Source organism: Natrix helvetica (assembly GCF_964273705.1).
Source record: "Natrix helvetica genome assembly, chromosome: 4".
NCBI classification, from domain to species: domain Eukaryota; kingdom Metazoa; phylum Chordata; class Lepidosauria; order Squamata; family Natricidae; genus Natrix; species Natrix helvetica.
Genome location: NC_138550.1, coordinates 78,070,840 through 78,142,928, shown reverse-complemented (window position 1 = coordinate 78,142,928; position 72,089 = coordinate 78,070,840). Strand labels below are relative to the sequence as shown.

Genomic DNA, 72,089 nt, shown 5'->3' with positions numbered 1-72,089 from the left:
TTGAAGTAATTTTCTTTTCCAGGTCATTATTATTAAATCTGTAAGCCTGCATGGTAAGGTTTAAGACATCTCATAGATGATAGAGGCCAGAGGAGAGGGAGGGAAGACTAGACTTTAAAAGATGGAAACATATCACTCTGTGAGACCATTAAAATTAATCTTTTCTTTAGACTAACTCCAGGGGTGATTTCAATTAAATTTGTTCAAAATTTATCAGTTTCCTACATGTACCGGTAGCCATAAAAGATTCAATACCCCATACATATATAAGCAAGGAATGTACTGAAGGGAACTTATTATTGTTACAATCTTTTTGTGGTCCCTTAATATATTCACTTAATAGGGCATTCAATTATTTAAAACTTTGGTTCTTGACAATGTTTTCTTGTTGTTCCTCTAGAAATAAGATGTAATCACCTATGTAAATTTTTAGAAGACCCTGAACTGGTAAAATTGCCCTTTTCTTTGCCCTGCTGATTCTACCATGATATTTGTCAGAGCAAGAAGAAATACAGTATTTGAGAAATGAATGACATCAAACTATAGGACTTTAGTGAATAATTTTGGCCTACTTTTGCTAATAAGAGATCATATCAGAGTACAACCCTCAACTTAAAAAGAAGCAGTGAATTCTTAGAGACATCCTTGGGGTGGAGAGTCAAAAAAAGTCAAATTGATGTATCACATAGCCACAATTACCAGTGATCCCTACCCCATATACACTCCCCCTCACCTCATGGGCACCCCTCAGAGTTTGCTTGGTTGACTTTTGGTCTGCAATTTGAGATCAAATGTGATGGACAGAGCTATAAAGAATATATTTTAAGAGCTTTAAAATTTAGAGATCCAGACTAATCTGCAATCTGATTACCACTAAGGGGAAACAGAAGGCTCATAATTGAGGGTAATTCTGAAAAAGATGTTCAGTTAATATGTTATTCTGCATGATTTAATATGATTTTATAGTGATATTACCTTAGCCTTTTCAGACAGATTTTCTGCTGGTCATGAAGTTGGAATTTTATTAGCAGTTTAAAAAGATATTTGCATGTGTAAAAGTAAAAATACATACTAGCAATGGACTTTGAAATGGTAGATTTTTTAATATATGCATTATATTTTTTGTTTTTGTTTTTTATTAAGTAGTTGCTACTAAATCATCTGTTTGTCTGTCTGTCTGTCTCTTCTATCTGTCTGTCTGTCTGTCTCTGTCTGTCTGTCTGTCTGTCATCTATCTATCTCTATCCTTTCTCAACCACACTGATAAAGAAAAAGACTAAGGAGAATTTTATACATTTATTCATCACATTTATTTGCCACTAATCTCATGATGTGAGGCAACACTGAGTGGACAGCAAATCTATACTTTATTAAATGGAGAAAGGAAAATTGATTTCGAAACATAGACAAAACTTAAGCTTTTTTTAAACATAAATTAAAAGAGAAAGTTGTGCTTGTTAGTTTTAACCAATAATTGGATAAAATGAAAAGATTGCTATATCCCTACTATTTGATAAAGTGGTGAAGCCAAATAGAGAAAAATAAATATGGATGTTCTTATAAAATGTATGGCAATTGAATTGTGTCAGGTAGAAGGGCTTATAAAGAGGCAAAATTCTCTCTTACTGTGTTTATCTTGTATTTTTATGTAGAAAACCAAAATAGATGTTCAGATAACTATTATATTTACACTATTGACATGGCAGCCAGACTATTATTTATCAACTCATCATTAAACTTTAATAGATTAATCATCAATTATTGAGCAATTGATGTTGAAATCCAGCTGTGCTGCCCTACTTCAGTTCAGAAGGGTCTGCAAAGCCCTTTAGCCATCTCTCTGGGAAAATACTTAGGTTGGCAGTAATTTCACAGTCTAAATTCTCTGCTTTTTAAAACAGAAATGAGTGGTATCTTAATGTTTTAAAATTACATGTGTGTGTTGTGTGAAAATGGGGTAGATTTTCTTTTTAGGGAAAGTTTTAGTTAAGAATATTCTGATTGCAAAAAGATGCTTAGGTGATATTGTGAAAAATGCAGCAGGTGCACTAAGGGTGCATCCCAACTTATAAAATGTATTTTGTATATTAAATGTGTGTCAACCATATTATTTGGTTTTATTTGGTCCTCTGGAAATTGGTGCTAAACAAGATTAGTAAATTAACAGAACAATCACAACCTTTGGCAATCTTTTTGTTTTGATTAATTTCCATATATTTAAACACTGTAAAAGAGATTTGCAAAAGTCCTGTTTTGACCATAGATCCTGCTAAAAGTCCATTTTAATTTTCTCCTTGTGATTTAATTCATATGATGCACGTCTTATTAATACAATATTGTTTTGTAGCTCTTATTTTCCCTTGACCACTATTATATTTTAGAGCTGAGTAGTGCACTGTAAGTATCCCTATAATGAGAACATACTGAGATTTCTGAAATTTCTGTCACATTTATTTGCTTCTATACACCCAGATTCACAGGAAAGGGCAGGATTAATCATCAAAAATAATTAAGAAATTATCTTAGCATTTGTAAAATAAACATATTTAGATATTAGCAATACAAAATATTAGGTTGGAAAATGTGTATATTATTATGATTCAATGATTTCCAATTTCTCAATTTGGCATGATTTCTTATTTATCTTGAGAAATAGCATATATGATTTATTCATAATTCCTTCTCATGAAGAATTTAGTAGCCCTGTGTAGTTGTTTTATATATGAAATGAAACCTCCTATACGCAAACAAAATGTTTCAACATAGTGGGGAAAGACTTTTTTTCAGTCTTTCAGTCTTTCCCCCCCATAAATTTACCTCTTTCTCTGAGATAAAAAAAATCCGCTTTCCTCTAGAAAATATTTGTTGCTCATGCCTATTATGCCTTTGCCTTCTGAGCACTTTAAATATTCTCTGCTCCAAGTGTGTGTATAATTTGATTTTTTCCCCATGATTTCCCCAGCATCCATGAAGTGGGCATTGTACAAATACTTGCATATAAATAAATAGAGAACCTCTGAAAAGTATAAGCATGCATATGTACTCAGTACTTGGTTTGGGCAATTTTGCAGCAATTACTGCCTCAATGTGGCATGGCATGGAAGCTATCAGCCTGATAGACAAAGAAGAGAGACATGAGACCAAACAATGCAGAAGAGCTGAAGGCCACTATTGAAGCATCCTGGTCTTCCATAACACCTCAGCAGTGCCACAGGCTGATAGTTTCCATGCCATGCCGCATTGAGGCAGTAATTGCTGCAAAAGGGGCCCAAACCAAGTACTGAGTACATATGCATGCTTATACTTTTCAGAGGTCCGATATTGTTCTATGCACAATCCTTGTTGTATTGATTGCATGTAATATTCTAATTATCTGAGATGGTGGAGTTGGCGTTTTCATGAGCTGTAAGCCATAATCATCACAATTATGACAAATCACAGCTTGAACTATCTTGCTTTGCATGTAATGAGTCTATCTCATATATTAGTTTCACCTTTTAAGTTGCATTACTGAAATAAATGAACTTTTGCACAATATTCTAATTTTTCGAGTTTCACCTGTATATTCCAATTGCATTGTGTGGTGATTTAATTAGAATAAGACTAAAAGAAAGAAGGGGGTTGGGTGGTCTGTTGACATTTCCCCAAAATACATGAAATAATGACTAGAGTGCTTGCAAAATGAGGCACTTTCACAGATGTCTAGCTTCTTAAATATATGCAGAATCCATGGGAAAAAATATGTGTTGATTTCTGTTCCCAGATATATGACATAGTTGAAGATGCTACCTGCTGTGCAGCCAGCCCAGCTTCTATCAGCAGCTCTGAGTTCTTGGAGTTCTAATTGTCAAACAGATCTGAACTTGCCTTCACAATTCAGCTGGATGGAATTTCTTTTTGCCAAAGTTATACTGCAACATATTTGGTTTGTTAGTAAATGTACATGTCAAAGCCTTGCCAAATGAGTCATAGTCAGATATCTATTTGTTGGAATTCTTTTTCAAAACAGGAAGACTGAGGCTTTTCATCTTTGTAATCTGATCCATAGTTCATGAAAGAAGGTGTGTATCAGAAATTTGTTATACCCTGATTTTCATGTTTCTCAAATGACTTGATACTAAATGATTGTAATAGAGACCTATGATTATTATTAAGAAGAACAGATGTGTAATTAATTAAATACACACTTATTTTTTTTCAAAAGGCATCTTTTCAAGAAAACATTTAAAGGGATTTTTTTTTAAAAAAGAAAGGATTTGTAAAAGCGTATTTTAAATGATTGATTAAAAAAAACATTTTAAGTTGGAAATATCTATGAGTGTACAGACTGGAAATGGACTAATTTAACTTTCTCTCTCTCCTCTTCAGATGTGCGTGGAGTACATCTTCCAAAATTCCCAGAAAATTTCTGTAACCCTCAGGAGTCCAATTTGCATTGGGTGAGAGTGGGATTAGTCTAGCACCTAGTTAAGCTTATGGATTCTTGCCCTTCCTATTCCTGCAGGGAAGACAAGTCTCACTTCTATATAGTCTGATCTATTAGCACCTGCTTTTTCCTTTTAGGAAAAATCACTTCCTCCTCATTAGATCTTCTTTTGCTGTCCCAGATATTTGCCCCTATGGATATAGGTACCTTCATCCTACTTCTTTTCCACATTCAAAGAACAAGTTGGAAGATAACAGTCAAAGCTGGATAATACAGGCATGGATGTACTTGCAACGGGCTGGTTTGAGAGGAAGAAAACATCATCTGTTCCGGCATTCATGAAATAGTGAATGGCTTGAACTGATGATTGACCAAGCAGAAATCTGGGCCGGTTCGGCTCAGATTGGGTGAACCCATACTAGCGGCAGTGGGAGGCTCCACCCACCTGACCAGATCGCAAGCAAGCATGTGTGGAAGTGTGCCCAAACCGGTAGTAGAAAAATTGGCAACCCACCTCTGGGATCTACCCTAGGTCATCAAACATAATCCAGATACTCATGCCAGACTTTGGGTTACTAATATATAAAGTCAGAATGTATTATGATGACATCAGAACAGACATCACTTTGTCATATTCCTGTTTGCCACAGACATTACTGGCCAAGAATCAAGATAAAATTATCGAATATCTTCATGCTCTTTGGTAATACTATCTTCTGGGGAGAGGACCATAGCTTGGTGGTACAGCATTTTCAGGTGAGAGCCCTTGTCTGAGAGTTGAGGTGCTTCCTGTCATTATAGAGGCCCTTTTATGGTTCCCCCCCCCTTTTCCCCAGTCTTTTCTTTTGCACACTAATTAAAAACATGCATGCATTTATCTGGGATCAAGCCAAGGCAGGGGGGGGGGGGAGGTCCATTTTGTTCTTCATTCTGATAATATCTATGCGAAGTTCCCCAGAAACTAGATCCTTTGGCCCAAACCTGGGGCGTCAGCTCCAGTAGATGCTATGGAATGAGTTTCAAGCTCAGATTTCCTGTCAATGCCATTCCCAACAAGACTAAACTTGTGGTTATTGTTGTTTAATTGTTTTGTAAAGAAGAAAGGATTATTCTCCTCCTCTTTAATGTGATGGGTCATATTTAAGACTAAATACTACAATTTATATTAAAAAGTAGACACTTTGTTTACTACATTTGTATATTTTGTCAAGACTAAAATTATGTAATTTTAAGGCAGAGAGTTTTTATTTTTTGGCAGCTTTCATGTGAAATAAATATGCGGGCAAATAAGTGTTTTGATAGCATCGTGTTTAAACTTGTCTTAATAACTGTAAATTTCACTCATTATCTGCAAAATTAGCTGTTAGAAAATAATGTTATTGTTGATCCCATAGCCCTGGAAACTATTCCTTTTAGAATATGAAAATATTAAAGTAATTCTTTAAAAAATATGTTAAAATCCATTTTAAATATAAATAGACAAGAAAACAGAAGCAGCATTCTGTATTTCAGAAATTCACGTACAACTTATAAAAATTCACAGAAATACTGTGGCTTCCAGGGACAATTTTTTAGAGAATTCTGTTAAAAATGCTTGTTGCTGTATTCAGACTTTACAAGCACTAATTCTGAGCAATTTGTTTGCTTGGATATGCATTCATTTCTGTGCATATTTTTTAAAAACTAAACAGTATAAAAATTTTGAACTTCAATAAATCTGTGAGGTGGTGATTATGTGCAACTTCCTTGATTTCTGAAAACTGTTCCCCAGACTGTCAAAAGAAACAGAGTTTACTCCTTTCTCCCATGTACACATTTGGGAACCTCTTTTCCCACAACTCACACATGTTTGTGCTTATGTTGTGATTAGTGCATCATAGTACAATACTGTGAAGTGAATTTTGGCATGGATATGCCTTTCAGCTTCTCTAGAGTTTGATTTAATCATATGCTGTAACATTTTTCATATGACAAATTTATTGGCAATCCTTTCACAAGTAACCCTTGACAGCTTTATCCTCCCTAAGTATTGCCTAACATTTCTTAAAAACTATCTAGGTTGGTTACTCTCACTGTACACTAAGGAAGCAAATCACACAAGATTAATTATATGTTGTGTTAAGAAATATTGCCTTCTTTTTGTCTTGAATCTCCCATCATCATTATTTTTTTTTGCTATCCATCTTTGGGTTAACAGAAATGTTTTCCAGGATAACACTTGCTGACCTCATTATTAGTCTTTCACCAAGAGACATCCATTGATAGGTCAAAAAAATGAAGATGAAACCTGTGATGTTAAAATCAAAGCTATGCCCCTTTCACATGCGACATATATAAAAATGGGGGCAGCACATGGTTGTGTTGCTACCTTGACTACTACTCTAGATGACCTTGCCCTAACCTCCCTCTATTGCTTCTGTCTCAAACCACTGCTAATCATTTGACTTCAATCCAAGGTAGTAGGTGGCAAAGCCTAACAGATTAAGCTTGTGACTCTGGTTTTGCCAGTTCTGCCTTGGCTAGCAGTTTATTTCCAGATACAGTTCACAGAGATGGTGTTATTCTAAAATGCCCGATTTGGCTTTGCTCCTAGGTATCTTAGGACTACCTCTTTCACACTGAATCTATCCTTCTTGCATGTAGATATGAGAAGAGATGTGTTGGATGTTTCTCCTTAATAAAGTTGTGGGCACAGGCAATCTTCTCAATGACCACTTCTGCTTCATAAAGTAACCTTTCTCCAAAGATACCAATAATTCTTTATTGGGTATAAAATCAAAGAAAGCATTAAATCAGGGCTTTTTTACAGGGCTTTTGAAGTTGAGTTTACTCCTATATCTGGTGGAGATTGATGTTTTTATGTTTATGTCTAGTTTTTTATGAAAAGTCATTATTTGTGATTATATTACTGTTCAGTTTTGATTATATGTTTGTAAACCACCTGAAGATATTCTGAAAACTCAAGACATGCCAAATTTGTAATATCAAAATGAAACTTGTTTTTACTCAATATGTAAAATGAAATTGCATGTAGTACTTTAAACTTGGTACAGCTAAGCATATCTAAGGCCTGTCATGCTTATAGGCTGGAAAATGACATGAGGACAATATCATAAAAAAAATAGAAAAAAAATATGATGTTGCAAGGGCATGTTAGTTCTTTGTTAGGAACAAGCGGGGAAAGTTATATATATTATTGGCATGTACATAATTTCAAGCTACAACATATATGTTACATAGACATTGTCACATTGGCATCCTTCTTTTCTTTCCAATGACACCTAATATGGAATGTACTTTTTCACACCGGCTCAGTTTTTCAGCTATGTTGCTCACGAGGACTCCAAAATTTTTTATCCAGTACCAACTCAGACTATATCAGTATGGATGTGGTTACAATTTTTGTCTGAATGGCTATCAGCAACATTTCTTATACTGAAGCAAATCATGACACTGAATCGTATCTTAATCATGTAGTTGAAACAGTTCTTTCTGCCCCTTTTCCTGTAGTTCCCGAAACAATTTTTAAAAGCATTGGTTATTCATATTCTCTACTTTTTGTTCTTTAATCAGACTGCTAAGTTTTCTCAATGGATTTTGGTGAGGGACTTTATCAGAAAACCAAGTAAACAATATCTACCAGCTCACCCCATCCACATGCTTGCTGAGACTCTCAAACAACTTTCAAATGCTAATGAGCCAGAATTTACATTTGCCAAAGACTTATTGATTCTTCTTCAACAAATTCACATTTAAATTCTTTAAAAGTTTTTGGATGCATACCATCTGGACCAAGTTTTGTTTTTAATTTTAGTTTGTTAATCAAGTTAGAACGTTATTGGCTCAGTTTTCATAAATGAGTCACGAATATTGGCCACTCCTTGACTTCTTTTAGCAATCATTTAACTAACTAGTCAGGAAAGAGTCCAATAACCTCTAAAATTGTTTTCCTGGTTTTGATTTATTTAAATATGTTTGCTATTATATAATATATTTGAGTCCCTTATTGTTTGCTTCCATTTCATATGTTAGCATTTGCATTCCTTCCTGATCTCCTCATTTGAGCAAGTCTTCCACTTTCTTAAGGCAACCTCTTCCTTAGCTTATTGAATTCCTTCAATTCTTCACATTTAGTATTCTAGCATCCCCTCTTAACCTGATAGAATCTTTGTTGTTGTTGTTGTTGTTGCATAATATAGTCTTGGTAAGTTTCACCTATTATTGCTTAAAATATTCCCCTACCTTTTTGCAGAAAGTTGACTTCTCCGGTTTGATAAGTTTCTGCTTTGGAAATCATCTATATCAGGACTATGCCAATTGAATCAACATCATTTACAGCTTGCAGTACAATCTGGCTATCACTGAAGTCTCTTTGGTTTGGGCCCAAGACCAAAGTGGGCAAGCCAAAGTCAATAGATTCCAATGATGCCCCACCTCCCAAATCCACTGAGATTGCACCACTAAAGTTTAGGGGCAGAAGACGTGTAATTTTATTTTATTGTGTTCAAATTAGAACTCCAGATTCTCCCAACACCTCATCCAACATCCAAAATATTACAATATCAGGCAAAAAAAGAAAAATAAGAAATTTTATTGTTGAAAACAGGCAGTAAGATATTGGACTTTTTTCTCTTTTTCATAGAGTGGAATTAATGCATGATAATGGAAGATATATATGGAATATAGGGAGACTGGTATAGATCTATTTCAAGCTATTTAGCTCTCATCAGCTAGCCATATTTGGGCATACCAGGGGTTGTAACACAAATACATACCTATTTTCCTGGCTCAGCTGATAAGGAGGAGAGCCTGTGGCTTAGTGGCTAATACATCTGCCTAATATGTAATACAAGCCCGGGTTCAAATCCCAGTAAGGGTATGGCTAGCTGATGAGAGCTAAATAGCTTGAAATAGATCCATACTAGTCTCCCTTTATTTATTTATCAGCACAAATACAACAAATATATATATATATTTATTATATAAATATATTTATATTATTTATATTTATAATTTTATTTATTTTGTCAAGCATGAATTAGATAAAATATATATGTATGAACATAATTATGAATACATGAAATGGCTACAAATATAAGGGAATATTAGGACAGGGACGGTAGGCACTCTGGTGCACTTATGTATGCCCCTTAAATACCTCTTAGGAATGGGGTGAGGTAGACAGTAGACAGTCTTAGGTTAAAATTTTGGGGGTTTGAGGAAGAAACCACATTGTCAGGCAGTGCATTCCAGACATTGACAATTCTGTTACTGAAGTCGTATTTTCTGCAATCAAGTTTGGAGCAATTTACCATAAGTTTGTATCTATTGTGAGCTCATGTGTTGTTGAGGCTGAAGTATTCATTGACAGGTAGGACATTGTAGCATATACTCCGCTTAGGTCAGATCCGAGACGGCAAAGATATTAGGCCAAAATTTCAAGTCTGATGGCATGAGGTATTCTGTTGCAAGCAGAGGAGTGGCGGTCTCTTCTCGTGAAATATCTCTGGACTCGTTCGATTATATTTATGTCTGACATCCAATGCAGGTTCCAGGCAGATGAGCTATATTCAAGAATTGGTCTAGCAAAAGCTTTGTATGCCATACAAAGTTTGAAGTTCAATATTACTGGAGAAGAAGCTACGCAGGATTAGGTTTACAACCCTTAATGCCTTTTTGGCAATGCTGTTACAGTGAGCTTTGGCACTTAGATCATTTGAGATGAGTACTCTGAGGTCCTTGACAGAGTCGGGGTCGTTTACAAGGTCATATCTGCCCAGTTTGTATTTTGTGTTTTGATTTTTTTTGCCAATGTGTAAGAGAGAGCATTTATTGGTTGAGATTTGGAGTTGTCAATTGTTTGACCATCCTGACACATAGTCAAGGTCTTTTTGTAGGGTAGCAGCATTGTCAGTGGTATTGAATAGTTTTACATCATCAGCGAACAGAACGCAGTTGCTAATAATATGATTGCATAGGTAATTTGTGTAAAATATAAAGAGTTTGCCAATCAAGGGATGAGAGGTTGTCAGTTATGAGATCATAGTTAGCTTTTCTAGTTATACCTTGGGATCCTGTCATTATTATTGTCTTTGTAAGAATGTAAATTGAGACAAAAGTCAATCATGCTATGGTCACTGTTGGAAAAGGATTCAATTATTTGTAGACCATAGATTGAGTTTAAACTATTGCAGAAGATGAGATCTAGGCAGTAGTTGAGTCTAGTGTTGTTTGTAACTAGTTGAGCCAATCCAAGATTAGTAACGGTATTGTATATGGCTGTATGTATTGGTTCTGTTGTACATTCATTAAGGGTCCAATTAATAAGAGGTAGATTGAGGTCACCAAGAAAGATAAGAGGGTGTGGGCAAGGGGTTGCCCATGTTAGTAGTGAAGTTAGTTTGTTTGCATGAACAAGATCATAATCAGGGGCTCTATAACAAAGTAGGAAGCAAAATGTGGTATTTAGGGACAGCTCGCATAAGATGGTCTCAGGAAGAGCAAGCTTTTGTGTAACTTAAATATTTTTTTAGATTTATGAATTTTTAATAGAAGATAGCAACACCACCCCCTCTACGGATTTCACAGTCGGACCAGTAAACATGATAGTTTCTTACTGTGGTAATGGAATCTGGGAGGGATGAATTGTCTCCAAGAATCTTCCTACTTCTATGTGTCCCTTTCAGATTTCTCCACAATATAGAAGAAAGTAAGTCTGAAAAAAAATCCTTTTTCACTCTTCCTTCTATGATCCTGTGGTCTGTTCAAAAGTCAAGAAGTCATATTTAGTCACTGATTCCTCAAACATTGCAGACTTTTGTTTCAGAAGTCAGCCATTACATATTTCCTGAATTCTTTCTTAATTTGAATCTTCACCTGAGGTTTATTTTTTTTCCATTGGTGGGTGTGAGAGTGTGCTTATAAGAACTAGATGTAATAACTGGTTCTAGTTATGTTGTCCTCAGGGCTAAATTTGAAATCTCCTCAGCTACATTTTCAGTATTAAGCACCAGCAATTTATTTTCCCATTTTGTTTCAAGTTGAGCCCATCCCTTCTGTAACAGCACAGCTTGTTCCAGAGCATAAGACGTCCAAATCATTCTCTCTAATATATCTTGGTTGACACCTCTCATTTTTGCCTCTACATCTTCACCCTGGGAATGTTTTGGAGAAAGCTATCTTGCTGGTCTTAGATTGCAACTTATTAACCTAACTTTTGCTTCTCAAAATCACCAAAACTCTGGTTGCTGGCAGCCACTGACCATTGCCATTACCAACAATAAATTATTCCTTTATTGATCTGATTATAATTTTTCTCCCATTTACAGTCTCTTAACCTAGAGATAGCTCACTGGCATTAAAAGACTATAAATTCATTCCTAAGGAGGAGATATTTTCTCAAGGATTATTTCCATGCACTGTACTTGGGCATGACACTATTCTGCATTGAAACTTTTTTCTCCATGAGAAGAAATGAGTTATCACCTAAACAATGGAAGCAACTATCAGGTTGTTAAAGTCGCCATCTACAAACTTTCTGCCTCTCAGCTGTTTCAGATAAGTTATATAGCTCTTAGAGAAGTTAAGCTGTGCCCTGAGGACTAGTAGCTTGCATAAATAAGACATTCTCCATTTCTCTGCAACAGCAATGACACATCTACATCCTTTCTGGCTTTCAATCTTTTAATCCATTTTATATTTCTTGGGCTCATTCACCCAGAAACTTAGGATTTATAATAAAACAAGGCATGGTTGGTTTCCCTGACCCCTTTGCCCTGTTGCTCAACTTGCACAGGTGTTTAACTTGCCTGTCTAAGTGTTATCTTCATGATTTGTCAACTGGGACTGCCTCTTGCTTGTAGAGTGTAACATTCTTCATTATTAAAAAAAAAAGATGGGAATCAAGTAAAGAGTAGAATCCTTGGAGCATAATTCATGAGGTTTAAAAGAACCTGACAATTGCCTTAATTACAAGAAATTCTTGTACAAATCTATACATGTACAAATTTGTTCCAGGGAGATAATGTTTCAAACTGTGGTTCACACAGAACTAATGTAAACATGCTTGTGAACAAGATCTAAGGCACGTTACAGCTGAAAACATATAGTGAGTCACAGAACAGCTGCCTTTATGAAAAAGAGAGGGTGGGGGGAGAGGAGAAGAGGAAGCAAAAGGAATTTCCTCAAGCCTAAACATGTTTTGCAATTTGGTCTGAGTTGTGTCTAATGGTTTCATTTCCCCCTGTTCTATTCGCCGTCTAAACAATAACAACTTGCCAAGAAATGAGTATAAGTTAAACAGTTTAAACTAAAATGCTCTCTCTCAATGTATTGTTGATTTAACTAAATTTAAGAAATTATTAGGCTTTCCTCAAAGCTCTGATCCTAACGATAATAATCTAGTAAATGTAGAAAGATCTCTTCCAACACCCACACACTATTTTAAATCTGATTATTCCTCAGAAATTGCTAAGTAGTTCTATATTCTGAGTGATTACTGTGTTGGAGATATGTAAAAAGAAAACAAAGATTTGGAAGCCAAATTAATAGCATCATTATAAGATGGGTTTTCTTTGTTTTGTTTAATCTGGTAAAAATGGAAGAACAATGAATTAGCACTTTAAAATAATAGGAATCATTTTTATATTTAATCTTCCCTGAACCTGCAAGATATTCAAGAAAATGTACATGAAGTTTGTATATTTTGTTGTCACATCAAGGATGCTAGATACGATAGGCAGGTTGCAACATTTCCCACTTTACAGAAAGGAGTTATTACAGTGAAAAGATACCTTACGATAGTCCTATGAATCTGGAAAAAATATTTTCAAAAAGGATCAGCTATCACATATCAGTTTTTCCAGTATTTGACTGATTATGTGCCATCCAGTTGTTGTTGACTCTTAGCAACCATGTAAGATTTTCTCCATGATGATCTGTCTCTAGTCTGGTCTTTCAGATCTTCCAAAGGTGCAGTCATTGCCACTGTAACTGAGTCTATTCATTTTTCTTTTTCCAATATTAACAATTAAAAATTGCAATTTGATCTATACAGTGATATATTCCTGAGTATTCCAATGGCAGAGAATGGTATGAAAACGATTGTCAAGTTCTGTGCTTTGCTTTTTAAAATTTATGCTAACTTTATATATACAGTAATTAGGAACTATACTGATTGAAGTGAAGCACTGCAAAGCACAGAATGATATTTATATACATCTATGTAAACAATGGGCATCATGTATTGTGACTTTTTTTTTCAGTAAAGAGTTCTGTTTGCTTGTTCAGCTTAATCATAAAATGGTATTTATTACAGGTTAATTAAAATACCATTGATCATTTGAAACCATTTACTGAATGTAGGAAAGTGCTTGGCCAATCCATTTCTATTACTCTGCTGTTACACCTCAGTAATTATATCTTTAAACTAGACACAATGTTTAATTAGCAACACAGTGCTTTACCCTTTAAAACTACATTTGCTGTTTATGATGTGATTTGCATGATCACAGTGTTAACCTGTAATATAAGTGTAATGAATACTTGTAACATAATTATTTTATACTTCTACAAGCAACTGTAGTTTAGAAGATCAAACATATTCTAATCTGTATGTAGTTCAGTAGATCAAACATATTCTATTATGCATGTGTGCAGGTTTTTTTTTTGAAGCAGACTATGTAAGTTTAGTCAAAAGTATAGCTGTGCATTATTCCCTCAACTCTTTTAAGAAGGAGTAGAAATAAGTGAAGTGTAGTCCTTATATACACATAAGTACAAAAGAATAATTCATATTGAGCAGACCACCATTCAATAAACGAATTACCATTTATTATCTTAGTGCTGAAATGATGAAAGTAGACATTATTATTGCCTACTTTGGTCTGTACCCAAACTCTTTTTCTCTTCCAGCTCTTGACACATGCGCTACACTTGTTTCTCATGTTCTGTAGTACACTGATTTTAATGTCAGACATAAGAAGGATTTTTGTGCTTCAGCATTCCTGCAACATCTAGTTGTCTTGTTTTTAATTGTACATTTTGGAGTCAATTAAAAACCACATTGTAACATTTGCAGAAAATAAAAAGCATGGAGATATGATTAGCATAATTGATACGGGTTGTAGCTTTCTTGGCACAGAATTTGCATTTCCTGGAGACATTCATGATATATTTTTTGTTAGCGTTGAGTAGCACAACTCGAGCCTTATTCATAGACAGAGAGACAGACATAGAGGGTGATGATAGATAATAACACTGTGCCAAGCTTCAAAATGGTTCTTTGCTTGAGATTCTTTGAGTAAAGTAGCTTTTTGAAGCTGCTTCATGATGCAAATACACTTTCCCATGTTACTAAATGGCGAACTCAGAAAGTCCTACAGCTAGAAGTTTTATTGCATAAAGATACCCAATGGACTAGAAGCAAATCAACTGAACAATTGCATCTGCTTAATGTAGGCACAGTATTTAGATGTAGATCTTGATAGAGTTAGTTTATAAAGAAAGATGCTAAAGATAGATAAAGATAGCTGTAGATGTAAGTATAGGCATAGGTTTAGATGTTGACTATATATAAAGATGGAAATAGAGGCATGACAGCAACATTGGCTCTGAAGGGTTAGATTTAAGTAATAAGTATTAAAAATAAATAAGTTCACAGAATAATTTGCTGTAGTTATTTAAGAAACTAGGAAACCAGGAGGTCTAGTCCTGCCTTAAAGAGACATGTAATGCCATATTAAGCAGTACTCAGTTGTGGCTTTCAAGATCTATGGCTCCTATGTGCAAAACAGATGCCCACCTTGTGAGCTATCTGAACTAACTTCAGGTCCAGAATCAGAGTGGGAGTGGACTACAGAGGGGGTTCTCCTTGCAAGTCATATAATGCAGGATTTGCATTTTCATGCACAGGCACATATTGCCTAAAATCTTAAGATTGTCGTGATTCAAATCCAGTGACATTTGCCCCAAATCACCCTCGGCACCCAACCAACAAGGCAAAACCGGATGAAAAAATATCAAAAGAAAGAATTACCTCAAAACACATCATAATAACAGTTTGGTGGCCTTGAAACAAAAGTGTATCAACGCACACGAAAGCAAAGACCTCTCTTTTTAAAAGCTGTTGTGTATTGTGAAACAAGACCTATCAGGGCCCTTCTTGTACAATATTTTGCTGGGCATCTCTGCTCAGATGCTGCTAAGGACAGGGAGAACACTTTCTAATTAAGAGGTCTTTATTTTTTACATCCTCATCTAAAGCTTTACTCTTTTTAAAAGTAAAAAAACAAATCTTTTTTTTGTTACAGATTGTGGTTACATACAAATTAAGGATGTTTCTGAAGTTCCTATAGCATGATCGTTGGGGTTACAAACTAAGCCTTTTTTCTTCTCCTGTGCATTAAAATTATAAGTGTCTGTGCACTGTTAGGATAGCAAGTATCATTTACAACTTATATTTTTATATGTTTATTATTTTAACTGCTTATTATTTAAATAATCACTCAGTCTACTCAGAACACCCAATATTTCTATTATTGGGTAAATTAAAACCAATCTGTATGTATGTGTATGTATGTGTGGGCGTATGTATGTATGTATGTATGTATGTATGTATGTATGTATGTATGTCTATGTATGTATCTCTATTACATCTATAGATTTTTTTTTATTGTTGTAGGCCACCCAGAATCACTTTCTGTGAGATTTTCTTCTTCCCATACTCCCCCTGTATGTTAGGCAAACATTGTAGCTTCTGGACTGAAATCATTGACTGAGCTCTTACAGTTGAGGGGGGGAATAAAATGGGGGTCTCTTCACTCCTGGTTCAACAAAATTAAATCATTCTTTAATGTTTTCATTGGGACTCCATTCAGATTACAATCAGATAGATAAACAGATAAACGAAAGCAAGAAATGAAATAGATACTTTATTTAGAATGTATGAAGAATTTGGGTTTTTTTTACGTGTAAAACTGAAAAAGCATTCCTCATTTTTAAAAAGTATAAGAGAATAACATGGTGGATTTGTTGGCTAATACTGAAATATCTTGGATGGGAAAAAGCAGTAGCTTCAAATTGTAAATACATTAATTGAATTGCATCCCATTAGTATATCAAATAGGAAGTTTACAAAGTGATGCATTCCAATAAATTATCTGTATAATTAACTAATATCTAGATTTTGCAGACTTCTTTTTTCATGTTTGCAACCTACATGAGTAAGAAAGACTTCATAGACATAAGCTAGACATGAAATCTGGTTGATGCCTGATACTGGAAACATCTATTAAATTGCCCAGAAGCCACAATATTTGAAAGGAAACATCACCATTGCCCAGATGAATTACATTTGCACGTGGTAAATGTTTGTGACTGCAATACACAATTATTAACAAAACTAAATACGGAGCTGTCAGACAGCTTTTAAGATGATTGTGCTTGGCAGTGGCATGGCACAGGGGCTCCTATTAGTTAATTGCATTGTCACCCTGAGAAAAGGGGCTATGGCTTGATTGATTCAAGGACAGGCATCATTTTGCCTAATACTTATTATGTCCCACCCAATAGATTTTATGAAACATGAATGCTTCAACTGGGATATGCAGATGCTGAAATGTGCAATGTTATGTTTACAAGATGCTGAAAAAGAAGTGATTTGTTTGAGGCAACCCTCAATCAATTCATGGTTGATGATCACTTGTTTTGAGTTGGACAAACCCTTTGGACAAAAACGTGCCTTTATCCCAATATGTCCCCACTCCATTTTCTGTGCTGCTGCCAAATAACAGGATATACAAAAGACATTCACAGAAGCTTTAGGTGACACCAATCATGATTTATTTATTTACTGAAGACAATGGCACACCTAATGCTTTTGAGAGTAATGTAGACATTATAATCGGCAAGCAAATTTTAAAAGAGAGGTAAAGAAGGAAAACAAAGTTGACTAGGGATTAATGCATATATTCAGACATGGTTAGTGTATGGGTGAGGATTAAGGGATTATGGGAATGCTTCACGGAAGAGGTGATTTTTGTGGAGATGCTTGAGGGAGTATAATATCCCAATGCCTTTTGGTTTTATTCTGTACTTAATAAGAATGCTTTGTGCTTGCTTTTACTGGCAATGATGAAATGGGGTTTGAGATCCAAATTACCTGCCACCCATTTTATTTCTGCTTTAGAAGCTCGTGCAAGGGAAGCGATCATTTCACATCCCAGAAGCTTGAGAAGAAAAGACATCATCAACAAGCTCACACTAAGTAGTTGGAGGCTTAGCACATTGATTAAACCCTTCCACTGTGATCTCTCTCTCTCTCTCTCTCTCTGTCTCTGTCTCTGTCTCTGTCTCTCTCCTTTCTGTTTCAGCTACTCTGGTCTTGTGCTCTAAGTTGCACTAAGAAAATTTTGGCCAGACTTCTGCCAATTCTGCCCTTCAGTTTAAGAAGCTTCTATCCTAGACTGCTCCTGTTTCTTAAGCCACCCTTAGAAATTCCACTCCAGATTGCAGTGGGTTGACAGTGGGCCTCATCTGGTGCTCAGTCCAGTCACAGCCACAGCATGATCTGATTAGATTTTTCCCCTGCTTCTCACCCTGTTCCTGTGTAAGTGGCTTTTCACTTTAGAGATCAGTGCTTGTCTTTTCCTTTAACTCACCCAGATGTTTGTACACATGGGTGGCTTTACCACCATCACCACTCTTTCCATCATTCCCTTGTTTAAACCTTTCCTTTTTCCCTTTTTTTCCCTGTATGGTACCATTTGTTTCCATTTGATGCTGCAATAATTGAAGCAAAAGAAAACAGGTGTTCTTTTGCTTCTATCTTTTGCTTCCTTTACAGGTACATGGAGACTTTGCAGCAAGGAAGAATTTATCTAATTTTATAGAAATAATGCAGCATCAGATGTACTTGCAACGTTCCACATCCACCTATTTTCCTTGGTAAAGGAATCTGTCAATTATTATCATTGTTGTTATTGTTGTTATTTAATAACACAGGATGAAATGGCTGCACAGAGCAGTGGCCAGTTACTGAAGGAAATGGGGTATGCCAGGCCATGAAAGCAACTGGAACCAAAGCGGTTACTGGAATTAAATTAAGCACCAGAGATCATTTGCTCTGAAGCTCCTAAAACAGTTCATATCAGAAAACAGCAGTTTTGAACTCAAGCTGGAAAACATGGGTGCGAGGGAGTGCATATTGCCCATTTCTATTCTGAGGAAGCAGTAAATTACTCCTACTGGTAATGGGTCAATGTATTCAATACAGAATGGGTTGTGGTTTTCAGCACCCAATTGATACTACAGGAGTGCTTCTTTTCATACTTCTTCCACTGCATTCATTTTTATTCATTATAGCTCAACTAAAGTTTGGGAAAGAATGCTGTACTGTAAAGGGTTTTGATTTGCAGGAATAGTTTTGTAAGGAGGATATTGGCCAGGAGCATTCACAAGGAATGATCAAAAAATCCAGATGGTGGCTGCAGTGAGGTGATTAAGGCTCCATGTTACATTTTTTTAAAATGCCCAAAAATTATCTCAAAGGTACTTTTTTTCCCTTCAAAAGGCAACTGGACTGTTTTTTTCCTTGAAGAAGAAGAAAATGTTTCATTTCTCATTTAAGAAGCTTCATCACTTCTGATGGCCGAGGGATGGAAGGATAGGTCCTGGCAGCTACTGATATTCTGGCCATCTTGACTTTTTTTTTAAACCACAGAAGGACTCTCTTGATAGGGCAAAACCAGCATTAACAGGCTCTGTGACTGTTGAACACTTTGTCCTGTTCCTCTTACTGCTTCTGTCAGCTATCTTTTGCATCCCAGCCTATCTATGTGTGCAGCTCATGGAAGGGTTAAGAATGAAGGGGGGCACAGGAAGATAATCCTATATCTCTCTTTAAAACAATGTGGCTGACAATATGATCATCCTGGCTGCCCATATTTTTTTTTTAAAAAAATAGGCTGAGCCATTGTTGGAGTGGAGCACTTTTTTTTTATATAATTGATAGACATTTTGAAATATGTCCTCTCAGGTGTAAAAAGGAATAAAGAACCCAATTTCAGGAAGAATATCTCTATGAATTTTATCACACGAGGATACGGATCATGGTACTGTTTATAACAGCAAACCAGCTGGCCAGATGCTGTTTCACCATAGATTTTCTTCTTCTTCCCAGGCTGGATGATGTCTTTCCAGTTTGGATCTCCTGCTTAGATAAAACAGATGATTTTCTGGGCCTGCTTCTGCTAACAGCAGGCAGGAGCGCTGGTGACTGATTGGTTGAAACATGAGGATTAATGGGTATTTATATTTCATTAAATTTTATGCTCACTGGAGAATAATGTATCACTCGCAGATATTGAAACATATGTCAACCCTATCCACTTACATATAATTCAATTTGACTTAAATGCATTGATCAAATTTTATTAAAGTCCAATATATCTTCCAAAAAGGCCCACTAACACAATATTGCTGCTTGGTATTCATCAGATAAAAAGAGGCAATTGGGTTGTAATTCTATTTATATCTTTTTTCAAGGAAAAGGGGAGATTATTGGGTGGAGAATAAACATTGCAAGGTGACTGCTGCTGGCTGAAGGATTTAGGATGGGGATTATTAAGAGATTTCCCAATGTGCTCTTCTGTTCGGTTAGGATTATCCCTGTAGAAAGGAGGGGCTTGGAGTTGGGGTTAGTACTACATGCACTGGGGAAATCCAACATTTCTAGTCTCAGAAGGGGAACAGGAAAAAAAATGGAACTATTGTTAAAGAGTGCTTGGAACCCAATTTCTTCCTGTTTGGTAAAAGGAAAAGGTAGAATTATATCAGTGAATAAACTGGTCAGTCTAAAAAGCACTTGCTCCTAAAATTATCTTTTCTGCAATTCAATGTTACATGTCACACTGGATGTCTGTTGAATATTTAATCTTTCTGATAGTCAGTCATGTTTATTTTGATTTAGGTATTGACCTCACTATTAATAATTGATACATAAAGTTTTAGACAGGCAAGAGTATTTTACATCCAACAGTACTAGCACTGAATATCACAATGGGCTTCAAGGCTTGTGCCTTCAAATAACACTTTCTGCATTGGTATGTCTTGCTGGAAACTTGCCCACAGCCTTCTGAGATATGTGTTGTTGTGGTTGTGTTAGTTCTCATTATTATTAAATATATTTCCTGCTTTTCTCTTTATGCAAGGTTATAGATTCAGTTCATTGGAAGGCTACTGAGTCTCAGCATCCTGCACAGTGAATTAAAAGCATGTTTTAGAAGAACCCAGATTTCACAGTGGTTACTTGTTGTACTTAGTATTCCAACAGGCAGTGGACAAGTGCTTTTCACACATATTTTCCATTGTTTTTGGTCCTCTCAGTGAGGAACTTCAATTAAAGCCCGAAATAACCAGAAGCCCTCAATTGAAGTTCTCAATTGTATCATTGTGGAGTTGTTTAGATAATTGCTATGTAACAATCGTTCACATTCAGCCATGTTTGATAGTTAATACATAAGTAGTAGTGTTTTATCAAACATGGGAGACATGCAATGAGACATCATCTTTTGTGCTTGATGATTTTGGCATATGCAACAATCAAAACAATTAAGAAGTACTGTCACATATACATCTTCAGTTCAAATGAATTTAAAACAGGGATCCAATACTTACAAAGTTTGATCTCTATTGGACAGGTTTTCTAGATGTGCTAGAAATCAAATAGTTGTAGCAGCAACAGTAGTAGTCTTCCATGTCTTTCTGCTTATATCAGCACTCCAAACAGCATATAACAATAAATCAATCTGGAAAATGGAAAACACGACAAAGAAAATCTATAGAGTGAAGACAACATTTATTTGACAGCTAAAAGCCTGGCAATGTGCAGGTTTACCACTTTTGTAAATAATAGAAGTGTGGAGGGGAAATATTCTATTGCTGGGGGGGGGGGGGAAATTTAGCCTGAAAGCCGAATTCATGGCAGGAAAGGGCCCTTCAGAAGTGTATCTTCTGCTGTTTTAAGGTAGCCCTCAGGTGGAGTAAAGGGCTGAGGGAATGCCTTGAAGGTTAGAAGGATAGGAGGAAGACTCACTCACTGGTCAAAAAAAAAAGAGGTCCTGGATCCCAGTCAAGAAAATAACTTGAGAAAACATCTCAAACAAGCCCTTCCTAGATCACATGGAGATAACGGGAGGCATGGAAGCACATTCAGACTTGCACGTTTATGTTATTCTAGCTGTTACATTAAAAATAATTCTGACCTACAAGGCATTAGTGCTGATATGTGGGATTTCTTAGTATCTGGATCTGAATTTCTTGGATTAGCTTGTAGGATTGACAGCTATTCAGATTCTATGCTTAAGGATAACTAACTAACTCCTTAAATGGTGCCTAATAGGCAATTGGCAACAAATGTAGGTCTTTTAGGAAAGTCATATGTTGTCTTGTGGCTTGTAGCAGCCTGACCACCAATGGGTGTCCACACAAAAAATCAAGATGGCAGGCCGTACCCTGTTCCGGCGGCTGACGGCGACGGGCAACTCGTTTGCTCGCTCCGGCTCCCCGGTGGGCTTCCCCACTCCTTGGGGGGCACAGGACGCCCCGAAGAGGCGTCCTGCCGGAGGGGCGGCATCGCGGGGATCCCTGCATCGGCGGCGGGCGGCGGGAGGTCCCCTGCGCGCTCAAGGCACCGGGGAGCAGATCGGAGGGCCCGTAAGGCGTCTTCGCGGACAGGCTGCATGGAGAATGAAAAAGCAGAAGGAAGCAGCGGCGGTGCGGTGAGGCGCATACCCCCCTTCACTCCCTTTGTTGATTTGAAGAACTTTTCAGCAGCTTAAAACTTTCTCTTTCGGCTAATTTGGGAGGCGCGGCTGGAGGGAGGGGGATTCCCCCCCCTCGGACAGGCGGCTTGGAACAATTTTGCTCTCAGCCCCAGGGGAAGCAGGAGGGGGGAGAGCCAACCAATGATGCCACACCCTTTCTTAAAGTGACTTTCACTGAAATTAACTCCATAATTTACTGATGATCTGAGGACTTTGGGAACTTTGAAAACTTTGTTATGCCTCTAAACCTGAAGCTGGCAGGGCAAGATGGCACACTTCCATTGTCTTCATGAACTGTGAAACCTGACTCCACCTTTAAAAATTCAGGCTTCCAGTCTTTGTCTCCATGCTACCCAGATGAATCTCTTGTGGATTGCTACTCTTTGAACTCTCTGGGGTGAAAAACTTTACTCTATTGCCAGGCTGATTAGAGAAATTCTCTCCTGCTTGGATCCTCTGCCTCCTGGACTCATCTGGCTGCTCTGCCGCTCTAGCTGTCCATTCTCTACACTGACTGAACTCTTTATTCTATAAACAATGTCTCCTAAAAGACCACCTCCTGGAAAGCCTGGCTTTGCTACCTCTGCCCCGACATCAGCAACTTCCAGTCCTGCTACACAATCAAAGATAACAGACCTGATGCAACCTAAAAGTACAGAGATGGATTTGCAACAAATGCTTCAGCAACTCTTACAGGGACAAGAGGAAATTAAGAAACAATTAAAGGAAATGAAAGAAGAAATTAAAGAGAACCAAGCCCAAATTCATAAGAACTCACAGAGACTGGACTTTGTGGAGGGTGGGGTGGCGGAGATGAGGGGGGGGGGTAGAGGCGGTGCAGAGGGGAAACAAAGAACTTGATACCCAACAAATGAAAACAGAATTTGAGAGAATGTCCTTTTATCTTAGATTTCAAAATGTGATGGAAGTAGATGATGAAAACATAAGAGACATCATGATAAACATTTTGGCTGAATATATCCACAAAGAAAAACAACAGATGGAATGGGAGATAGATCTGGTTTATAGAGTGAACCAATAAAACTTTGTTGTTGTTTTTTTTAAAAAAAGATGGCAGGCCGTAATAGTGCTATTAAAGATGTGTCTGTTTTTTATGTACATCACATATGTGACATACATAAAAAACATGAATCTCATATGAACTTCTTTTACCACACCTTTGTTGATCATCATGTGCAATTTCCAAACAAATTTGCACCATATGCAATTTTAAGATATTTTTATAGGGTAACTCCATATAGATCACATTGTGATAGTAAAATAAACTCATTACGATCTTTCCTCCCCCTGCAAGGTACTTTAATAAATGTGAAAGTGCATGTCAACAATATGTAGGAAATTGACAACAGTTATGAAAACACATCTTTCAGTAGTGCCTATACAATTGATTTGAATTGTGTCAAATTACTAAGAGCAAAACTTTAGCTACTCAAAAATCTGGTTTCACTTTGTGAGCAGTATAATTATTGAAACAGTTATACAACAATAATGGCGTTAATAAACATACATTTTACAACTTCTATAAGAAATACTGTATCTTTTAAACTTTAAATGTGAAAGATGATTGCTTTACCTAGAACTCCATTCATGTATCATATAGACTTGCCTAGTGAATTGGCAGCCATCCATATATGACCAACCCTAATCAACCCCAGGTATGTACAAAAAGCAATGCATATGCATCCCTTTCAGCAATTAGACGATTTATTAAGGGTATGCAATATATTTAGAGAGGTGCTTCACAAAGAAACTTTCCAAACCTGGTGCTTAGAGGCTATGCTATGGTTTGGGGCTGATTTTTTTAAAAAAACCTTAACACATCTTCAGAATCTTCCTTCTGTGTATTCTGAAGACAATTCCAAAAAACTGTTAATGAGGCAAATCCTGGAGAAATATATTCTGTTAGAAGGCAAAGAAGACTTCTGGACAAATGTGCTGAGCTTCAAGAGGTATTCTGAAGTGTGGATTGGGACTAAATATTTTGCATCCTCCTGTTGTTCTTTACAATTTTTTTTCCTTGTAAAATTGATTGAACTCAAGCCAGTTGCATCTTTTACAGTTTCTTATATGAGATTTAATTTTTTTAAATTCAGTATATAATTTGTTTTACATCCAGGACCTGAAGATTAAGTATATAGTATGCCCTTCCCCATTTTTATCTTCTCAGCAATAAGGTGAGAGATAGTAACTGGCCAAAAATCACCTTCTGGCCAAAATCACCTTGTAAGCATCCATGACTGAGGTTGGATTTAAACCCAAGTTGCTCTGTTATCTTCCCAGCTTTAAGGGTACAAATGAAGATCCTTTTTAGGGCTGGAAGCTGCATTTATTAATCTTCACAAGGCTTAGAGGTGCAGTGAGCAACAATATGGCACAATCTGAGGGAAGCTGTGCTACAACCCTGGGTGAGGTTAAGATTCTGGAGTAGTTTGGAATATATTTTTCCTTTTCCTTTTTTTCCATTCCCCCTCCCCCCTCCCTTTTCCCTTTTTTCCTTTCTTTTCCTTTCCTTCATTTAATCTAGTGAAATTAATCTGCAAAATGGGAAGAAATCAGCACACTTTTTTTTCACCACTCTGGTCAAAGAAAACTCTTTGTACCTCACAAAGTGCTTCAGAAGTTGCATCATGTCATTCTTGATATCTTGTCATTGTAGGAATAATTAACTAATAATTAGCCAGAAGACCTCCAAGCCAAATATTATGAATTGTTTCAAACTTGGTTCCTAAATGCCACTGAAAGGCCACCATTCTCTTTCTTCTTCTGTATAACCCAACAAACAGAAACAAGTGTCATCACTGGCTTTCATAGCAGAGCTCTGAAGCAGGTGGCCAAGAGACAGCTGCCTGCAAACAACTACAGGACTAAACCAATGACGTTTACCAGGCCCACTTCTGTGGCTGTTTCGGGGACAATCTGGATATTTAGATCCGATGGTATCTAATAGGAAGCCATCAATCTTTTATAGTAAGAGAATACATAAATTATAAACAAATATGTCCTTTGGTCTAGTCGAACAGCATAATGATCAAAGACATACAATAGAAATGTATTTGCTTCTACGGTATGCTTTATTCCCTGAGCTCTCTGTCTGTGGTGATGGACAGGCAGTGAGCTGTCAGTTTTTGTTCCATCTGTCACACTACACATACCTCCTGTTGTTTTAAGTAATCAATATGGGGGCTGAAATCACCTACTGCTACCTCTGTTACCTCCTATTTTGTCCACTCATAAATTATGAATCTCTGCACAACATCAAGTCTACAATTTCGATTGCATTTGCTAATCATTGATCAATAATTCAGAAGTCTCTTCTTCTTCAAGGGCCCCTGGTTTTCTCGAACATATGGCAGAATGCTGACACTGTTCATGAGACTATTCCCTTACAATGGAAGCAATCGTTTAAAAAAAGAAGTTGTTTAAAGTTTCTTCATTTTTCTTCTTCCTTGTTTTCTTTTTCTTTTTATGAGGCGTCTTTGTACTTTCCTCCTCTATTTCTGTTTTCTATATTTAATGAATATAGAAGCAGAATCCCCACAGAGAAATGCACGGGATGCACATACTTACAATTGTGTGCTTGGGACAAAAATGGCATTTAGCGAAGCAACATTTTCCTGCTTTTTGTGTTATCCATACTGTCCATTCAGTAGGTGTGCTTCCTTGCGCAGTAGCCTGCTGTTAATTGTTTCATTTTAGCTCTCTCTATGTTTGTGTGGACATGACAAGAAATGAATTGGTGGGAGGATCATTTTTCTTGTGAGGGGAAGATTGTAATATGGATATGTACCTTCCAAAGCTACAGTGTGTTCATAAAAGAGTTGACATGAAAAATGGAATAAATATGTGATACATATGAACATTTATATCTTTTTAGACAAACACCAATGTATTCCACATTTACAAATCACCACTATAGCTACACTTTCTTTGTTTGTGTTGACATGTCAATGTTAATATATTTTCTGAAGAGTTTTAAATATTCACTTTGCTTATATAGGAGTACAAAGTTACACACATAAACACACAGACGCACGAATACATACTGGGTGTGTATTGATACAGTATGTGCATTCATTTGTATATCTATATAAATGTGCATGCATACATACTGTATGTATGCACATTTATAGCCATAAAATCAGAAAATTAAGGGATGAAAATAAATTGATCAATTCTTCTCTATGGATGCTGCGTTCCTTTGAAACAGAATGAATGGATAAAATTCTGACAGCAGTCTAACAGCCGCCTAGCCAGGAAGTCTACTATTTCTTTGTCTAAGATTGTTTTATTAGCTATTATATTGCTATAGTATGATCATAAATAATAAATGCCACGATACAGGAGACTTTGATTTCATCTCCACTGAGCCCTCTTAAACTGCCCAATGGTGCAAACATTAATATATTAGCATCTCTCTGCTCAGTGTGCAGACTCACTGATTAAAAAGTACCGTTTTGGAAAGTATAAAACAGTAGGATGGAACCACTAGCAAAATCTTCAGCTCATACTTAGTTGTTGTTTCCTTTTTCTTTAAAAACACACAAACACAAGTGGGACATAATGATTATAATGTGGAGAACAGATGATAGGAATTATCAGCAGTCAGTGCCTCTTTATGGGGAGTTCTATGCTGCAAAATGATTTGTCAAATGATTGTGAGTATAAATTACCATTTACAGAGGAAATTGTCTAGCACTCCATGACTTGCATCCCTGCCCTCTCTTTGCCTCATTTCAGTTAGCTTCTACCAAAAGTGGAGGGTGTTTTAATGCCTCTCTATTGGTGCAATTGAGTCATCCTTCTCCAAATTCTGAGGTTGCAGGCTGAGTTCCTGTTCTGAAGTGGTTACCTTTAATATACAAGGCACATTGGGAACAATGACTCCTATACAGATGCTGGGGCTCTTTACACAGATCATTTCTAACTAGAGTGAAATATGTGTCTATCAGTGACATGCGGTGAGGTTTATACCTGATGAGGCAGCAATTTTTTTAGACTTGTGGACTTCAACTCCCAGAATTCCACAGTCAGGCATGCTCAGTTGCGACCTGCCACCCTCCGCCCTGGGATTCGGCCACAGCACCGCCTGCCAGAGCTGCGCGGAATCCGGGGCGCGCTTGTCGGGTGAGGGCAATGCAGATGGGGAGCGGACGGAGCGGAGGAAGCCTCTACCCCCCCCTCGAGTCTAGGGCAGCGAGTCATTCGATAGGAAACTTGCCTCTTGGAAGGAATGACTCGGCTTGGCTCCTGCTTTGTCTCTCCTGCCTCTTCGCTTATCCGTTCGGTCGTTGGGCGTCAGATCAAAAGTGGGAGCCAAGCTGGGTCATTCCTCCCAAAAGGCAAGTTTCCCATCGAATGACTCGCTGCCCTGATGATGAGAGGTTAGGCTGTGCCTCACTTGCCTCATCTGACTGCACGTCACTGGTGTCTATGCTATCACTAATTTTTCACTAAATTGCTGGACTTTTGTATCATTTTTTTTAATCAGTGCTGAGAGCAAGCTTTTTCTTCAAGAATTCATAGTATTTCCCCTTATAAGAAACCTATTTTATTTTCAATAAAATATTTTAGATTCTATATCAATACAATTAAAATAAAATAACCATGGATAGACAAAATGATTTTAAAAGATTAAGATGTCAGAAAAGTATTCAGCTAAAAGCTAGTAATTGTGTTGTGGCTATGATGGGTTTTGGACGCTATTTAAATTATATCTAAACTTCTCTGGGATTTTAAAATTCCCAATTCTATAAATGAATGAATGAAACTTAGATAAAATTTTACATTAAACATAGCCTATCAGCTCACTAACCATTACTATGGGCAGACAATTATAAATTTACTTACTAGCCAAAGAGGAGAAACTTAATATAACAGATGTTAATTTTGAGTTGCATGTCTGACAGAATGAAAATGAAGCAAGTCACAAAAAATGGTTATTTAGTTGCGTGCATAATAATTTAAGGACTCTGCTAGATCAGATTAAAACTTCATTAAGTCCAGTAGCCCATATATCACATAATGGCCTTCTGGGAACCCTTAAAAGAAGAATTTATTCTGATTGCCACTGATATCTACAAATTCCACAGTGTCATAATCAGCAGCACCTGACAATGCTGTTCCATAAATTAAATCTAGGTGGTGAATTACTTCATCTCTGAGATTTCATTAGATGACCCGAACTGCCAATGATTTGAGGGATGAGAACATTTTTTCTTGATCATCCATCTCTGCCCCTTACATAATTTCATAAGCATTTGATGTTGTCTATTATATCTCTCTTATTTATTTTTCCTCTCTTTTGAAAAATCCAAATCCTTGCATTTTTTAAAAAAAGTTTGTTATTGTTTTATAGAGGAATGATAGTTACAGCATGGTCTCATGATCAAAATTCAGATGCTTGGCAATTGACTCAAATTTATGATGGTTGCAGTGACTTGGCGGTTATATGATCAGCTTTTGCAACCTTCTAACAAGCAAAGTCAATGGGGAAGCCGGATTCACTTAACAACCATGTTACTAACTTAACAAATGCAATGATTTACTTAACAACTGTGGCAAGAAAAGTTGTAAAATCGGCCAAATTCACTTAAATGTTTCCTTAGCAACATAAACTTTGGGCTCAATTGTGGTCGTAACTTGAGGACCACCTATATTAGTCTTTACACTGGCATAGTCTCAGCAATATTAATGACACTCATATTCATGTATATACAGGCACGCACATATTTGTGTTATTTGCTGGAAAATGGAAAACATGTAAGACATCCACTCATCCATCCCCATAAACTCTAACTTCACCATAGCAATTACATCTAAAATGGCACTAACTTACTAAGCAGGCTGACAAGCATGTAGTTCAGTGATGGGATTCAAAAAAAATTATTACTGGTTCTGTGAGCATGGCTTGGTGGGTGTGGCAGGGGAAGGATACTGTAAAATCTCCATTCCCTCCACACTTCAGGGGAAAGTTACTGCAAAATCTCCATTTCCTCCAGATCAGCTGGGACTTGGGAGGTAGATAATAGATGGGGGCGGACCAGTCAGAGGTAGTATTTACCAGTTCCCCAAACTACTCAAAATTTCCACTACCTGTTCTCCAGAACTGGTCAGAACCTGCTGAATGCCACCTCTGATGTAGTTGGGAAAACTGGTCTTCTATGTGGTTATCTGCTCAGTTATTTCTATCATTCAACATAGTACTCTCAAATCATTTCATTTCCTCTAAACCAGTAGCAGCAGGGATTTGACTTATCTCTGCTGCTGAACTGGCTATGCTGGAGAAAGTTGACCCCCAAAAAGTAATCTGATTGCAAGCCACAACACAACAGCTGGATTGACATGGGATCATTTCAAATGGCCTTTCTTGGTCAAGAGTTGTTTCATGCCTGGAACAAACTATGTTTTTACTCTAATTTTAGAACAAAACCCACAAAAGACAGATGTTTTGTTTTATAGTCAGTCCATTATCCAAGTGGCCTTTTGGAAGGCAAAGCTTTTCAAGGTCAACAGTTTTCCACATTCTAATTTTTATGAACAAAAAAAGAAGTGTTATGAAATATATATTGGTGCCCATTCTGACCCACGGCTATTCTACTTTCAAAAGTCAGGTTCTATTTTGATCCTCGGAAGAATATAAATCAAAGTATAGACCCAATGCCAAATTCCAAGAACACAATTTGAATAATATCTAGGAATAAGCCCCACTGAACTCGGTGGGAATACCTTTGAGCAGAATACAAGCCATATTTTATGCATATTTATTTGTTTATTAAATTTATTTTTATCCTTCCTTTGTTACTCAAGGCAGTGAACATAGCTAATACTCCTTCCTCCTTCTATTAACCCCACAACAATAACCCTGTGAGGTGAGTTAGGCTGAGTGAATGTGTTTGGAACAAAATCATTTAATCTGTTTTCATGCCTAATGTGGGACTAGAATTCATCACTGAGAATATAAAAGGGATTTATCAATTATTATTATTATTATTTTATATTTTATCTTGTCTACTTATTTGCATATATTTTAATTATTGATCAGATATATTACTGGTGCTGTTATCTGACTTATTGAGTGCAAAAATTCTGGTTTTTTTCTTTTTTTTACAATTTTTCATTTTTGCTCCTATTGATTTGGCCTATGTTTATTACTTACATTAACGATGTTTGATTGCATTTTTAAAATCTAAATGAACAAAGAGAGGGAATTGTATGCCATTCAGAATCAGATTTGATTAAAGTAGATTCTAAGCCTTAAAATAAACAAACAAACAAGTAAATAAATACATAAAGCTTACAAAACAGAATACTAAATGTTTTATGTGTATATTGGACAGAAACAGAAACACTTATTTTTTTAAAAAAATCTAATGCGTTTTAAAATTGAATCTTCTTCCTTTTGTTTTTTTGTAAAAGTTTATGCATGTTTACACAGAAACAAATCCTGTTAAGTGAAGTGACCTTAGGAAGTAGATTTTTTTGTTGTTATTTTCTTTTTGGGGAAGGGAAGGCTCTATTATTCTCAACATTTGTCTCGCACCACAGGAGTCCCATCTCTGGTTTGTGTTTGTGCTACCTGGACAATAAATTTGAATTTGCATACACATTTTGCCACATCTTTTATATCTTTCCACCTTAAGATTCCTGGCTGAATCAGACATTCACCCCCTTAACTGGAGCTACCAAGAGAATGGATTCATATCCTAGGCATTATTCTTTAAAATGTTCTTTTTATTTTTATACTTGGTATATTTTTGTCAATTGTTCACAGCCAGAGGTAAAACGAATGCCAAGAAATTAGAGAAACCTAACCTACCTGAAAGAAAAAAGGTTACATAAAGCAGTGTTACAAAATCACAGAGGAGGGAATCGCTCATGTAACTTAAATCCAGCCTTGTTAGATTGTCCAAATGAAGGAGCTTCTAACAGTTTAGTTAGGAATTAAGTTAATTAGGTTTGGTGTAAAGTTGGTATGGTTCCTGCTGGAATGTTTCCCTCATTTTCCTCCATAGAAGTGGTGGCTGGTCCCTCATGTCACCCTGTTAGCCCAGACTTTAATTAGTTCTGGCATTCACCTCATAATGATAAATGCTGAGATGATGAATGGAAATGCAAATGAGTGTGAAGTGGCTCAGCCATCAGAGCTGCATATCATTAATACTTTCCTACTGTTAAATCGATCAGTGTCATCCCTGGATCCCTCTGTTCAGCGGGTGCAGATGGCTACCCGCCAGAATGCTCTCCACCAGACCAGCAAGGCAAACTTTGAAGGTTTCTCCTCTCCATATGCTTTTTATTTCTCATTTCATGATCTTTTTGGCAGCTCAGATTCCAATATAGTTCCAGCTGAGATGCTTGCTCATAATGGTCAATAAGGAAATTGCTAATTTAGAGCAAAACAAACACCAGTAACGGCTTTTCCCCAGATTCATTTTGAAGTGGCTTGGACGCTTTCAAACTATGATTAACGCACATGCACACTCAGTTTTCCATTTCTAATATTTATCTGTGGAATATAATAAGTGAGCCAAAAATACAATAAATGATGTGTGAATGTATGAGTTTGGGTGCATGTGTTATAAAACTTCAACAGAGAGAAGACAAAATAGTACTAAAATGGAATAATTCAATAGGAGAGGCAAAAGTGGATTTATATAGACAGATATAAAACTTCCACAGCTGCCTCCCAATACCAATATTTGCTTACATTTATTTCTCTTTCCCAGTGGAATTCTGGCTGCCTAGCTTTACTTATGTATTTATTATTTTACAGCATTTATAACCTGTCCCATCTGACCAACTCTGTGTGATGCACACAAGTATAAACATAAGAGTTAACTCAATAACTGAGAAGCAACACAAAGTCTATCTAACAATCTTAATATGTAATAATAGATTCTAAATCACTTCTGGGTCCAAAGACCAATTGAAACAAAATAGGTTTTAGAGGAAGGAAGTGGTTAATTTCACATTCAGGGATAGTATGTTACCAGTGGTGAAATTCAAATTTTCTTACTCCCAGTTCTGTGGGTATGGCTTGGTGGGCGTGGTAGGGGAAGGATACTGCAAAATCCCCATTCCCTCCCCACTCTGAGGCCATCCAGAGGTAGTATTTGTCAGTTCTCTGAACAACTCAAAATTTCTGCTTCCAGTTTTCCAGAACCTGTCAGATCCTGCTGAATTTCACCCCTGTGTATTACACACCCTTTATTTCAAGGGCCAGGGATTGGAGGCAGATCCCTAGACAGGAAGAGCAGAGTATTACTTGGCAAGGAGGGTCTTTTATATATTTCAGTGCCATACTATAAAGACCTTATTGGTGGTCACCAGCACTTATGCCTTTTGGTATCCAATGCTGAGAATTTAAGTTCGCTGTAATTCTCCAGTGATGGTTTTCCCCAATAACAGTCTGACTACTGCATCTGTGCCAATATCTCATCTACCTATGAGTTGGGGTGGGATGCTACGGGTTTGCCCGGGTTCGGGAGAACCCTTAGCTAATGTTATGGCCAGTTTGGAAAACTCCACCCCTGGCTGGCCAGGAGTGGGTTCCGGCAGAGACTACTGCCGGTTTGCTCAGCGATGCGTCACATGCACATGTGCTTCATGTGCCCCGTGCGTACATGCGCAGTACAACTAAAATTGCTCAGCGCATGCACAAAAACAAAATGTAGGCATAGGCACCGCTGGGAGAACCAATTCGGGGGTGTGGCAGGCCTGAGTTGCTGCCAGTTCCAGCAATCCAGGCCACACAATTACTACCGGTTCAGCCGAACCAGGCTGAACTGGTAGGAACCCACCACTGGCCCTGCCCCTCCCCTTCCACCCCACCGCACCCCTCCCAGGAGTCTCCATGTGGCCCATTTGGGATGTGAGGTAAATGCATGGCCCACCAGAGTTTCAGGGAGGGGGGCAAACAGGCCTCCTGGAAGGCCTCCGGAGCCCGGGGGAGGGATTTTTCGCCCTCCCAGAGGCTTGAGGAAAGCCTCCGGAGTCTGGGGAAGGCAAAAACTCCCCCACCACCACCATGGTGCAGGAGGCCGACTAGGCCATGTCCACCCAGCAACTGAGCAGAAAACCCATTGCTGAAATTTTTGAAGCCCACCCCTGCTATGGGTATATAATCTCAGTTTAAGACTAATATATTCTGGACATTTGTTGGAACTAAGCTAAGATCAATTTTCTGTTTATGCACAGTTATAGTTATACAGAATAGCTAACAATGTCTTTTTGTTCCAATGTTTTGAAACAAAACTGTTCTCAACTATCACAGGTGACAGTTAAGCAACTGTTTTTATCTTGTTTGTTTAACTTAACACATCAACATACATTGGAAGCCTTTCAATTCTCACAATTATAAATATCCTGTTCCACTTCCTATCTTTGACTGGTTCTGGTATATATTAGTCTTCCTGTATGTATGCCTGCATTTCCCCCCAGTATTGACTCAATTTCGGATTGTCAGGGTCTCTATATCTATGCTACATTTCATTATCCTCAATTGACTCAGGAACTTTAATATCCTTGCAAATAAACTTATCTAGCTCATAAGCTTATTCTTCTCTGGTTTTTTGGTTTAAACTGCTTCTTTGCCTGCCAGAAAGGAATGCGTTCCATCTTTTACTTGACATCCATAATTATAGTGGAAGAACAGATTACTCTGTAAAAGCACTTCTGAAGAAGCTAGCAGGTAAGTCATTCTATTACTAAAATATAGGCATCGGCCGATATATTATATCATGCACAGATTCATAATTCTAGATGAGAGTGCAGGGAAATAAGAACCTCATTATTCAGCAACAATAAACTGGCTACCCCAGAAGACATAGGAGTAGAGCACCTGACATACTAATTATACAGTCAATCTCCAGTATTTTCCCATCATTCCAGGACCCTAGGACAAGTAAGCAAGAACAAACTGAAAAATATAGATCATCTTGAACAACACAAAATTTTGCATCCAAGACCCATACTTTGGAGGAGAAAATAGTTTCATTTGAAACCAGCTAATATTGTATGAAAAGCAGGAAAACCAAAAGACACTGTAAATTACTTGTTAGTTGTTATTATTAGTTTAATACACCCTCCAACTCCACATGAAGCAGTCCATTCACTTGGCCAGATAATTCTTCTGTTTCAGCAGCAGATGATTCTATGAAACTAATATTATTTTATTGGATAGATCTTCAGCATTCATGGGAAATTAAAGGACAACACTCAAAATCAGTAGAAATATCAGATTAGATTCAAGCTCTGAGGCTTAATGAAGATAGAAACTGATTATGAAATTAATAGTTAGTATACTACATCAAAAATACATTTTTCTCCTTGGGTAATTAAAACCTAAGAATGTTATTTCCCCCCATGTATCATGTTATACTTTTCCTATGTCCTTTAGACATAAGAAAATGATTTGCAATTACTAATTTAAGATATTAGGATATTACTATGCATACTTAGTCCCTAGCTTTAAAAAAAATAATCTGCAATTTTTACACTGAAATTATAAATTTGTCATGTGAATAAAGGAAATTTCCCATAAATACCATGCAGCTCATTGCATTAAATTAAAGTGTTTACATAAACACTTGATAATTGTATTTGTAGAGATTTTTATTTGTATTCCATAAAAAAGTCAAAATATATGTCTAGTGATATAGTTAAAAAACCTCCATGATATTTGTAATGTAGATAAAAGTCAAACATTTATTATCTCACCAATTTGTTATAGTAACTTAAAAATATTAACATAAAAATGCTTCTAAGAAGTCTGCTTTGATTGCATGATAAGACATACCGATGCTTCTAATGTCATATTAAAAGAAGATATTGGAAGCATTCAGCCTGTCTTATCTTGTAATCAAAGAACATTACAGGTATGAAAGTGGCTAGGGTTTAGCACAATCAATATTATATGCTAATGTTACATTACATCTTATTATTAATTGTGAATATGCTGTACCAAAATGTATTGATATAGTGTTAACAATTTGATGATGGACTAACAGGTTAGTCTATCAACTAGAGTCTTTTCTACTTGCCCCCTGACATATAAACATCTAGCAGATTTCACTCTATTATGGGAACCTCAGGTAGATGATAGGACCAAGTTTTAAAGGCCTTTCTGGAAGGCCAGCAGGGTTGGGAACAGCTTCAGCTTCACTGATGGGACAGGTAAGTATAACTATGGAGAGACCGGCCCTCAAAAAAACTGGCCTCATGTTTGCTAAAGTAAGCAATTAAAAACTGGTGTTACTTTACACAAAAATGCATAACAGAAATAAATAATATCAGCATAACACAGTTTGTGTTCAGTCACTGTTATGTCCAAGGTAGGCCAATTGTTCCAACACCATATTAAAGAGAAGCGTAGCAAACCATTATTAATGAACAAGTTTAAAAAGCATCAATTTCAATACAGTACAGATCTTTTCAGGAAGCTATTTTCTCTCTTTTGAAGTAATTTTGCTCTATTCTTCTTACTTTTTGTCTGCATTCTTTGCTTTCGGTTATTTAACAAGTAACTGATGCATAACAGGAGCAATTTTCTTACCTGGGGATGGACAGCCATTATTTGCTTAGCCCTTTTGCTGAGAATCTTTCTCAAAAGATTTTTGCAAATCCATTCCATCTGCAAGCTTACGGACATTATTAGTGATATCTAAAGATTTAGTTCCCTTTGCAAAAAGCAGCACCTTTTTTTTTTTTTTTTGAGAAAATGTATCTTTCTATAGCGAGTAGGCTACTTAAAGTATCTGCTGGCTGCACTTGAATTAAGTCGCTGCTTCACTTCATGCAGTGGGAGATTTTCCCATCTGGCTGTGTAACATGGCAACAACCCAGAAGGGGGGGAAAAACTGAAGCCAAACTAAGTGAAATAGAAGTGATTGCTTTTCTGAAGGAAACCAGAAATTGCTGATTCATTAATTATGGACTGATTGATTATTCTTGTAGATCAGTTTCCCTTTTTCCAACTGCATTGAAGCAATGTTATTTAACCTCAAGAAAGGGTTAAATTTTAAATAGCTTCCTGCCCCCCCCCCCTCCCTAGCTATAGTATGGCTTTTCAGTTGTTTTAAAAAGTTGACCTCTGGTATTATAAAAGAAAGACAATCAGTTACCTAATAGGCACTTTATTTGCTAATCAAACCTCTCATTAACAATTAATTGGCACAAAAGTTCGCTGTCCATTATTGCTGTGTCAGTCAAGCACTGTCGGCTTCAGAGAATGAAATTAAATGAGCTGGTCAGGTTATAAATAATTTCCACTGGCTACTCCTCTTACCCCAGGGTGTTTAAGTGGAGGTCAATCTCCTGTCTCTTGCAGCCAGAAAAAGGGCTATTTTGGCAAGAGCACAAAAGTTGTCCTTCTTCTGTGCTTATGATGTGAATCAAAATTTAAATAACTAGTCATTCAGTGGGTGGGATTTGTTTTTAATCTTTTTATTTTGCTCTGAATGAAGTCAGAAGCACAATCTTTTTTACTAGGCAGCCTTGGGAACATCACATTTTCATACTTACCTGCCACACAGTTTACTTCCAAGAAGGTAAATTTGATCATTGCAATACTTATTTTGACTTTTTCCATAAAGTGGAACTCAACTCAATGCATACAAAATATTTTAATTAATCTGAAATGATTTTTTGGGACCAAGGCTTTCTGTTCCATTTTGGAGTCCATATCTGGTAGCCTGATGCGGTCTGCTTCCTTATTTCTCAGGGTCTTTTCTGAAACCTGGAGACCCAAGTTTTTAGTGAAACGAGTAGAGTGAAATATGGTCATAATCAGCAAAGAGCAGAAAGAGGTGCCATACATTAAATGGCAAGAATAACCTCCCTTAGAATAGAATCAGAAATTGGGGGATGAGTTTTACTAAGAAACCAATACCTAGCTAGCAACATATTAAAAAGACATGTTATATTATTTTGAATCATATAATATAATTTTTGCCCCTGTAATAAAGCAAGAGCCTTCCAAACTGCCATATTAATAAATACAATTCAGAAAACGTGCATGCTTTCTTACTAGGGAAGGTTGAATAACTTTGACCAGTAATGAAATAAACTGTAATATTTTCAGTTTCTGAAAGAAAGGTAACATAGACTTATAGAAGACAAACAGACAGATAAATATGTATGTGATATGCCCATTGAGCCAAGTCCTAAATCTATCTATTGATCCTATAATGCTGGTCCCTAGGTTTATTCAACTACTTTATCATATATATTTTATCTTCCTTTTATCAATTAACTGAAGAGACTGTAACCTGGAAAAGAAGACAAGCCGGTGTAAAGGACACTCTGCTTCCCATTGTGGCCCCTGTAATGTACCAGGGTTGGTTTTATCATCTGAATGATCAACATATAGATTTATGAGTGTGTGTGACAGAGAGAAATAATTAGAAGTGGATCACAAAATGCTTCTTTGTGCAAAAGTTGGGTTCCAGATCTGAGTAGATCCAAGGATTCATTCTCAATGGAATCTCAGGGATATGATTGATCACTTTTACGTTTTCTGGAGGACATTCTCTTCCTTGCGGTCCTTATCCCTTTTATAATAGGCATCAAACCTTACCTTTACATTCATGAACTAACATTTGCATTTAGTATGATGTTACATCATTCCTAAATGAATATTTAAATGATATTATATTGATGAACGGAAAGACGAATTCTTTCAGAAGGAAAGTGAAATGGTCTTTACCATGTGAGCACTGAACTGCCACCGAAGACATCTCTCTATAGATCCCAGGAAACCCCTTTTATGGTTTCCAATGGATTTGTTGTTTGGCCTACACATGTAACTCATGGACTGGGTCATCCATGACACCTATGTTTCACAAGTCTAGTATCTTCCAAGTTAGTTATTCATTGGCAATATAATTATGCAGTTTCCCATCTATTTTGGTGGGAAAATAAAGGGATAAATACATTAAACTTTGACATTACTATAAAATGAGATAGTGAAAACTATTTCCTATATTGACTTCTTACAGAATAGGAGAGGTATATAATTATAATGTAAATAAATAAATGCATTTTACTTTAAATAAAGGTTGATATAACTGTTGTGTTATAACAATCAATTTAATTATTGAAACAATTATTTTTTAAAATTCCAATATTATAGAATAGAACTGTACTTGAAGAACATCCTCAGATTTTGGTATCTTATTTATTTGTTTTATCATATTTGTATAGCCACCCATCTCACAAAAAGTGACTCCGGGTGGGTGTACAACACTGAATTAAAGAAAACCCAATAAATGCATATAAAACAGTCAAAATTAAAACTATGAATCTGTGAAAAAGCACACAGGACATATAAAGCACACACAACCAACTTTCCTAACTTATGCCTCAGGCATTCTGATCTTAAGGATGGATAGATTAATACCTTCTGTCAAACAAATCAAGCTATTGAAAACTATAATGCTCAGTTTCTCTGAGATGTATCTCTGTGAGATGTCCAACAGGGCCATTATAAAGAGAGTGGGGGGGGGATTCATCTGAGATCATGAGTGACACGAGAAAAAAAAGAACTGAACTGAGAGGGAAGGAAGTGATGAAAGCTCTGAGTAAATAAAGGCATCTTACACAGAGACATACATGGAAAAGGAAAAGATAAACACGTGCAGCCTGCTAAATATCTTTACACCTATGTGATCTAGTGATCAGTAGGCTTATACAAACCACAGATGCACACAATCTTGAATTTCAATAATTATAACAGAGCAACACATTATTTCGACAAATACATTTGTCCATACAAGCACATGGTGAGATAAAGAAACTAGCAATTCAGCTGGTTTGCCATTCCCAACCGCACAACCAGCACAATTTCTGGTATTACTTGCTGGAGGAAATCAGATGAAAAAGTGGTTATGAGAGACTCTCAGAACTAGTCACCTAATTGGGAAGGGATTCAGCTTCCCTTGCTGTGTTTGGCCTGTTCCCTACAGATTCACTCTCTCCATATTAACAAGGTCAATATGGGACTCTATCTAGTTTAAACCTTCTTGAATGAGTGGTTTTTAAAAATAAATAAGAACATTGATATTTCCAAAACCTCAAATAGTTCTCCTGTTTGAAAAGAAAGATGATGAACCGCAGAGTCTATTCGCCAAATCTCGGAGGAATTTGGATACATTTTCCATATGTTTTGGTACCCAGAAATCGGACTTCTGCACCATTTGTCCTCCAGATGTGTTAGTTGGCAACTGTTAGTGACAGTACCATTAGGAACATTGGAGACTAACACACCTGCCTCACTACTGGAGCTTTTATCAGTCCATTCAAAATACTACAAAGAAACAATCTAGCTCCTTCACTTTTAACGGAAGATATATATTTGACATAATTTTCTCAGATTCGCTTATTACTCAAGTTAATGACATATACTAAGACCAGAGCATCTTTATTGTGTGTCCCATGCACAACTTATTTTAATAATTGGAATATGGCTCACTGGATGAATCTAAATCTCAACAGGTTAAGCAAGTGCCTCCAACTGATTTAGAAATTGCAGATTTGGATTGTGGTTGCCCATTTTAATAAAAATGCCTTTGTGTTGTGAAACTGCATGCAGTAAACATGCAGTTAAATATTGCTCAACAACTATCCTTTATGTTCTAGAGAAATCAGCAAATAACTTTTGTTGTATAGTTCATGCTAAATACAATTATAATAATCAAACCTAAATGTTACATAGGTTATTCCTAGGCGAAAAAACTCAGTTTCTAATTGCTTTTGTGGATGAAATAATTAACTGCATGATCACACATAGGCATCTCTGCTGTTTCCATCTTTTCTGATTTAAAATAGCACTAAGCTATTTTAGCACAGACTTATATACATATTCATACCGCTTTACAGTAGTCTCTAAGGCTAAGCAGTTTACAGAGTCAGCATATTTCCCCCAACAATCTGGTTCCTCATTTTACCAACCTTGGAAGGATGAAAGGCTGAGTCAACCTTGAGCCAGTCAGGATTGAACTCCTGGCTGTGGGCAAAGTTAGCTTGCAATGCTGCATTCTAACCAATGTACCACCACGGCATAATAGAAGTTTTGGGAAAGAAAATGTATGAACATGCCCAATGAGTCAGTCAGGAAGCCCTCTTGTGCTCTTTAGTCAAGAAAAAGGCTAGGCCCTTATGTCTATATCAAGCAAGACAAAAGTGGCTGTTCTGTGATACAAGCTGTGATATATCCGGAAGGACCTAGAAGAAGGACTTTCTCTTTGGTGGCTCCCTCCCTTTAAAATATCTTCCCTGCAGAGATTAGACTGGCCCCCACTTTGACACTTTTTTTGCAAGGGCCTGAAGACTTGGTGTTGTCAACAGGGCTAGAGAAAGTGGGGTGGAGCCCATCGAGTGACTTGTTTGACTGATTACTGTCACCAGATGGTGGACTTTATTGTTTTTTATCATTGTATATTGGCTGTTCCTCTTTACTCAACATGATAAAATGTCGTGGTTCTGCCAATCCATGGGTAAATGCAATATCCAATCACCAGCTGCTTAGGACTTGGAACAAGTGTTCCAATTGTATCTGGAATTCTGGTATATGGTATCCTAACAGCTTGTATCACAGAACAGCCACTTTTGTCTTGCTTGATATAGACATAAGGGCCTAGCCTTTTTCTTGACTAAAGAGCACAAGAGGGCTTCCTGGCTATATAATCAAGTCTGTCGATCTTGCAAGACAGCCTGAACAAGACTAGCACCCAGAAGTACTAGCTCTGCATTTATTGTAAAATTATATTAAAAGAATGTTGGAAGTCTGAAAGTACATCTCTCTCCCCTCATCTTTACAGTGGTGAGGATCCCCTCTGATATGTTTGTCACACAACCTTTTCTTCTGTCAGCTAAGCTGCCTCTTATCTGACCATTGCCTAGTCTTTCTCCTGTCTTCCTCCTGTCTTCCAAAGTCATTCCTATAATATTATAGAGTCATAGAGTTGGTAGGCTTCCCCAATAAAAACACTTTTAAAATTGTGCTTTGGTTTTCTAAGCAGTTACTCTCCTGCTGGAACATTATGATAGTGTCGTAAGAAACAAAATGGAACTCTTTCCCAGTTCTATGTTCCATCATTCTAGAAACTGTGAATCAGTTCAGACTTTGAAAACAATGAGTTCAAGAGGTGAACTGCAAAGTTGTAACTTAATATGTATCCCTTGCCATTAATCTGGTAACTCATTTCGGGCTTGTGCTATTCGTTACCTTTTCAATCTGCAGGAGAATCAAGCATCAGCAATATAACCCTAAGGCTTAAAAATTGATCTTAGGCTTTGTTTATATTTTTTTTCTCTCTTTTTTTTCTTTCCCTGGTAAAAACCACTATAAAGAAATGACATCAAGCTTTGCAAGAAGTTCTTCCTGTTGGGGGGATTACACTCACCTTACAAAAGTTATTGTAAGAATTTCCTTTTTTACAAATAAAACCAATAAAGAAGCAGAATCTTAGAAAGTTTTTGGGAAAGGCCACAAGTCTCCAAATCTTGCACCATACTATCTGGCTTTATTCATTCATTTTGCTCGATAACATACATTTGTATATGAAGTTTTAGGGCTTCGAGCCGCCCTCAAAAATGTTCATACTACAGATCCTGTTGGTTTTTTTATATGTGGTTTTCAACCTTAAAAATATGGAAGTAGGAGAATCTGTTTCCACATACTGTCTTAACCGAGAGAAGACTGTATCCTTAACCCTCACATCACTGCAATGTGCAGAAGCTAAGGGCATGATTTAGGATCTTCTGCACCTAAACATGTGGTGCAAGGCCACTGTCAAGAATTCCCATCTAGAGATGTAGAAACATGGTGTTCTGTCTGATGTTGAATAAGGACTTTTAATTCACTGTTACCTTCCAGTAGTATAGCAACTCTAGCAACCACTCTGCAGCATTTCTGGCAAGCTATTTTAAACATGGAACTTGGTGTCTCCTGATGGGAATCAGACTTTGGAGATTCCAGGTCGATCTGAAAATGCATGTAAATTTAGGCTTTCTGCACATAGGTTTATATTTATATTTTTATATATTTTATAAAATATAGGGATACTTAGAGCAAAATTATTCTTGTAGCTTCAATGCTCAGTCAAATACCTTATGGAAGGGAACAGGATTCCCTAGTGTAATGCTTTCATAATCATGTGCAGTGCCAAAAAGATTCCTATAGGAAAGTTGCTAAGAATTTGAGAAAAAATAATTACACTGGTCAAGTTGTATGTGAATTCACAGTATCCATTAGAAAAGTGAGTTTCCCCTCTGCATGTTTTGCTATTCTAGATCTGCCTTCCTCCAGTGAACATTTGATGGAGTTAGGGTTAGTTCTTTCATGTGTCTGTATCAGTTCATTTCAGAGGTAGGTCATGGGCAGTGGTTTGAAGCAGAGGGTCAAAGCTACAGAACAATTCAAAATAAATGACTGAAGAATAATTAATGACTCCAATCATTTACTCTTTCCCAGAACTATACATTTGCCAGCCTAGGTGAATTAAATTAGTCCTGTGCTTAAAGGTGCTTAACTGAGAAATTTGCCATCTGCAAATCAATGCTTTCAAATATGGAGCTATCAGTCACAGATTCAACAGCTCTGGACAGTTTGGCAAAGATACCCATTGCAAAGAAATTGAACTACCACCCCACTTTCAAAAAGAGACTACCCACTGACTCTGTGAAAGACTCACTTACTATCTCCTTCCAAGATTATTCCTCCCCAAGAAAACAAGAGATCTGTCTAAAAGAAAGAATTTCAAGTATCTATGAACATGTCTTTACTCTTACTTTAAAACAGGAACTGTCTCTTAACTCCAAATAATGCTTTTGCCCTAGAGGATTTATACGCAACTTTGAAACTCTTTGATTTCTATTACCTCAGGTAGCCACCTGTATGAATTTCATCCTACAAACAGAAATGATAGAAACAGGTAATTCGAATCCTAACTCTGACCATATGTTAATTTAAGATAATTTGCACAGAAGTTCTGAATTACCTGGGAAATTAGAATCAATAGCAATTCAGAAGTCAATTATTTGCTTCTTGCTGATGTACCCAATCTAGGTAAAACATATTGAAGATGAGATGTAGCTAGGCATCTCCTATCAGGTACTTAATAGAACACGAGTGAGGGGAAATTAAGGTTATAGTGTATTATTACACCTGAGATCTCCTCCAGGCTACAGTTCCACTGTATAGTGTATAAGCCTATTGAAAAGAGGTTATTTAAGACAGGAGGAGGTGCAAAAGTGCTGAAACTTCTGGGACCCAAGCCAGGTGTACAATTCAAAGCATCTTATGTGTAGAAAATAATTATCAGAAATGGGAAAGGTTGTTAACAACGAGAACCTAGCAATCTGAATCAGGATCACAGGGATGAAAAGGAAAGTCTCAATGCTTTCTTCTCCCACTAAAAAGTGGGAGGCAGGGGCTTTACAAGAATGAGAAAGTTTGATGTAGGTTATGCATTTGAGTTGTGAGCTGTGTAGCAGTTTGCCATGTGGAGGGATGTAAAAGGATGCACACAGGCATAAATGTTCAGTTCCAGCTTCCATTGATGCACACCCAAGAGACACTTTGGGGCTGAAAAAGTGTCTGGTTCCTAGATTCCAGTAGTTGTTTTTGTTCCCAGTGGCTGCCTCCTGAGTTATGCTGAAATACAGTCTCACAGTTTTTTGATTCAAATGTGCATGGAGTTGGTGAAAGGATAATAACTGTCCCTCTTCTCTCCCCCCTTATACTTAACAGCTGCTTATTGTTCATATCAAATAAAGTATTATTTGCTCTCTATTGCAGAATTGAAATAATTCACAGAAGGGGTGTGCTTGTAAATTTTAACTGTGATCATTGTAGCATCACTGTTAGGTGGAATCAGTAAACCAGTTAGCTTCCTGATGTTTGGCAGATAATCTTGCTGGAACAGGAGATAGATAGATGATAGATAGATAGATGATAGACAGATAGATAGATAGATAGATAGATAGATAGATGGATGGATGGATGATAGATAGAAGAAAGCAATTTTGCAGGTATTTTACTAATACAGAATCTAAATTATTTTGACTGCATGTGTTTCTGCACTGAACATTAAGAATGAGTGAATTAGTTGTGGAAATCAACCAGATGGTGTAGCTATTGTCTTTGCCATTTGCCAAAGAATAATGGATTTTGTTCTCCACAACTTAAATTTTGTAGTTATTAAATTTGCGAATCAATATGAATGATGGCACTAGGAAAACTTCCTCTAGTCTCTAAAAAGCATAGTAAGATATTTTAATTAAAGAATGAAACTGGATGAAGAGCAGCTGCTCATTTGAAGGTGACTGATAGGAAGACAAAAATACATGAACACTGAAATAAAGACTACAAGAGATACTTAGTTGATTAATTAAACAATGAAGTAAAATGGGTTCCATTTTTGCTGAATATGAAAAAGCAAGAAGGATTGGACTTTAATAGTATTTGGATGGGAAACTACTGGAAATCCATAACTGTATACTAACTAGAAAGGAAAATTATAAAAAAAGAAAAATACCTAATGGCAAATCACTTTCATCTTTTTACCTAGAAACTGCATAAATATTAAGTACAATTCAAAGTCATCTTTACTTTTATATTATTAACAGGAAAGCAGATTTTTTTTAAAAAAAATGCTATTTGAAAACAAATTATTCTGATATATGTATCACAGTTTTCTTTGTTTGAATAATTTAATTACACCCATTTAAAATTAATACTGCTACTATTATCACCTGTCCTGTCTACAAATTCTCTCTGTATGAATAGAGAAATATCAAAAATATACTTCTCATGAAGCAAAAAAAGAGGGGGGTGATGAGAAGGAAAGAGGGGGGAAAGAAAATTTACGGACATTAGAACTTTAGAAATGAGTTAATATTTTAGGAGATAAAAATGGCATAATTAAAAGAGAGGGGAGGGAAAACTCAGCGCAAATGGACTTTTAAATTAGCATGCATGGATTGACTTTTTTTCCCATTGTCTTTTGCAGTTTGGTAACACAACACCCTATGAACATAGTGAGCAAATGTCCCATCCTGCTCATTTGCATACAATGAATGGAAGCCTAATCTTTGCATCCATGGCTTCTGCTTGCCAAAATTCACCCTTACAATCCCATATGTGCACACAACAGGAGCTTGGCATTGGTGCCAATGATGAAGGTTGCCATTGGAAGTTATTTTTTCCTAAATTCCTACACATGCTCAGTGAGGTTTGTATGAATTTTATAAGAATACTTCTTTTGTTAGCAATATTTCCGGTTTAAATGCATATATATATAAATAAATTACAGGCATCCCTCGTCTTATAACCATTCATTTGGTGACTGTTCAAAATTGCAATGGTATTGAAAAAAAGTGACATGACCATTTTCACACTTCCAAATATTGTAGCACATGATCAAAATTCAGGTATTTCCCAACTGGCATGCATTTATGGCAGTTGCAGTGTCCTGGGATCCCGTGTGACCTTATAATAACCAAAGTCAATGGAGAAGCCAGATTCACTTAACCTCCCTGTTACTAACTTAACAACTGAAGTGATTCACTCAGTGACGTGCGGTGAGGTTTATGACTGATGAGGCTGGTGATGTCATCAAACCACGTGGTTGCTCCGAGCGCACGGGCGCAGCCCAAACGGAAAAGTTTTTTTTCTCAGAAATGTCAGAAAGAGGCAGGCAAGCTGCCGCAGCTCCACTAAGAAGACATTTCTGAGAAGAGAAACTTCTCCTTTCTCCTCCTTCCCCCACTTCTAGCACTGATGATGTTACCGTGTTTCCCTGAAATTTTGGGGCTGCCGGGCGGCTGCTCCCTTGTGAACTGGCTCCCGAAGAGCCGGGCACAGCCTCAGGGGCGAAGCAGCCATGAGGTAAACATGCTCACGAGCAGCCGCCCGGCAAATCCCCTCTCCAGCCGTGAAAAGCGCCATTCACTGACCTAGGGGGTATCCCTAAGGCGCCAAGCCATGTGGTGCTCTGCCCGCCCCCCCAGCTCCTGCGGCTTGGCACATTTGGGATACCCCCTAGGTCAGTGCATGGAGCTCTGCCCGGCTGGAGAAGGGGGTTGCGCGAGTGCCTGTTTCGCCCGCAGCTTCACCAAACCCTTGCGCAGCTCTCCCAGGCCACCGCCACCGGCCGCCGACTGCTGCCCATTGCTGCCCGCCGCCGACCGCCGCCGCCCCGCTCCGAGCATAACTTTCAAACTCCAAAACTCAGGGCCGTCTTCCAGCATCGGCCGCTCTAGGACTGCTCTCTATGGTGGGCCGGCTGCTGGAAGACTCTGTCCAGAAAGCTCTCTGTCCGCTCCCCCCCCGGCTCCTGTAACTTGGCCCGGGATCCTTGCAAGGGGAATGGGACCACGTGTGCAGGCGGCTCCTCAGCGCACAGCCTCAGATTAGCAGAGCCGCGATCCCCTTCCCCTGCACACGTGGTCCCATTCTCCTCCTTCCTGAGCCAACATGAAGGGGACCGCAGCTGCGCTGATTGAGGCTGGAGCTGAGGAGCCTCCTGCACACGTCCCATTCCCCTTGCAAGGATCCTGGGCTCGCCTGATGTAAAAAATGGCAAGATCGGCACACTTGGGGCTGCTGCTGAGATGTCCAGGGAGGCTAAACCAAGCCGCGCACCTCTCCCAGGGCTTCCTGGAGTAATTCTTTTTTATTTTCATGATGAGAGTGGTGAGGCTCCGCCTCTCCTGCCTCCCCTGACTGCACGTCACTGGATTCACTTAACAACTATGGCAAGAAAGGTAATAAAATGGAGCAAAACTCACGTAACTGTCTTGCTTAATAACATAAATGTTGGACTCAATTGGGGCCCTAAGTCAAGGATTAGCTTCCTAACCTCACATGTAAAATCTCCTCAACCTTTTTTATGCTCAGGATGCAACCTATATTTTGCAGAGATCATATCATCGACCCAGAGCATGTGGATCCATCCATTTATTTTGTAAGCACTCAGAGCTTCTCCTTCCTTCAGAAGGATGACACCTTTGTCCATAAAAGGATACTTGGCCTCTTCTGAATGATGAAGGGGACCGGTGGGAAAGTCCCTTTGCCAGATCTATCCCTGGTGCAGCACATAAAGCATAACTTTGCAATAGTTTTTAGCCCGTAGTTTCAAAGGGGGCATCTTAGAAAGAACTGTAGACTTAATTTTATTTCTTTCTAAATACTAGGGAGGGGGAAAAAACTATTCCTTTAAGCATATCATTAGGAAACAAAAGCCCTACCTATTAATGAAATTCTAAAAGCTAGCTCAATATTTTATTATCTGAGCTGGATTGATAAAAAAATATTGCTCTAACGTGCATTATCGATTTTTTTCTCCCAATACTTAATGTTATTTTTTATTTGTTTTTTGAACTTATTGTGAGAAATTCATTTCACACTTGAGAAACACAGTTTAACAACATAACCAATATAAATTAAAGTATCCATTACTTACAAAAACAACAACATGAAAACCTGAGGTAAATGGTTATAACTGCTAGATAGTCTAAATTACTATATGCACATTATATACTCATTCAGACATGTGTGAACATGCAAGCAAGCATGTCAGAACATTTCCATATGAACAGACTGAATACCATCTGAAAGCTTAAAAGTTATGTAGAGAAATTCTACATAACTTCCTTGACCGACAATAATAATTGAAAACTAATTGAAGAGGAATTTAAAACCATTGTGACATAAGTAGCTACTGGGCCAATCCCAAATTCAATAATCCTCATTATTTATATGATGAATAATGTATTAGCCCAATCCATGTGTGGATATTTAGTATTCCTAAAATGAATGACCATTTCACTACTAAACAATATTACTATACAGTTCAATAATTGCTTATCCTAAGTGGTTTTCCCACTTAGAATAATTGTCATTTACCTCTATTCTTATCGTGAATTGTGATTAAACTCCATAGTGGAGCCTCTGTCTGTTTCCAGAATGTTAGTAGAAAAAGCAATGAACAAAATATACAAGTAGTGCCAGTTTTCACTGGTTAATCATTGTCATAGAAAAATAATACTTACTATAAATTATTATAATAATATAATTATTATATCATTCTATGATTACATGTTGCAAAAGAAAAAAAATTATATTAATGAATATTAAGTTTCAAAGAAAATGTTATTCCATTGTACCAAAAAATGATATGGAAGTTATTGAAAATAGTTAGATCAGATTAGATGGATTTTGTATAAGGTAACTTCATATATTCCACCAAGGTGAAGGAAGCTGGCCTTTTCTGTTGTCACCTTGACTTCTGGAATACCATAACACTCGCACCCAAAATCTGGCTGCTCCAAACTCTGCCAGCATTTGGAAGGTCTTCAGAACATGTCTCTTTTTGCCAGGCATGAGGAGTGGGAGGTTATTGAGGCTTATGAAATGGGTGAGATGGATTGTTATTGTGAATGCTGCTGCCCTCAGTTTCCACTATTTGTAAATTTATTGTTAACTTTTATTGTTTTATTAAGTTTTTAACATTGTTAGCCACTCAGAATCACTGCTGCCAGATGAGCGGCCAAATAAATGGATGAAAGCAGTGACGTGCGGTGAGGTTAATGGCTGGTGAGGCTGGTGACATCATCAGGAAGGTGGGGAATGGGACCACGTGTGCTGGAGGCACACATTTCTGCCTCCGCCCTCCGCAGCTCCCGGGCGCGCACGGACGGAGGTAGCCACAGCGACACCGAGGCGATCCGGAAGACGAAAGAGTGAGCGAGGCAGCCCGATCCTCGGTCGCTCGCCCGCTGGATCGGATCGGCGCCATTCTGCCTACCTCCGAGCTGCGGAGGCAGAAATGTCGGCGTTTCCGGATGACGAAGGCACAAAAGCGACTGTCGACTGTCGCTTTCGTGTCTTCGTCATCTGGGAGTGCCGACAACATTTCTGCCTCCGCCCTCCGCAGCTCCCGGGCGCGCCCGGACGGATGTATAATATTATAATATTATATACTATTATTTCTTGAAGAGAGGTGAGGCTCTGCCTCCCTTGCCTCCCCTGACCGCACGTCACTGGATGCAAGAAATCATTTTTTTAAAAAATGATATGCTGGTAGGACTTTCAATTACTGTAAAGTTGTGTTCACTCCACACATTTAATCTGGTTAGTATATTAATCAGTTTTCTGGGCTTATACAAAACCAGATAGTGATCAAATTAGTTCAGTTTTTGAAATGCACTAATATCCCACCAGTGCTAGGCAATATTAAATCTATGCAAGTTTAGTATGTTCTAAGAATGCAGATTCTGGGTCTGTATCTAACCTGGTTAAGTCTGCTATATTTAGTGAGCAATGAGGAACTTTCAGATACAACTTGGGTTAATCATTCTATTCTTCAAAATGCAGAGATCTCTAAAAACATGCAAAGCCATACAGAGAAAAGCTGGAAGGCCAGAAGGCAATATTTGTCTTCTGCCTAGAGGTGACCATGGGGGTGGAGGAATTAGAAGCATCGTGAAACACGTAAAAAGTGGTAAGGCATAAGTCATGGGCAACATCTTGACATTTTGACCCCTCCAATAGATGCCCTGCTTCTACCGTCCTTATTGCTGTTGCTCTTTCATAGCTAGAACAGCACTTGCTTAATCTTAATTCACAGCCTCACTGGCAAGTCTGCAATCAACTCTCCCAGGCTTCCATTTGGGCTTTTCAAACATTGCTTTTCTTAGCACATGGAAATAGAAAAGTTTTCCAGATTTCCTTCTCTGAACACCGAGTCTTCTCTGAGGAGAGATCTAACTATTCCTTTGGCATCTGAGATCTGGTCTTGTCATGTGCCTAATTTCTATTTAAATATATTTAAAGACATTTTCTAAAGTAAACATTAGAGGAAAGAATTTATGGAATATACATTTTAGGCATATGGCAACTGTGCCCACTGAAAGCTGTAGGTTTTGGGGGGCGCATTGTACCTGCATGACTTTTAAAACTTGAAAACAGCACATTAAGAAGCACAAACAAAAAGCATTTGTAATTTCAACTTTGCAATTTTTTAAAAAAATCATTTGTTGATTTAATATTTGCTTCTCCATAAGACCTGTCATCTTCCGAATTAATTTCTTTCACTGTTGACAATTAGCCTGTAAAGAATTGGAACAAAGCATTCAACACAGTGTTGATACAATAAAGAGAAATTTATATTCACCTTTTGTGTGTTCGTGTATTCCCTGCTATACACCACTGGTGGGCAGCAGCCAAGTGTAGTGTGGCTGCATAGACTTGAAAGATCAGAAGCTAACTTTACAAGAATGCTTATAAAAGTAATCTCGAATCTATACAAAGGTTTTACAAATAAATATTCCAGCTCTCCAGGTTTCAAGGTCAAGAATCACCAGCCAAATAAAATCCATTAAAATTGGTAAAACTCAGAAACATAAATATTATAGCAGCGGCACGGGAGAGAAAATGTGAGTTTAATAGATTCCACAGGAAGTGTCTGTGTGTTTGTGCGTGCACACCCACTGTACAGATTGCTAAATTCACAATGCAATCCTCTGACTCTTGGGACAATATTCCATAGTACTCAGTACTTTTTTGATCAACTCCTTCGGTATGATAGTCAGTTCCAGAGTTTGGTTTAACTAATATTGAAAATTTCTATTTTGAAGGAAAGAAGCCTAGCTGTGATACAAAACCTTCCCCATCATTTAGCACAATATGACTTGATGAGAACTGGAGTACCAGCCAGTCAGATCATCTAAGTCAGTGTTTCTCAAACTTGGCGACTTTAAGTCCTGTGGACTTCAACTCCCAGAATCACCCAGCCAGCATAGCTGGCTGGGGAATTCTGGAAGTTGAAGTCCACAGGACTTAAAGTCGCCAAGTTTGAGAAACACTGATCTAAGTCAGGGCTGTCAAACTTGTGGCCTGCGGACCGGATGCACTGCCCCCCCCAAAAAAAAATATAAAGAAGGGGAAAAAAGTTGTGATACATCACGTGACAATGTGTTTGTCGCACGTTTGACATCCCTGATGTACCTATTACTGACAATAGAAATGATGTTCTTTTAATATTGTTCTGCCTTCACATCTTTCATCCTGTCTCTCTCTTTGGATTTTGATTTCTTGTATTGGAATGGCCCAATGGAATGGAATGGGTTCTAATCTGTTTTGGTGTTGAGATCAATGTGCAGTGTAATCAAAAAGGGACAACCACAGAGCATAACAGAAAAAATAAGACTTAGTTGTGACTGATTCAAGTGCCCACCTACCATTATATACATAGTGGGATGAAACCGCTTTATCATTCTTACATAGTTATAGTTAGATTTTAAAAAAATAATATCTAAGATTTGGACCCTCAAACATTTCCATTCTGACCAAAAGGCATCTGATACATATTATATACTTTTAATTGATTGTACCGTACTTCTTTATGCTGGTTTATGATCATAATACAGTTTTCATTTGAAATGAAGCTAGTCTTCAATTTAAGACAGTGGTGGGTTCCAAACCCCGTCACAACCGGTACGCTCCGCATGGGGCTGGGAGTCCTAGTCGGGCATGCACGCTGCACATGCCACCACCCTGAGACACCCAGCTGCTCAGCGGAGATCGTGCAGGTGCTGCACTCTGTGCACGTATGCACAATTGGTCAGTCGCATTATAAACAACTCTGGAATGCGGGTGGGCAGGGGGGCCAAATGAGCCAAAGTACTGGTACGGTGGCTGCTGCTCCTGGCTACTACCGATACAGCCATACCAGGCCATACCACCCAGAACCCACCACTGATTTAAGACCACAATTGAGCCCAAAATATTTTGTTGCTAAGCAAGTCAGTTGTTAAGTGAGCTTTCTGGCTGACCAACTGGCTGACCAACCGCACTCAACGTGTAGTTCTCAATGGAACTGCATCTACATGGAGGGAAGTATGCAGTGGAGTACCCCAAGGCTCTGTTTTAGGCCCAGTACACTTCAACATCTTCATCAATGATTTGGATGAGGGAATAAATGGGGAACTCATCAAATTTGCAGATGATACCAAGCTGGCAGGAATAGCCAACACTCCAGAAGATAGGCTTAAGATACAGAAGGATCTTGACAAACTTGAACATTGGGCACTATCTAATAAAATGAAATTCAATGGTGAAAAGAGTAAGGTTCTACATTTAGGCAACAAAAATGGAACGCACAGGTACAGTATAGGCGATACCTTGCTCAGTAGTAGTAACTGTGAAAGGGATCTTGGAGTCCTAGTGGACAACCATTTAAATATGAGCCAGCAGTGTGCAGCAGCTGCCAAAAAAGCCAACACAGTTCTAGGCTGCATCAACAGAGGGATAGAATCAAGATCACGTGAAGTGTTAATACCACTTTATAATGCCTTGGTAAGGCCACACTTGGAATACTGCATTCAGTTCTGGTCGCCACGATATAAAAAAGATGTGGAGACTCTAGAAAGAGTGCAGAGAAGAGCAACAAAGATGATTAGGAAGCTGGAGACTAAAACATATGAAGAACGGTTGCAGGAACTGGGTATGTTTAGCTTAAGAGAAAGAAGGACTAGGAGAGACATGATAGCAGTGTTCCAATATCTCATAGGTTGCCAAAGCACCTGAGGGTAGAACAAGAAGCAATGGGTGGAAACTAATCAAGGAGAGAAGCAACTTAGAACTGAGAAGAAATTTCCTGACAGATAGAACAATTAATCAGTGGAACAGCTTGCCTCCAGAAGTTGTGAATGCCCCAACACTGGAAGTCTTTAAGAAGATGTTGGATAGCTATTTGTCTGAAACGGTATAGGCTTTCCTGCCTAGGCAGGGGGTTGGACTAGAAGACCTCCAAGGTCCCTTCCAATTCTACTATTGTATTATTGTGTTTCCTTCATTTTATAATTTTGCTTGCCTCAGTTATTAAGTGAAATACTGCAGTTGTTAAGTTAGTGACATGATTATTAAGTGAATCTGGCTTCCCCATTTACTTTGTTTGTCAGAAGTTTACAAAAGGTGATCACATGACCTCAGGACACTGCAACTGTCATAAACACATACCAGTTGCCAAGCATTGGAATTTTGATCACATGACCCTGGGATGATGCAATGTAAGTGTAAAAAATGGTCATAAGTCAGAATAACAGAATAACAGAGTTGGAAGGGACCTTGGCGGCTCTCTAGTCCCTGCTCAAGCAGGAGACTATATCATTTCTGACAAATGGCTCTCCTGTCTCTTTTTAAAGGCTTCCAGTGATGAAGTACCTACACTAAACAAATGGTTGTAAGTTGAGGACTACCTGTAGCCAGAATAATTAAGATACTAGATTAGTATAATTTTATTTCTTTAAAAAATCAGAATAGGAATACAAAGCATAAAAGAAAAGAAGATGTTATTAAAGATGACCTATAGAAAATATCTACAAATCACTGTAATTTAAAGATCATTTTTCCAAGTCAGCTTCTGAATCCAAGATGGCCATGTGATAATTGCCCTTCTCCGTGCTCTCATGTATACACAACACACACACACATCAAAAAGCAAGAAAGTTCTCAGCTCAGTCTTCCCAGGCTGGTGCTCCCCAGATGTGCTGGACTGCGCTAGTTGGAGAGAGCAAGATTTAAAGTCCAATACATCTGGAATCCCAACACACTTTGGGAAAAGCTCTTTTAGCAACAGATTGTTCAAACAGGAAGATGCAACCATCCAAAACTGAAATCTGATATCCCCATTCCTCTTAGGACCTTTCTCCACTTGAGTTTTACTAAGTGCAGATCTGCGATTGTCTGCCCTGTTCCCACAGTGTTGTATTCATTTTGTCTTCAGCCTGAAACTGAGATCAACTGTTAAAATGATGCTGTTCCCTTAAACTGATAGCAAAGAGGCAGCATTTCATGATGACTGCCTGCCAAATTTTCCATTCCTGTTGGAGCATCAATGTCAGGCAGCCCAAATGGTTCAGGATGACCTTGTCACTTTGGGCTAGCCCCACCCAGATTCCACGGCAAACTCCTCTGGTACCATCCTTTTTTTTTTCTAGCGCAAAACCACCAAGACAAAGTCATTGAGCTGAGGAAGCCACATGCTTTCCACAGAGAAATGGTGTAGCTTCGCCTGGGTAGCTTTCCAATCCACTTCCCCATGTAGTTGTGAGGAAGTTAACTGTGTCCAAGCAAACTATTCACGGGTTAATTTGTGAGCTACCTAGTAAAGGCCACTTTACTCAGCAGTCTTCACTGCCCTCTCATTTTAAAAGGCCTTGAATCATTCATTTTTTGAATGGAAATAGTTCTATAGATGTTCACGTGAAGTTTTTTGGAATAATGATATTCCAGTTTCTCTCTCTCCCCAACCCTTGATTACGCTTGGACCTCTTTGTTTCATTGTGCTGGTTCTTAAGTAGGTTTCTTAATAGTAGCTTTAAGGCTAAATTCAAATAGTAATATATGGAAGCTTATTTCATATCAGAGTTAATCATATAGACACAAAACTGTGAGGATAAAACTATGTCACTTAGCCAAAATTTGAATTTTAACCAAGTTTTGGTTAAAACTTGGTTGATTCATAGGCAAAGAGTAGTGACTTGAACAACAACAACAAATCTCAACCAACATAAAATCTTTGTCTTAAAATCAACCAAATGATTATGCATTTGAAAATGTAAGGATGACTGATACCAATCTGTACAAGACAAAAATGACATGTAAGTAATTAAATCTACAAAATATGCTCCATTTTATAAAACATGTATATATGTTTATATGTATGTATGTATGTATGTATGTATGTATGTATGTATGTATGTATTTGTGCTACAACCCCTGGTATGCCTAAATATGGGAGGAAGGTCACTACTCCCTCTTTCTGTCCTTCGGCTCATCACAGAAGACCATGCAGGCAGAAAACCATATTTTTATTTTTAATGTTGCCTTTTTATATTTGTGTTGTATTTGTACTGATAAATAAATAAAGGGAGACTAGTATAGATCTATTTCGAGCTAATTAGCTCTCATCAGCTAGCCATACCCTTACTGGGATTTGAACCTGGGCTGTATTATATCTTAGGCAGGAGTCTTAGCCACTAAGCCACAGGCTCGCCTCCTTATCAGTTGAGCCAGGGAAATAGGTATGTATTTGTGTTACAACCCCTGGTATGCCTAAATATGGGAGGAAGCTCACTACTCCCTCTTTCTGTCCTTCGGCTCTCTGTCCTTCGGTAGTGACCTTCCTCCCATATTATATATAACATACAACAAAACAGGATTGTGATAATTCTGATAGATGCAGAGTACAATGAAAGCAGTAAAAGTTTGTTACAAAAACTCATCAAATCTGCTGCAGCTTTTCAGATCAATCACTAAACATCATAGCTTTTACTCTGCTTTAGCAATGAAGCTAGTAATCTTGTGCCTGCCCATATTTCCTAAGTATACAATCATAGGGCTGGAAAGGACCTTGGAGTTCTTTCAGTTCAACACCTTGTCCAAGGCAGGAGTCCTTATACCATCCCAGAGAAATGGTTATCCAATTTCTCTTCCTTAGTCCAAACACACTTAGTTCTCTTACCTGTTCATTGTACAATTTAACCTTCTGACACCTTATCATCTCTGTTGCTCTTCTCTGCACATTTTCTAGGCCTTTAGCATCTTTTATATATTATTTTGTAGAACCTATCCATGGTTCTCTCCCATTTTTACCCCTCCTCCCAGTATTACCACCAATCACTCACCTGTCTGTGCCCTGAAGACAACAACAGATAAGAGGCTAGAGGGGATGTTGAGGCTTTGTTCCTGGAACTTTTGTTTTGTCTTTGCAGAAAATAGTTCCAAAATGCAGCTGAAATTAATGCAAAGGAGAAAGTTAGGCAAGGCTATGCCTGGGAAGAGAGGGTGAAATTGACCAGAATCATGGAGGGACTCTTTCCATTTAGGCAAAACCCTCCTCCACCCATTATAGTCACACCATGAAAAATCAAATAAGCTGACATAGGTCTCCATTTGTTGGCTGTTGCTTACAATGTGTCCATGATAGTTTGACAAAGGCCTGCTGGACTCACATTATATCAGTGAAATGTGCAGTGTCTAAACTAAGCATGGGTTCCTAATTTTTTTGTTTAGGATTGGATTTTAATTTTAATAGACTCAAAAACACATGGATAGAGAAGATATGTAATGCTAGTCGGACTAAAAAACATAAACTTGGATGAAGTTCCTGGGTAGATTTATAGCAAGCCAATTAAGGTGAAGTTTCTTTCCTCTAGTCTAGCTGCTACTTATGGTCTGTGTTGTCTATTCTCATATTGGCAGGTCGCTGAACTCCCTCCCTCCCCCCTCCCTCTTTCCTTGTAGGAAAATGGTTGCAATGTAAATGCCATAAATAAATTTTAAGTTAGGGCAAACACCATTTTACCAATTACTTGATAAAACAAATGTGGGTGTAATCAATATATCAAAGTGAAATACAAGGTGAATTAGATCTTTGATGCAAGCTTGCAAGAAAATACATGATTAAGGGGGAGGGAGGGGAAGAGCATGTTTCAATATAAGAGATGTGTGGTAACATGATTACAGGTTCTGATTTATTATAAGCTATAGTTTAGTCAGTTATTGCAAATAGTAATTTTAAAAATCAACATTAGTATTTAGAGCATTTTAGCCTTAGAAATCCCTGCAACAAATTACAGAGTAAGTATTATACCCACATTACAAAAAAATGAATTCAGGGCTAAGACAAGATATGAACCACGAATTTCCTGGCTCATTGCTCACCTTATTTGTAACCACTACACTACACACCTGTTACTCTAGCACTTCTGTTTTCAGAGGCAATTATAGATGACTATCTGCTTTCACATTCAGTGTATGCAGGAAAGAGTTTGCATGTCTGAAAAAGTACCCCATTATTTTAAACCAAAGCAAAAACCTTCCCTATCCATGGAAAATAATTTCAGTGGACAAGGCTAGATGTTGTCTCTATGGCATGTTAGTTTTCTACATGCATGTAGAGTCCCTTAATGAATTTCACTGCTACAATACCAGCAAGACTGTACAATACTGTACAAAATTATTCTGAATCTTTTACTCAATCTTCCTATTCATTTACTGATAATTCAAAGAATTAGACAAGATCTGTCATGAGAGATAGATGATAGGCAGGCAGGCAGGCAGACATTGACTTAAATACCAGTTATGCATACTTAGAATGAAATAATGGATTTTAAATTAATTATGATTTCAATACATTGACAATGAGAGAAAGGAAGTACACACATGCACAAAGTTTGAGCTATTAAATACCAATATACATGCATTATTAAAATGAAGTTTTATACTATATTATATATTCACATGGACTAATATAGCAATAAGAATTCCATTACGCTTCTCTTTTGAATTTTGTAGGGGGGGGGGGAAATCCATTGACCCATTTCCAACCCAACATCAATTTCTCTCAAAATATGTCATTTCTAATTTGCTTAACACCTTAATTAAATGAAGCTGGCTATCTTGCCAAAAGACTAATAACAGTGAATATCTTGTAGGAGATTTCTTTTGATAATGAGTTTTGGAAGTGATTAATGCTTACACATATGTAAACATTTTCACTATGTCATTAGCCTCTGTGATGCTAATTTATACAGATTAAAGGGGGCCTACGGATTTACATTACATGAGCAATCTATGTGAAACAGGAACAATATTTGAATTAGGTGAGATGGAACATTTTAATCCCCCTCCCCTTCTAATTCCTAATCTTTTGATGCTATTTATTACAAATAACTCAATGGTAATTTCTAGTAGCATTAACTTGAATAAGGATGTTATTATAGGGAGAATTCGGCTGCATCTCAGTCAAGGATTCCTTGAAAGAGAATGAAGGAAAAGATGTAGCCACTTTTGTTTCAAGATCATCTTTTAATTACAGATTATCAGTGAAATGTAATTGAGAGCAGAATCTCTCCCTCCCCGATGCAATGACATAAGAAAAGCTGTTCTTATCCACTTTGGGGCAGCTACAAAAAAACACAACAACTTCTCCTGTGTCTCTGTCCATTTATTAATGAAGCTGAGATACAAAAGTACACCTTTGTTGGAAATGAACCAATTTCAAAAACAGATTGCTTTTACCTAAACAAAACAATAATCATTTCCTAAATAACTTATTAAGGCTGAAGGCTCAAGAGGAAGATGCAATGGCAATGGCTCCAGGATATTTAATAGCAATTGATGTTCCTGATGGGGTTTTTGTTTGCTTTAAAACAAATCATAAAATCTAGTCTTAAAAAAATTAATAGTAATCTGTACACAGAAAGAAGCAAATTTCTAGTGGAGTGGGAACTTCTCTAACAAGGGCATACATGACTTTTGGAGTAATGATGAGTTCACATCTGATGCTGGTGTTTATTGGGGGGGGGGGATCTACCTTATTCTATCTGAACCATTACTGGAAATTATTTCACCCTGTCAACTAACCAATAATCTATGAGAGACCAAATTGAGAATCTTGTGTGTAACAACGATCACAGAAACATGTGTCATTGGTCAGCATATGTTACATGTGTAGATAACTGCTTAGATAACAATTCCATATGTTCACACAACAGGATCTTTTTTTTTAAATGCATTAATGCAGCATCTCTGAATTATTTTATTATTTCACAAATTGTTAGATATTTGCATAAACTGCTGTAGTCTCCACTCAGGTCTGCCACTAGGGCGGGAACAAGGGGTTGTTCTGATTGGACGGGAGGTCTGCCAGCTCCCTATAAAAGGGGAGCTGCACGACCCCATAGCAAGCTGGATCACTACTACTTAACTAATAAAGAGCTGTTTGTCACTATCGTCTGTTCTCTCGTTGCCCGAATCTAACACAAATGATCCTTGAAAACTTTATATAGTGGGTTAACATTACATACATACTTGCAGCGGGAATTGTCAACCAGACGTTCCGATTATTATTATTATTTTTACTTCCCTTAAAAATTTTTTGTAGCCAACCATCCCAAAAAAGGCACAAATTCCTCACAATTTTAATGCAAGTGAAATGAAAATATACTGTACAGGTAAATCATTGGATAGGTTCCACTTTTGAACCTATCCAAAACAAGGAGGTGCTAAAAATGTGCCTTTTTTTTGAAAGGCTGCTGCAGAGATTTCCTATAATGCCCTTTTATCTTCATTTAAACATATTTTCAAGATCTTTGGTCTACACAAACCATTTAAGCAGAGATGTCAATATGTTTTTTTTACATAGAAAATAAAAAAAAATGCTCTATGTTTTTAATTATGGTATATATTGTATTTGTATCTGGTTGTTTTGTTTTGTCAGTAAGTTAGGGAATATTTGCTAAATGGTAACCATATAAACCAAAGATAAATCCAGATACTAGTAAATATAATGGGTAATTTCTCTTCCCTTTCATTCCCCTCCCTATTCTTCCCCATTAATTGAAATCAGCTGTGAAAAGCTACATACTTCTTTATTGGAGCATTTCTGTTTCTGTTTGTTTGTGAATGGGAATTGGTGCTTCATCTTTGATACGAGACACTTAAACATGCTCCCAAATCAAAGGGAAGCTGTATTCCAGCTTGACTTTCACCTGCAGCAGGCAGAGTCTAGGCAAATAGCCCAAAGCATATTTAGAGCTGCCCTGCAGTCAATGCAACACATCGAGTGAGTAGACAATGTTAAAAATAAGTCAGCCAGAATGTAATTGGCTTGGATTGCAAAGCTGTGAGGTGAAGGCATCGGGGGTGACTGGTAAACTACAAAATCATTTTGACTTGATCTCTTGATTCAGGGCCTCTAATGTGAATAATTTCCATAGGAGGTGATAAAGACAGTGGAGGAAATCTTCCTTAACAAGAATGGACATTTTAAGGCAGAGCAATCTACCCATCTTTCAATTAGCCTACCGGGTATGGCTTGAAATAAAACAGAAGCTGCAACCCTGAGGACATAAAACAAGACAGGGAAAGGAACACAGCTCAGCATGTTTGCAGGAAATCCAATTATTTGTCTGATGTTTTGAATTCAAAAGTGGATTCCAGAAGTCCTAAAGCAATTACGATTTGCTGTTGAAAAAGGCTGAATTGAGCCAGCAGCTAAACATTAGTATTGTTTTTGGCTTGCATGCTCCATTTACACTAAGGAGCCCCCTTAAGCCCAAGCTCTTCAGCATGCAACCAAAGTTATTTTAATTTTTAATAGGCCTCCTTGAAGTATGTTGGTCAAAATACCTAAATGGCAAGGACACAGAAGTAGAATATCTCTTTCTCTCTCTCCCTCCCTTCCTCCCTCTCTCTCTGAGTTTTTTTTTCCTTTTCTTTTTTAGAGCTGGAAAAACTGTACTCTCACAAATCTCTAATTTTTCTTGTCTAAATGAGACGTTCTCTGAATAGCTGATAAGTGTATTCTACAGTTTTAAAATATTTCCTATCACTAATTGATATTTTGAATCGCTACTTAACAATATGACTATTTGGACAGAATGGAACTCAGCATTTCACCCAAAAGTTTTTTTTTTTTTAGTGTTCTACTGTTTCTCAAAGGTGAAACTATCTGATATGAATGTGGGCTACAGCAACCCAGGAAGAGTAAATACACTAGAGTGTCCCAAATGACTGAGGTCCAAAGGGAGTCCATAGCATGCCTCAGTAGGAGCACTGACATGACTGGGAGTGAACTATCACTGGCAGTCAGTGACGTGCGGTGAGGTTTATGACTGGTGAGGCACTGACACAGTGCTGGGTTTCAAATATTTTTAGACTTGTGGACTTCAACTCCCAGAATTCCACAGCCAGGCATGCTCAGTTCCAATTTAAAGCGACAGCATTTGTTTTTCTCCTTTGCTCCTTCTTTCTTTTTCTTTTTCTTCTCCTTCCCCTCCTTCCTCCCTCTCTCCCTTCCTCCCCTCTCAAACACACACACACATACACACACACACACACACACACACACAGAAGTTGGATTGGACTATCTCTCCTACCCCTTCCCTCTCTCACTCACTATCAAACAAACCCCCCCACACACAAAAGTTGGATTGGATATCTTTTCCAGTGGCTTGAAAGCAGCTCCTCTGCCATACCCCCCCCCATTCCCCTGCTGCCTTTCCCAAACACCTCCACCATTGCAAATGCAGCCTGCTGTCTGGGTGGGAAATGCCTGGAACACAATAAAGCCCACCCACCACCTCCTGCTGGCAGGCTGGGGTGAGAGGAGAGGCAGAGAAGCTGGAGGGGAGCTGAGCCGAGCCTTCCAAAAGAAAGAGGCTGGGGGGAAGTGTGTGTACTCCAGCATGGCTCTTTGCCTGGCTTCCTGCCTCCTCCTGTGGTCTCCTCAGTGCTCGCTTGTGCTCTCCCTCCCCAAGTGTAGTTTGATTGCAGGTGGAGCCACGTTGCCTTTTCAAACTTGTAATCAGTGAAGCTGGGCTAGATTTTTATATAGTTTTATCCAGCTGTGTGTGTGAGAGAGAGAAATGAATGGGGGCCTGGGGAGGAAGTCACTACACTTGGGGAGGGAGAGCACCAGTGAGGTTAAGCAGAGTCATCCACGGTGAGGCAGCAACTAGCTCAGCTTTTTCCTTTTACTTTTTTTTTTCATGATGAGAGACCTGACTGCACGTCACTGCTGGCAGTTAGATCTTCTGCAGAATGAGAAGTTGGAAGGTAAATTGTGGAGATACATTATCATAGTACAGTGGAACTAAAACAAGAATTTTATGTTAGTCTGGTTAGTCTTTTATGTTAGTCTGGTAGAAAGGGAGACTTCAGGATTGTTCTTTCGGATTCCAGTATGTAACTGGAAGATCATGGGACCACACAGGAAGAACTCATGAGGAATAACCATAATACATAGCACACACTTGTGGGATCTAGCATGTTGTATTACCCAAGCATACCAGTGGTGGGTTTCAAAATATTTTACTACCTATTTTGTGGGTGTGGCCTATTTTGTGGGCATGGCTTAGCAGTCATGTGACTGGGTGGGCATGGCCAACTTGATGTCACTCACCAGAAGAGGCCATGGATTGGGTAAAATGTGGTGAAGCTCACTTAACAATGTTCTTGCTTAGCAACCAGAATTTTGGACTCAATTGTAGTCATAAGTCAAGGACTATCTCTGCCTTCCTCTGCATGGCAGCCTTGTCCTAGTAAATTCCTTCTCCTTTCTGGCAATTTTCATCTCTGTTAGAGGCACCAAAATAATCCAGACAATGTAAGGTTTCCTGCTGCACCAGGGGGTTGGACTAGATGACCTTTGAGTAGCCTTCTAGTCCTAAATTGTCACACTGTTTTTCTTTCTTTCTTCTTTCCTTCCTTCCTTCCTTTCTTCCTTCCTTCTTTCTTTCTCCCTTCCCACTGTGGGAAACAACCAACACCCCCCCCCCAAATAAAATATTACTCCCAGAAAGGCTCATTCCACATGCCTGCCAGATAGATAATGAGATAATGAGCCTATAGAACAGTGATGGCGAACCTATGGCATGCGTGCCACGTGGCACGTGGAGCCATTTATCGGGGCACGCAAGGCGCTGCCCTGTCAGCTGGCCAGCGCGCATGCGCGCGCTGACCAGCTGAGTTCACCCTTTTTCGGCCTGCCCAGGCTCCAGAGGCTTTATAGGAGCCTTGGGAGGGTGAAAAGAGACTCCCCCACCCTCCCCGGAGGCCCTCCGGAGGCTTCAGGGACCATCCGGAGGCTTCCCTGAAGCCTTCGGAACGCTCAAAACGACCCTCCGAGCAAACCGGAGTGACTTCCGGTTTGCTCGGAGGGTCGTTTTGAGCGCTCCGAAGGCGTCAGGAAAGCCTCCGGACGGTCCCTGAAGCCTTTGGAATGCTTAAAACAACCCTCCGAGCAAACCGGAAGTCACTTCCGGTTTGCTCAGAGGGTCGTGTTGAGCGCTCCGGGGGCATCACGGAAGCCTCCGGATGGTCCCTGAAGCCTTTGGAATGCTTAAAACAACCCTCCGAGCAAACCAGAAGTCACTTCCGGTTTGCTCAGAGGGTCGTTTTGAGCGCTCCGAAGGCATCACGGAAGCCTCCGGATGGTCCCTGAAGCCTCCGGAGGGCCTTCGGGGAGGGTGGGGGAGTCTCTTTTCACCCTCCCAAGGCTCCTATAAAGCCTCTGGAGCCTGGGGAGGGTGGAAAAAGCATGTAAAAATGGGGGGGCGTTGTGCGCACATGCGCACTGGGGGTTGCACATTGCATTATGGGTGCCGCATGCCCGCACACGACCCCCCTGCACTCCCCCCACTTGTGGCACGCGAGCCAAAAAAGGTTTGCCACCACTGCTATAGAAAGTTTGGCTCCATTTGCAAGCAGGAAATGATCCAAACCCTTTTAGAAACACAAAGCCCATATTGCACAACCCCCAAAACTTCAAAAACACAGAACCATATAAGAATCCTACCTTTTATCCAATTTGTTGTTCAGTTGCCCTAGAAAGAAACTGCTGAATGTCACATTGCAAACTTCCTTTTTCAATTTAAAGCAGGTTTCAATTTAAGGTTTGCAGCATTAAGACTTGTGGACTTCAACTCCCAAAATTCCACAGCCAGCAAAGCAACCTTGGCAACTTTAAGACTTATGGACTTCAACTCCCAGAATTCCACAGCCAGGCATTCTCAGTTCCAATTTAAAGCAACAGCATTTTTTTTTTCTACTTTGCTGAATCCTGGTTAAAAAGTAAGGTTCCTTCTTTATTTTTATTTTTTTCTTTCTCTCTTTCCTTCCTCCCTCTCTCTCTCCCCTGCTCTTTCTTTTAATTTTTAAAACCTCTTTTACCTTGCCTGAACCTGCAGGGGAAAAGGGCTTAAAAAAAAAAAAGCTTCTGCCCCAAGTTCGGGGGCACGGCCAAGCCACCATTACTACCGGTCTGGTCTGGTACACCAGATTTTCACTACCTCTTCTGGCGTACTGGACAGGACCAGGAGGAACCCACCTCTGAAGTATACCTTAAAAACCTATACAAAACTGTTTCCATAACTTTGCATAAGATCCTTAATTACAGTAATGGAATGGTCTGAAACTGTAAACTGCCCATGGCATTATATTAGTACTTCTATTTACTTCACAGATTTAGAATTCTCAAGGTCATAAATTAAAATAATTATAATAATGCTTGTGCAAGAAGAGTACACAAACTGATTATAAACAACAACATAATACAGTTGCCAAATGATTCACTGGAACATCTATATAAATTAATGTGCCAGTAATGAAAAATTGGTGGGAATATAGAGTTGAAAAAGTAGTTGAAAATGAGAATGTTAAAGTATAGTAGGATTTCCAAATACAGACTGATAATGTCTTGGCACATAACACACCAGATTTAACTGTGATTGAAAAGAACAAAGTGTGAATAATTGATGGGCCAGGGAATAACAGAACGGAAGGCAAAAAATTGGAATGATCACAAACTATCAAGATCTGAAAATCAAAATTGAAAGTTTATGGCATACACCAGCTGTGGCAATCCCAGTGATTATTGGCATTTTAGATGCCATACCAAAAAGGCTTGGACAACACTTAGAAAATCTGCACATTGACACAATTTCCATCAGTCAATTAGAAAAGGCCACACAGCTTGGATCTGCACATATGCTACGTCAATACTTAACAACATTCTAGGTTCTTGGGAAAAACTAGGTGAAAATTAAAGCCAACACCAACTAAAGAACTGGAAGCTGTGATTTTATATTGTTGTATATGTAATAATATAATAGTCTATGTAGTACTAAAGTTTTTGTTCTTTATAGCTCTGAAACTCTGACTCAATGGAAAACAGATTGTCTAATAATAATAATGGAAGAGGCAATACCTGGAGACAGCAGAAGCGAAGAGAAAGAATTGGAGAAAATCACAAAATACAAAGATCTGTAAATATTAGTAGAACAACTTTGGCAAAAGAAAGCAAAGACAATACCAATATCAATAGTAATAGGTGCCTTTGGTGCAATCCCAAAACAGCTGGAGTATCACTTGAACATTATTTGCGTTGACAAAATCACAATTGCAAAAGGCAGCTTTACTCCGAACAATTTACATCCTACGATGATATTTTAATACAATAAAATAATAACATATGTCTATCCCAGATCTCAGATTTGGCACTGTATCCACTCAGTAGGTGAATAAAATGCCAAATCCAAACTAAACATTTAAATAGCTACTACTACTACTACTACTACTACTACTACTACTACTACTACTACTATTACTACTACTACTTTCTTGATAATGAAAGATCCAGAAAAGGGCACAGAACCAAGCAACTATCACTCAATTACTTGTCTGCTAACAATGTTCAATTTTTTTACAAGAATACTGGCAAATTCAGTATTTAATTATCTGATGGAAAACAGTTTGTATCCAGTAGAACAAAAAGGAAATTATAAAAAATCAAAAGGAACAAAAGATCAACTGCTCATAGACAAAATGGTACTAAAAATGCAAAACAAAGAAAAACAAATTTAAATATGGCGTGGATTGATTACAAGAAGGCATTTGACTTATTACCCCACAGCTGGATTAACACCTGTCTGGGAAACTTTGGAATCAGCAAAAATATCTGTGCATTTCTGAAAGCAAATATGCAAAAATGGAAAACAGTTCTAACAGCAAATGAGGAGAATATTGGTGAAGTCAACATCAGATGAGGAATCTTCCAGGGGGATTCACTTTCACCACTACTGTTCAACATCACATTAATTCCACTGACAATGATCCTACGAAACACAAAACTGGGATACCAAATTTCAAACCAACATGGCAAGATAAACCATCTACTATACATGGATGACTTAAAATATATGTGAAAAGCCCTACTGAACTTAAATCAATACTTAACACAGTTCAACTGTTCAGCAGTGACATCAAAATTAACTTTGGACTTGAAAATGTGCTATACTATCCATGCAGTGCGGAAAAATGGAAAGAATTGAAGGGATAGAACTGGGTAATAGAAGCATAGTGAAAGCATTAGCAAAGGATGATGATTACAAATACCTAGGCATATTAGAGGCAGATAACATCTTGAATGGAAAATTCAAAGAGTCAACGCAAAAGGAATACATCAGGAGGTTATGCAAAATATTAAAATCAAAGCTGAATGCTGGAAACATAATGAAAGCCATTAATACATGGGCAGTTCCAGTGATACACTACTCAGCTGGAATCATCAACTGGACTTTGGCTGAACTGGAAAACTTGGACCGGAAAATGTGCAAACACTTGAATATGTATCACGCTTTACATCCACAAAGTGACATCAACAGGTTGTATCTGCCACAAAAGATAAGGGGCAGAGGGGTATTGCAAATCCATCAAACTGTAAAAGAGGAAAAATGAAGTTTGAATGATTATGTTAACCAAAGTACAGAAAAACTGCTACAGGCTGTGAAAATGGAGAACAGTATAAAAACAACAGAAACAAAGGCAGAATATAAAGAAAAACAGCTGAATGACAGATTAAATAGATGGAAAACCAAAGCTTTGCATGGACAGCACTTGAAAAACATTGAAGGAAACTGTGATGACAACTTGACATGGGCGTGGCTTAAGATGGGGACCATCAAGAAAGAAAGGGAGGGTTTAATACTCGCTGTTCAAGAACAAGCAATACACACTAATGCCATGAAAATGAAGATACAAAAATCCACTGACAATCCAAACTGCCAACTTTGTAACAACAAAGTTGAAACTGTTTCGCATTTAATATGTGAATGCAGCAAAATTGCACAAACTGATTACAAAGCTAGACATGAATGAGTTGCTAAATTAAACCACTGGTCATTATGTAAAAAATATGACTTACCTTTATCCAAAAAGTCATGGGAGCACAAAGTTGAAAAGGTTACCGAAAATGAGAAGATGAAATTCTTGTGGGACTTTCGAATTCAAATGGATCGTCATTTGGAACACAACACACCAGATACCATGGTTGTAGAGGGCTGAAACGTACCATTTATTGACATTGCAGTACCAGGAGATGCCAGAGTTGAAGAAAAAGAAGAAAAACTGGGAAAAATCACGACATACCGCGACCTGGCGATCGAAACTACTCAATTATGGATGAAACATTTAAGTGATACCCATTGTCATCGGGGCACTTCGTACCATGTCCAAGAATTTTATAAGATACATCAACAAATTGCAGCTTCCTGTAACAACACCAGCGGAACTGCAAAAAACTGTGCTACTCAGAACATCGTTTATTTTAAGAAGGTACTTGGTTGATACCTAGAACACTGGCAGCAACCCATATCAACCATTAGCACCAGTCAATTGTATTTGTGATGCATTTTTGAATATTCAGTTGGCTAAATTTCATGTTTAATTAAATAATAATAATAATAATAATAATAATAATAATAATAATAATAATAATATAAAAAGTCACAAATTACATGAGGCTAAAATTCAGCATGTTACCACCAATAGCAAATGCCGCCTCTGTAAAGAGAAAGATGAGACAATCAACAATTTGATCAGTGGGTGCAGCAAAATTTCAGAAACTGGCTACCAACAACACCATGACCAAATTGCTAAAATTATTCACTGGAAAATGTGCCAGAAGTTTGGATTTGAGTACAGCAAAAACCACTGGGAACATCAGCTTGAGAAGGTTCTAGTGAATGAAAAAGTCAAGATCTTGTGGGATTTTAGAATTCAGACTGACAGTCACTTGGCTCACAACACACCTGATATAACAATAGTTGAAAAGAAAAAAGTTTGGTTCATTGACATTACAAAACCTGGTGATGCGCGAATTGAAGATAAGCAAGAAGAAAAAATTACAAAGCACCGGGACTTGCAAATTGAAGTTGAGCGACTATGGAAAGAGAAATTGTGTGTTGTCCCGATTGTAACTGGAGACCTTGAAGCAATACCTAAAGGGCTACCTCACTATTTGGAAATTCTAAATTTATCGGATTTGAACATTCTGACACTACAAAAAACCACCCTACTTGGAACAGCTTATATCCTCCAACGTTACCTTAACACAGCGGTTCTCAAATAGTGGGGCGCCCCCCCCTGGGGGGCGCGAGGCTCTGTAAAGGGGGGCACGAAGGCTCCCTTTCCATCTGGGTGCAACGGCGGCGAAGGCGTGGGCGAGGCATAATATATCCCGCCTGGAAGTGGCAGCACTTCGGACTGGATTTTCATTGGAGCCGCGGGCTGGAGCTGTGCAAGAAACCTGCTCGGGCGGGGATGGGAGGGAGGGAAGCAAGGGACCGCCCGTCTTCGCCACCGCGTAGCTCGCCTCCCCGCCAGCAGCTCCACTGCCAGCATTCCATCTGGAAGCGGAAGCGCAACAGCCGCTGTTGGGGAAGGGACAAAGGGGCGGCGGTCGCCCGATCTTGCCACCGCCACCCCTTCGCCCCTGGTAACGGCGACTGTTGTGCTGCTGCTTCCAGCTGGGATGCCGGAGGAGCTGCTGGCAGGGAGGGAGAGAAGAAGGGCAGAAGGGAGGTGGAAGGAAGGAAAGAAAAGCAGACACGCCGGAGGGAAAGAGGAAAGAAGGCAAGCAGGCAGGAAGGAGGCAGAAGGAAGGAGGGAAGAATGGAACTGGAAGGGAGGCAGGGAAGGAGGGAGGGAGAAAGGAAGGATAGGAGGATAGGGAAAGAGGAAAGAAGGCAGGCAGGCAGAAGGGAGGGAGGTGCAAGGAAGGAAGAAAGCATAGATAAGCAGGAGGGAAAGAAGGCAGGCAGGCAGGAGGAAAGAGGAAGGAGGGAACTGGAAGGGAGGCAGGGAAGGAGGGAGGGAGAAAGGAAGGATAGGAGGATAGGGAAAGAGGAAAGAAGGCAGGCAGGCAGAAGGGAGGGAGGTGCAAGGAAGGAAGGAAGCATAGATAAGCAGGAGGGAAAGAAGGCAGGCAGGCAGGAGGAAAGAGGAAGGAGGGAACTGGAAGGGAGGCAGGGAAGGAGGGAGGGAGAAAGGAAGGATAGGAGGATAGGGAAAGAGGAAAGAAGGCAGGCAGGCAGAAGGGAGGGAGGTGCAAGGAAGGAAGAAAGCATAGATAAGCAGGAGGGAAAGAAGGCAGGCAGGCAGGGGGAAAGAGGAAGGAGGGAACTGGAAGGGAGGCAGGAAGGAAGGGAAGGAGGAAGGGAGGGTGGAAGGAAGGATAGACAAGTAAGAGGGAAAGAGGAAAGAAAGCATGTGACTACGGTGGGAGACGAGGAAAGACCGGTGTGCTATGTTATGCAGAGGTGTACTTATAACAATTTTATAGACAAATGATACTATTTACAGTCGCGCGGGGGGGGGGGCGAAATGTTTTCTTCTTCCTAGGGGGGGCATGACAGAAAATAATTGAGAAGCACTGCCTTAACAGTTCCTAGGTCCATGGTTAGGACTCAAGCTGTTGAGCTACCAACCAGCCCCAAAGGCTGTGAATCTCACCAAAGATTAACATAATAATAATAATAATAATAATAATAATAATAATAATAATAATAATAATAATAATAATAATAATGACAATAACAACAACAACAAGTACTTGGGGATTTTAGAGGCCACTGACATGCATTATAAAGTCAAGGAATCAATTTCAGCCAAGTACATTCAACGAATTCGCAAAATATTAAAGTCCAAATTGAGTGGAGGAAACATCATAAAAGCAAGATGTCAACTTGTAAAGTGTTGCCATGACTACTATCATGTGGCATAGAGAAGGGAGGAAAATTCCATGCATACGTTTGGCTAGAATCAGGTCTCATATTCTTAACAGCTGCGCATGTCCATACCTACAGTAGCATCTTGTTGGTGAATGTGAGTTATGACCAAGACAGAGGGGAGGGGACACAGGGGTAAAGTTCAGACACCATTAAGTATAAATCAGTTTTGGCTCCGCAGGAGCACACGCCAGAATGTTGATCCTAATAAATGAATGGATTTCTTTTGAACTTTGTCTCGAGGCTCGTAAATTAATTAGGTCATCTTCTGGGAACTTCACACAATAAATACCTGGGCTATACCTGTGATCTGATACTCTACAGTAATAATTGACTGGACCAAGATGGAGTTTGACAATTTGGACAGAAAAACAAGGAATCTTATAACAATGAATCATGTCCTGCACCCTAAAAGTGATGCTGACCGATTATATCTACCAAGAGCAGAAGGTGGTCGAGGACTCCTACAAGTAAAGCAGACTGTGGAAGAAGAAAGACACAGCTTGAATGATTACATCCAGAAAAGTGAAGAACCAATGATTAAGGAAGCAAATAAAGGAGGCCTTTTGAAGACAACTAAATTAAAAGCTGAATATAAGAAAGAAGACACACTTTTTTACTCCAAAAAAGAGGGTAAAAATCTGAGTGCGTCTTGTAAGCCGAATGTAGCCACTGGGTCATCTGAAAATGGGGCAGGCAAAGAGGGGGCTGCAGAGATCGTGATGGCTGGAAAGGAGAGATGGTTTCGCTTTCAGAGCTCCCGCTCGGCTGGTGGCGGTGGCAGCGGCTCCTCACATTGCTGGGGCGCTGCTTTAAGCTGCCCTCCTCCTGCAAACGAAAGGTGCCTCAAGGCTTTGGCTCCTGAGATCAGTGCGCTGCCATCCAAAATGCTGGTACCACGATCGCTGCAGCGCCCGCTTTACCTGCCGCTTCTCGGGCGGTTCCAGGCGGCAGAGATCGTAGTAATAGCATTTTGGATGGCAGCGCACCGATCTCAGGAGCCAAAGCCTTTGAATCAAGTTTGATTGTGTCCCATCTAGCGTTCTCCACCCCCCAACCCCAAATCTCTCCGGATCTGCTTATTGCTATTGCTGCTATTGCGCCCAGCTACTGTATCTCTTTGCTGCATGACAAATCCGGGCGGATTGGGGGTGGGTGGGTGGAGAACGCTAGATTGGGAAGTTAAAAACCTAGAATGGGACACAATCAAACTTGGTTCTAGGTTTTTAATTTCCCAATCTAGCTTAGATCTGGCTCATGGGGCTGCCTTGAAACAGCAAAGGGCCAGCAAAGGGCCAGCCACAGTGCCTCTGCCAGCAAAAATGAAGCTCTGGAGAGCTGCATGCAGCCCTCCCAAGATCCATTTTCACTCACAGAGCTCAGGAGCCCACTTCTTTGGCAGAGTGCTCGGGCCCTCAAAAGCATGAGTGACATCGAACGGCCCACACCCACCATGGGCACACACACACCCCAAGGTCAAAGACAACCATGATGCAGCCCTCAATGAAACTGAGTTTGACACACATGCTCTAAGTGGATGGTTTAAAATTATTTGGAAAAACACAAAGGCTGAACTAGATTCTTCATTCAAAAGCACAAAAGACTACCGTAAATATATTGTGATTTGGCATTGACAAGTGTGCAACCATAACCATAAAGGGAGACAAAATTGTTGAAGATGATGGAATATAGCTTAACGATAAAGATTAGAGAAAAGCAGTAGCACTAGAAGGCAGCTAAAATATTTGGGATTTTTGGAAGCAACTAATTTATTATGGAATCAAGTCATGAAAAATATTTCTACCAAATATATCAAATAAGTGTGGAAAATTTTGAAATTCAAGTGGAATGGCGGAAACATCATTGAAGCAATTAACACCTAGGCAGTTGCTATTATTCAATATACAGCAGAAATAGTTGTTTGGATCCAGATGAAAATTGATAATTTGGATTGGAATATAAGAAAATGAATCATAGTGCATGCTTAGCACCAAAAACTTATATTGGTTGGCTGCATTGAGCAAGAGCTGAACGGGGTAGAGGATCCCACAAATGAAAAAAAATGTGGAGGAAAGAAAGAAAGGTCTGAATGACTATATTAAGAAAAGCCAATAATCTTTGATGTGGGCAGTCAATCAAGGGAAACTTTTTAAAGGTTCTATATCATGGCTGAATATAGAAAA

At 38.4% G+C, this 72,089-nt stretch overlaps 1 long non-coding RNA gene across 2 annotated transcripts; it reads right to left on the bottom strand.

Annotated features, from left to right (window-relative positions):
- Positions 1–19,660: 19,660 nt before the first annotated feature.
- LOC309391832 lies at positions 19,661–56,077 on the bottom strand. Of its 2 annotated transcripts, XR_014175339.1 has the most exons (4): positions 55,960–56,077; positions 42,136–42,250; positions 21,101–21,231; positions 19,661–20,225 (listed from the first exon to the last, which is right to left on the bottom strand). It is a non-coding gene; the product is annotated as an uncharacterized lncRNA (long non-coding RNA). The 2 variants fall into 2 exon arrangements; XR_014175340.1 differs by lacking the exon at positions 42,136–42,250.
- Positions 56,078–72,089: the final 16,012 nt, after the last annotated feature.